This window comes from Aedes aegypti, chromosome 1 (assembly GCF_002204515.2).
Source record: "Aedes aegypti strain LVP_AGWG chromosome 1, AaegL5.0 Primary Assembly, whole genome shotgun sequence".
Taxonomy (NCBI): domain Eukaryota; kingdom Metazoa; phylum Arthropoda; class Insecta; order Diptera; family Culicidae; genus Aedes; species Aedes aegypti.
This window is the reverse complement of record NC_035107.1, coordinates 290,191,383-290,263,471: the sequence shown is the minus strand read 5'-3', so window position 1 is coordinate 290,263,471 and position 72,089 is coordinate 290,191,383. Positions and strand designations below refer to the sequence as shown.

At 37.9% G+C, this 72,089-nt stretch overlaps 1 protein-coding gene across 2 annotated transcripts; it reads right to left on the bottom strand.

The window, feature by feature from the left end:
• Positions 1–32,553: 32,553 nt before the first annotated feature.
• LOC5569692 lies at positions 32,554–66,567 on the bottom strand. 2 transcript variants are annotated; one of them, XM_021838121.1, is made up of 7 exons: positions 66,204–66,567; positions 65,763–65,954; positions 64,447–64,698; positions 56,034–56,249; positions 55,625–55,834; positions 42,999–43,274; positions 32,554–33,300 (listed from the first exon to the last, which is right to left on the bottom strand). In XM_021838121.1, exons 1-7 carry the CDS (start codon positions 66,297–66,299, stop codon positions 33,235–33,237), a joined length of 1,308 nt encoding a protein of 435 aa, XP_021693813.1. In that variant the 5' UTR covers positions 66,300–66,567; the 3' UTR covers positions 32,554–33,234. The 2 variants fall into 2 exon arrangements, with proteins under 2 accessions (XP_021693813.1, XP_011492946.2); XM_011494644.2 differs by lacking the exon at positions 56,034–56,249 and having other exon boundaries at positions 66,204–66,557.
• Positions 66,568–72,089: the final 5,522 nt, after the last annotated feature.

The window sequence follows — 72,089 nt, the reverse complement described above, 5'->3', positions numbered from 1 at the left end:
TTACGATTGTTACTGCCAGATAGCTCTGGGTCTGCTTAACAACTTCGCCGAAGACACCAACTTTCTAGCTCATCAGGATCTTTAGTTATAGAAGATTGAAGAAAATTGTTACTAGCGCAACCTAGTGGAGAAATACTCAACAAATTTCAAAACAGATAGCTCATAGTCTGATAAACAATTTTGCCGAAAACATCAGCCTTCTAGCTCATCAGGATCTTGAGATATAAAAGATTGAAGAAAAATTATAACTGGCGCCACCTAGCGGATAAATTCCCAATTAAGATTGTTACTGACGGATAGCCCTTAGTCTGCCGAAGACACCAACCTTCTAGCTCATCTGGGTTTTAAGATATCCGTTGGATGGACAATGTGGCTAATTTTGGTACCCCAAGACATTCCGGAATAACTCCGGAACCACGTGGACCATATTTTCATATTTCCTGGACCATAAACTAGAAGAGTTTTTCGGTAAGTTCTGAAAATTTCAACAAAATCCATCGAGAAACAAAAAAGTTATGCACATTTTAGTGTATTTTTTGCATGTGAAAAGTATGTTGGCTGGATGAAGGTTAATCAAGAAATATCTTGCGGAAATGTTTATGAAAATTTAGCCAAAACTTGTACATAGCGTGCTTCGGGAGTTCTGGCGGAACTGCTCAATATATCGTCAACAGATTCTTCCAGGGATGCCTTTAGAAATTAAGAGCATCATCACAAACAAAATATTTTTTTTTAAGATGCGTATGCTCAGTACACGATACTACCGGTCTTGGGTTAATTCATGAATTGTTCTCAACGAGTTTCTTGATAGTTTTCCTTGAAATCCAGTAATGACGGGATTGGTGGTCTGATGGCTACCGCTTCTGCTTCATAAGCAGAAGGTCATGGGTTCAATCCCAGGCCCATCCCTTTCCTCGTACTTTGTAGTTGTATATCTCTCACTTGCTTCTATCTTCCTTTCTAAATCTATCACACTCAAACTATTCGTTCACAGCAAACGCTGCATTCAAACGTGGCAGGCACCATTGTCGCCTAAAAATAGAAGATCACCAGCACTTATACACTGAGGATGCCTGTTAATCCCAAGCAGTCATTCGGTTGGTTCCTTGTGTAAGTGCAGCTGATCTGGCGATACTGGAGTAGCATCCACGGGCGGCCAGTCAAGCTCAAGCTCAAGCTCAAATATTCCCTGAAATTCAGTAATTTGTCAAGAAATATTTCCAAAAATGCTGATGGCAATCCAAACATATCTACATCTAGCTGTAGAAATCAGGTCACATCGTGTTGAACCATAGGCAGGACAATCATTTGACGGTCCTATCCAGGTATTTTTGTGCTTAGGACATGTCCTACCTGTCCTACCCACTTCCAGAGCCATTGTCAATTGTTGGCATATAGCCGCACTATATTGTAGATTGGAGCTTGTTCTCATAACCTCCCAACACCACGATTTGATCCCAAAACCCTGGATTCAATTAAAAAAAAAGGACATTACCACGAATTCGACCTTGTTAAAATAATAGCCTATTCTATTGAATAATATTGTTAAAGTTATTATAAGCACTAAGCTAATACAGTCCCTATCAGAACTGCTTTTTTTTATTTGAAAATAGAACTCACGATGATTCCGATTTTTTCTAATGTTTGAACATTGAATTTTTAAAGGCTTCAAGATGAAGATAAAACGAAAAAAAAAACTCAAATATTCAATAGCACAAACCTAACGAACCAGTTCATGGTTCAAGCTGAAAACTTGATCGATTGATCTCTTGATTGGTGAACAAATGATGAAGTGTTCAGTTTGATAGGTTGTCTATTTCTTCAGATTTGTACTCTTGAAGATTTGAGGAATGGCTACGAATCATCTTTACTTAAAGGGATCCATTGCTCAGTTTACAGGATTAATCAAGATGCGTTTCCCACAGAATTGTTCACTTATGTGAAGAAGTTTAACGTTTCATGAGAAAAGGTTTTTGAAGTTCTATGCTTCGTTTGAACCCCCTGATAACTACGACAAAGTGATGGACTATCCGGATCAGGGTTGGGACATTCTTGAAATTCACTCTACAGTAGCCAAGCAAGGCAAAGTCAGTGAAACTCACGCCCATCCCTGCTGTAGGCAAAAAGCCTTAAAAATAGTGAAACACCCGTTGCTAAGGGCAACCCAAAATTACTGTAGAAAAATGTTCTATTTTCCGCTGCCTTTCCTGCATTTAGAGCCTTTAATAATACTAATGATTTAGAAAATTCACCCACCCGTTTTGAACCACTGTACTGGGAAGAGCCACGTGAGTTTCTCCAAATTCAAGCCTACTACTATTAACATTCCCACCATACTGTACCGGCCTATTGTTCAAAATTGCGCTAGAAGGTGTTATGCTGAGAGCTGGTCTTAACAGCCGGGATATGATTGTCAGAAGATCCAGTCAATTTGTTTGCTTCGCGGATGATATGGACACATTGTCGGCCGAACATTTGAAAAGGTGACAGACCTGTACACCCGCCCGAAACTAGAGGAAATTTGATTTAGTGGTGAATGCGTCCAAGACATGCTAGTAGGTATAGCTGAGCGCTGCAGGGCTCGTTAAGGAAGCAGTGTTACGATAGACGGGGATACGTTCGAGGTGGTTGATCATCAATAGAAGTCGTGCCTCCACAAAAAGCTGTTGTCAACAGAGATTCACCTCCGCACCAAATGCACGATGTACAAAACGCTAATAAGGCCGGTAGCCCTCTACGGGCATGAAACGTGGAAGATGCTCGAGGACTTGCAAGCACTTAGAGTCTTCGAAGTCGGCTGCTTAGGACGATCTTTAGCAGCGTGCAGGAGAATGATGTGTGAAGGCTAAGCGAGAATCACGAGCTCTCTCAGCTATACGGCGAACCTAGTATCCTGAAAGTGGGCAAAGCTGAAAGGATACGGCAGGGCAGGGCATGTTGTAAGAATGCCGGACTACAGCTTTTCAAAGATGGTGTTCTCTTCGGATCTGGTTGGTACTAGATCATGTGTAAGCGATTTGGCGAGCGTGTGGCAGAACGGAGGTTGGAGAGAAGCGACCACGAACCGTGTATTGTGGCGTGAAATTGTTAATTCAGTGTTATCTGTTTAAAAGTTAGATAAATAATTTAAATGAGATTCCATGCTTGATGAAAATCCTGGCTACGCCCATGAATGTTTCCATCATTTCCTCACAGCCCAAAGAACCGTTTCTCCCGTCTGCTGGGACGACGGAGGTGGACAGCTCTGCCACGGTTCGACATACTTTTCTTGCGAATCTAAAAATCTGACTAACTTCCAGCCGAACGCATAGACTTGACTCCCCACACATTGAGCAACCTGATACCTACTGAGGACGTGACGACCTTCTCCAGACTGGGAAATTTAAATATTGGCTTTTAAATGATGAATTCAAGTGGATGAGCCCTCTTCAGCACCCCCTACTTCTCCCTTCCATTCCTCATCAGAGCATCGCGCTAAAACAGTCCTGCAGCGACCATAAATGGAACTGAATCCAAAAGTGGGACACGTTTAGTCATTTCCCGGCTTGACAGTTTTGTGTGCAAAAAAGATCAGGAAGCGAAACAGGATAAAGTAAAGACTGTGTGGGGGAAGCGCAAAAAAAAATTGGATCACACCATTCGTAGTCGGTTTTCAGTAACAGGGTGATGGAGAATAGGAGTATTAAGGGGGAAGATGGCGGATAAGTTCAGACCGTTGAAGTGCGGGAATAGTTTGCCGGATGTTTTCATCGCAGAATGGAAGTTGACGGCAGTGGAACTATTTAGGGGATTTTGGGGCAAAACGAACGAAATAAATGTTAAATATATTTCTGTAATTCTGATGATCAACAAGCAAGTTTTCTTCCTACCTACACTGCTCTTCACCAAAGGACTAAGCCTGCGTGTCATCTGTAGTAGATTACTAAAACTCAACTTGTAATATTCCCACATAAATCAAAATCTCTTTATTTGAAACCTTCAAGTAGACATGTTGTCACGATGAGAGGGGTTCCAATAAATTAGTCAGATAAAGTTAAGTATCTAGGGCTCATGCTAGATAAAAATTTAACTTTCAAAAATCAGACCATTTAAGCCAAATGTAACAAATATATAAAATGTTTTAATCCACTCATTTGCAAAACATCTAAACGTTGTTTTAAGAACAAGCTTTTGATCTTCAAGCAAATTTCCAGGCCGACCATGTTGTATGCTGTACTAGTATGGACCAGCTGTTGTAATATCATGAAGAAAGCTCTGCAGAGGATTGAAAACTAACCTGGATTTCCCTCCCTGGAATAGTAGAGTTAGATGTTCTATACAACTCATTAATATAGAATATCAAATGTTGAAAAAGTGCAACAAATGTCGAATAAAATTGTTAACAATTTTAAACTAAATCGTTGCAATCTTTTATTGTTGCAGTAAATGCGTCACATATTTTGCAAATTTGCATATTTGCTAACGAAATGTGATAAGTTATTAAAAAAATCCTTCATAGCAGCTTAATTTAGCTTTATGATAGTGTCACCAAGCATAGAGCACCAAGATATAAGAAATGAATGTAATGATTGAAATCATACTAATAAAAGAATTAAATAAATCGAAAAGTCATGATAACTAAATACATTGATAACAACTAATCTGATTCAATTTTTACCCCCACGTACCCTAGGAACCAACCAGTTAAAAGCAGAAGATGAAACAGACGGAAATCAAAGCATGGGCTGCTGATGAGCACCATGACACTATCCACACATGAATAATCACGCCTAGGTGCAGTATAAAGTATACGCAAGTATATCATTCCGATGAAAGCTCCGACAAAGAGAGCTTTTCTGTGGTATGTTTGTTTGTTAGGAATAGAAGCTTCGCTTTTAAGATCAGGAGCCAGATGATATACACAATCTGCAGATGTGTTTACATGCTGAAAATTGCATCATTAAAGTAGATTTGTATGCACGATGGGATGGAATCTTAGCCGCATGTTGGAAATTGTTGGATTAATCACGAAGAGTATTCAGCTGTGAAACAGTCCTGACTTCTGTGCTGATTTATCACCGCAAACCAGAGAGTTCATATGAAGAGAAATGCAGCTTCTCTGAACAACCGGATAGTTTGAAAACAAACTTGAAGTGTGTCTCAACGGAATCACCGTTTTATGTGTTGCCATGGATTGAAAGACCACAATGAGTTTTAGGAGAAACTATTTGATGTAAAACGATTTGATAGTTCAGAGAAACTATTAAAACTTCTTGCGAAACCATTGAGCTTAAAACTCCTGAAGCTTATTAAAACTCACTTTAGAATCCAAAAGAATTTACTTTCAATCTAAAGGAAACTCTGAAAAAGCAATAACTTCTGAGAATCGCTAAGACTTGAAAATTTATAAAAACCCGGACAATACTTTGTTTTGCTGGTATTGATGACGCCGATGATCTCGATATCGACAACTTCGAAGAAAGTCGAAATATCATCCGTAGCCCGAATACTTGCCTTCTAACGTTGCGTGAACCAGTTTTGTTGAAAAACCATGTCCTATCGTTATTTGCCATTAAACCTTTTCTTTTACTGAATTGTTCGCAATTAGAATCAATAAACAATTGGTAATTATGCAAGTTGTATTCCAGGGACTTAACAAGGATTTTATTTAATTTTGTTTTTTAGTTATTTAGTTTACATCTGAACAGATAACACAGAATCCACAATTTCACGCCACAATACTCGGTTAGTGGCCGCATTTCTCCATCCTCGGCTCTGCCCCACACTCGCCAAATCGATTCGCACTTGATCCGCCCACCTAGCTCGCAGCGTTACACGCCTTCTTGTACCAACCGGATCCGAAGCGAACACCATATTTGCAGGGTTGCTGTCCGGCATTCTTGTAACATGCCCTGCCCAGCGTATCCTTCCAGCTTTAGCTACCTTCAGGATACTGGGTTCACCGTAGAGTTGAGCAGGCTCGTGGTTCATCCTTCGCCGCCATACACCGTTTTCCTGCACACCGCCAAAGTTCGTCCTCAGCACTCGGCTTTCGAAAGCCCCAAGAGCCTGCAAGTCCTCCTCGAGCATCGTTCACGCCTCATGCCCGTAGAAGACAACCGGTATTATAAGCGTTTTGTACATCGTGCATTTGGTGCGGGGGTGAATCTTTCTTGACCGCAGTTTCTTCTGGAGACCATAGTAGGCACGACTTCCACTGATGATGCGCCTTCGCATTTTCAGGCAAACATTGTTGTCAGCCGCCAGCATGGATCCAAGGCAGACGAACTCGTCCACCATCTCGAATGTATCCCCGGCTATTGTGACACTGCTTCCTAGGCGGGCCCTGTCGCGCTCAGTTCCACCTACCAGCTTGTACTTTGTTTTCGACGCATTCACCATTAGCCCGACTCTTGTTGCTTCGCGTTTTAAGCGGGTGAACAAATCTACCACCGTTTCAAATTTTCTCCCAATAATATCCATGTCATCCGCGAAGCAAAAAAATTGTCCGGATCTCGTGAAAATTGGGCCTCGACTGTTAAATCCGGCTCTCCGCATGACACCTTCAAGCGCAATATTGAACAACAAGCGCGACCCGGGTAGAGGGAAATAGCAAAAGAATAACAAAATTTACCATTAAAATAGAATGTTTGAATAGCAAAATTTGTTCTTTGTTTGTTTGAAATAAGAGATAAAATAGCAAAAATAATAACTAAGTTTGTATGGCATAAAAACTAAATAATAGCATATTTTGCCATTGTAATAACAAAATAAGAGCAAAAGTATGGGCAACAGTAAATAACTTAATATGTTATTATTAAGATATTGATAACAAAATAATAGCAAAATAAGCTATTCACGAGTAGATCAAAATAATGGTAATTAATATCTTTAATATCTAAATTTAGCATGATTGAAAAATAAACTTTTTGCTTTCCTGCAAAAAAAAATTGCTTTTCAAATCTTCAATGAACATCATACGAATAGTAAAAAAAGCTATTATGGTAAAATTTGATATTGGTTTGTTCTCATGAATTTTTCAAATAAAGTTTTCAAATATCAAAATAATGACATATTTTACTGTGATGGCGATGTTTGTTATTCTTTAGATATTTAATGTTTTTTTTTTAGTATTTTTGTACAAATAACAAATTTTACCATGAGAGTATATTTTGTTATTGATTAGTTATTACATTAATTTCAAGTATAACATACCAATGACAAATTTTGCTATGATTGTATGTTTTGCTATTGATGAGATATTTAATGTCATATATCAATAACATAATAATGGCTAAACTAGATATGATTGCAAAATATGTTCTTATTTTACCATTATTTTGTTATTCACCTCTACCCGGGGAAAGTCCATTGCCCTGTCATAGTCCCCGCCGAGACTCGAACGAACTGGAGTGTTCGCCCGAGATCTTCACGCAGTTTTGCACACCTTCCATCGTTGCTCTGATCAATCTTGTGAGCTTCAATTTTTAGTTTGGGCAAATGTTTTTTTTGAAATAATTGTTAAATATTTTTTTAATAATTTAATTTTTACATGAAACAATAGCAACACCGCGATAATTTAGTACGTCCGATTATATATTGTATAAGGAATGATTTTTTCCATACCTTTGCAAATACAAAGTTTAAGAGACATAGTGAATAACCAAAATAATGGAATTGTGAGTACAGTTTCTAAATTTTCCATTAATGCGGATGAAATTTCATCTGGCTCTGATCTTTTAGTGGCATCCAAATCTCTAAGACCAAACAATATGTCATGAACATTGATAAAACTAACGCCTACATCACACGGAAAGTCAGTAAAATATGAAAAACAAGAATAATCCCGATTGTTTTCTTGAAATGTTGAATAGCTTTTATTTAGACCATGGACTCGACCGGCGGAACACAACCAAATCGAAAATAAAACCCGAACCGTTTTAATTAACAACAAATTGAACATAACTTTTTTTTGCTACTGTTTTCTTGGACGGTTGGTACAGCTATGATGACGGTTGAACATGTTTGAATTAGGTTTTTTTCTCGTACAATTTTCGCGCAATCTAACAGTTGTGCAAGGGTGATTTCCTTCCAGGGGCGGATAGAGCTGTGGGTAGAGAGGGCGATAGAGTTGGGTGATATTTGGTCGCGAACATCCTCTCCTTGCCTCAATCCGTTGGAAGAACACAAATCTTCTGGATTGGACGTGTATACACTGCTTGACCACGCCGTATTGTTACATTTTGGACGACTATATTGAATCTGGATACAGTTGGACGATATCAGCCAACTCCCATTGAGTAGGCGTTGCGTTGTCATTTTTAACCAGTACTACCAGGTCCGTCCCACTCGGGCTGAGATTGGGTACCACTTCTAGTACTGCATTTGGTCCCTCGGTAGTGCAAAAGGTACCCAAGTTTGACAGATCGCAGTACACTTTTCACGGCATTCTAGATCACCTTATGAGCCATAAAATTTTAGGCAATTGCAAGGGACATGGGGGTCTTTAATTTGTCTTTGGTACTACCAAAGACAAATTAAAGACCTCCATGTCCCTTGCAGTTGCCCAAAATTTTATGTCTCATAAGGTAATCTAGAATGCCGTGAAAAGTGTACTGCGATCTGTCAAACTTGGGTACCTTTTGCACTACCGAGGGACGAAATGCAGTACTAGAAGTGGTACCCAATCTGGGCCCGAGTGTGACGGACCTGGTACTACCGTGGTGAATCAAAATCCGGACGGTACCAATATCCGGACACTCTGGTAATACTCATTAATTTCAGCTTTATGGCGCCGTCCATAAATTACGTAACGCTCTAGGGGGAGGGGGGTGTAGGCTCAAGCGTTACAGCTCATACAAAAATTTGAAATTTTTCATACAAAAAGCATTACGGAAAGGGATTCAAAAAATTTCAATTTTAGCGTTACGAAATAAATGGACGCTCCCTATTTGAACGTTAAAATATATGAATTCAATTTTTAGTCATTACTTTAAACACTGAAGATTATTTGGTACCATTTCAATCTAGTTAACATTGCCAAATACTTGACGGATTTCACGCCAGCTCGACACGCGATTGACAGTACCACTTCAGAACTCAATGAAACTTTCTGGATGTCAAAAGTATGTGAAACTAAGATGCTTTGCATATTTTGTTTTTTTTTTCAAAATCGATCTAGACTCACATTTGGAAAGGGTCAAAGTTTTTTTTTATAAACCCGTATAACTTGAAAACGGTAAGACCTACAAAAAAGTGTTGTATGGGGGAATGTCGTGAAATTCCCTCAAGTTTTAGAAAAAAATATTGGAAAATAAAAAAAAAAACATTTTCTAGACTGAAAGAAATATGATTTAAAACTTTAAAGACGATTTAAAAAAATGGCCATTTCAGATTTTGATCGTCTTTAAGCAAAAAGTTTCGTAATTAAATTTGCTAAAAGTCGTCCATACATTGCAAATTGGGCATATTTTGAGGAAAAAAGGTTTTCCAATATCGATTTTTTTAAGTCAAAAATGATTTTCTTATTTTATTTTTATTTCGCTTTAAATAGTCTAGTATGAACATATTTTCAAGTGATAAATGAGTTTTAATCACAAAATAGATTATATTTGTTTTATTGGGAGTAGTTAACTACGTCTTACGGGAATATATTGGGTGTCAATTGAAAATCTTAAATGTTGCGACCGTCACGAAATTATATAAGATTTTGAATGGTAATAACTCAACCATTTATCGGTAGATTTTCAATATTATCCCACCAATCGGTCGGAAATTTATACAACATTTTACTCAAATGGAGAAAACTTTTGATTTTCGACGATAGACTTTCGAAAATTGGGAAAATGTCGACCCCTTTCTTACGCAACCAAACTCGTTCATATTGTCTTCCACGATTATTTTGGGTTGGCTACCCGGGTAGAGGTGAATAACAAAATAATGGTAAAATAAGAACAAATTTTGCAATCATATCTGGTTTAACAATTATTATGTTATTAATATATGATATAAATATCTTATCAATAGCAAAACATACAATCATAGCAAATTTTGTCATTGGTATGTTATCCTTGAAAGTCATGTAATAACTAATCAACAACAAAATATACTATCATGGTAAAATTTGTTATTTGTGCAAACATACTAAAAAACTATTAAATATCTAAAGAATAACAAACATCGCCATCACAGTGAAATATGTCATTATTTTGATATTTGAAAAGTTTATTTAAATATTTCATGAGAACAAACAAACATCAAATTTTGCCATAATAGCTCATTTTACTATTCGTATGATATTCATTGAAGATTAAAAAGCAAAAGTATTATAGCAGAAAAGCAAAGAGTTTATTTTTCAATCATGCCAAATTTAGATATTAAAGTCAAAGAACTAAAATTACCATTTTTTAATCTACTTGTGAATAGCTTATTTAGTTATTATTTTGTTATCAATATCTAAATAATAACATATTTTGTTATTTACGGTAGCCTATATTTTTGCTATTATTTTGTTATTACAATGGCAAAATATGTTATTATTTAGTTTTTATGCCATACAAACTGAGTTATTATTTTTGTTATTTTATCTCTTATTTCAAACAAACAAAGAACAAATTTTGCTATTCAACCATTCTATTTTAATAGTAAATTTTGTTATTCTTTTGCTATTCTCCTCTACCCGGGTAGTGCACTATAAAAGCAGACCAATCTCTGCTTCTTCGCGCATTCTTATTTTGATGTTAGCTACATCTTACGGCAATATACTGGGTGTCAATTAAAAATCTAAAATGTTGGGACCGTCACTATATTATGTTAGAGTTTGAACTAAATTGACTAAAATTCAAATGCAAATGTGTCTTGTACACAACCCCCTCTGATTTTTTAATTAAATACAACCACGGTGCTCCACTGACCGTTATGATCAGAAAAAAATCTCCATCAAATCTGTGCTCACCAGTCGTTTTCTATAGCTAAGCTGCATGTCTGGACAAAGGTTTGTTTAGCAAAGTATGATTTATGTTCGTTTGTCTTCACTAATTATAGCAACGGCTGAGTCTTTACTTCACAGGCAAAGTTAGCGATAGAAAAAATTAAAGTTTTCAGATAAATCATCAATTTGTGTAGGATTCAAACTCTGTTATGGTAGATAGATTAGCAATTATAGATTTTCCGGTAACAAAAACTGGAGGTAAAGTTTTCTTTTAATTAAAACCCCGAATATCATGAACCTGAAGAGCATAACCTCGAGTTCTAGTTTCTAGAATGGCTTTACTTCGAATTCCATTATCACGGGGCAATGTCATTCAAGGTAAATATAAATCCGGGACAATGGCATTCAGCATAATGGTGCGTTTATGGTGATGACTCTCAGGTTAATGACATTCGGGGAAATGAAACTCGGGGTTATGGAGTGGAATCTTTTCAAGAGAGGTTTGATTTGAGTATTGATTTTTATGGAAGAGATGTGAAATTAAGCTCTGCAAGTGTAATGATTTTAAAATCAATAAATCCAAACAATACCGAATATTTCTTCTTTTCTTAAACGTATTTCAAGTATTGATGCTTACTCTTCACGAGTTGGCTTGCGAATGTGATGATTCATTTATACAATTCTTTCACTATTGTGTTCCAGATTCCAGGACTCTTACGTGTTTGTGAGATCGAAAAGACCGGGTATTTCTAGATTTGTGAAAAATTTAAATGTTGTAATGTATGCTACAAATGATCACAAAAATATTGATAATGGTCTAGAGTGCCACAGTTTGGCCAATAGTGCATTACTCAGCAATTAAGGTTTAAGTTCTAGGGCAGTACAAAGATAGCCTGAATAGCCGGAAGCAGCTAGTTGGGTTATAACAATATTTTATGACTAATAATAACAATATAAAATTGGCTCCGTAATGCCTTATATCGCTTGAGCCTATAAAAAATCGTCCATTATAAAAGATTTTGACGGCATGTGAGTGCAATGTGTCATTGAATACATTTGAACATGCTTACCGGTATTAGAATGCCTAATTTATCTATTTGAAATTGGTGATTTTAATAGTTACACTTCAAAAAGGGCGTAACTCAAAATTTCGACGATCTCCTTATTCAAAACTTCGCCCAGAGGTTACAAATAACTAAAAACTCTTACTTTGCACCAAATTTTGATAGTTTATTTCTTCTGATAATCACGGCCAATAAAAATCCGTTGAAATATCTCAGATTTCCTTAGAATTAGTGGACTTACACATTCAAAAAGGCGTAACTTCAAAACGGGCCCTACGATTTTTTTTTTAAATTTTGCCCAGACATGCAGCTTGGCTATAGAAAACGACTGGTGAGCACAGATTTGATGGAGAATTTTTTTCTGATAATAACGGTCAGGGGAGCACCGACAACCGCTCATGAGAAAATCAACTCCGTCTAATAATTCGAAGGGTTGTTTATGGTTGGAAAGATATCACAATAATATTTCCCTTCTTATTTGGTCAAAGGCAATCTTAACTAATGTCTGGAAAGGGTCAATATTATGCTTATGAAAAAAAGTCGTGATTTGTTTTTATCATGCGTTATTATTTTTATTATTGCTATACCGTGCACCCCCGCTAATTTGAACGGTACCTCATGCAAACCATCGGGGTTCATTTTTAATTTGAACATCTAGTCACCCTAGAAACGTGTACCCTTTTTCACTGTTTTGTTTTGATTCTGCGTACCGTTCCACAGCGTTCCATCTCACTTCACTCCGTTCCATGAGCTAAATGACGTTTGAACCATTTTTAATCTGAACGATGTGCAAATAAGCGGGGTACAGATTAAAAAGTGTTCAGATCAAATATGGTCAAACCAACGGGGGTACCCGGTATATCCTAAAACGTAGTATCTGCACATGAATATTTACATTATTTTTGGGCTTTACTGAATAAATTGAATATTTTTGGTTCATCCTCTGAATTGGTATACCGTTTGGCTGCAATTTGTGTATCACTAATAGGCATAAAACAATGATATTTTTGTGTACCGTTTTGACTCATATTCCGAACACTTAAGGCCAACAGTGACTTCAAATGCATCTAATAGGCATAAATTAGCTTATATTTGTTATAATTTTAGCTTATTTAGTATTGTTTTTACTTTAAAGTATGGAACACCATTTTGATTCAAATGCCGACCACTGTGTTCATTCTGTCTCATATTCCGAAAACCTTGATTCAAATTTCGAACACCACGAATAAATCGTATTAAAATGAATAATTTCGCAAATGAATTTATCTGAGCCAGTTCTATTGGTCTAGAACTAGAGAATCATCACTACTCCAGAAGTATAAAATAGATTGGAAGACGTTAAAATTGAATTGCAATTGACTGCCACTTCCTTTTAATTTGATGACATATTTCAGCGAAACATTTCAGCCACATTGCCATACAAAAACCGAGTGTTCGGAATATGAGTCTGTTCGGATTTTGAGACAAAACGGTACCAGGGACAGTTTTAACCTTATCAAACAATTCCACCAATTCCTCTGACATTTCAACATATTGTTCATTGGATATATAACAGAAATTTAATTTGGTGATAAATGTATCAGTTTGTTTCACTGCCCAGTCGAATAGTTCTCGCGGAGTTGCGATTGTGTTTCCATAGTCTTTTGCAAGACTTGCTCGTTTTGCCATTCGCTTGAGAGTGCCACCAATAGCGTCACAGGGGCCTTTGCCGTGGGATGTGGCAAAAAAGTGCCACTCTGCTTTCAATCCATGCATTTTCTTAAAATTACTTGAGCTGGCATTTTTTTATTTTTATAATGAGCTGCAGCTCTATCTGACATAAAAATAACTTTTGAGAAATTTATTTTTTGTTTAACAAAACTTATCAATTTTGAAATAAATAATTAACCGTAAAAATCCGTCGAATTGTTAGACGGAGTTGATTTTCTCATAGGCAGAGGCGAAGTCCATTGATTGCCTTAAGGTGAAGATGAATCGAAGCCAAGCTTCAAATTTTCAAGAGCACAAATCTGGAGAACCGAACATCCGTTTGAACTGAAAACATAATCGATTGGTCACCACCATCTAGTAACCAATCGATTATGTTTTCAGCTTAAAAGGATGTTCGGTTCTCCAGATTTGTGCTCTTGAAAATTTGAAGTTTGGCTTCGATTCATCTTCACCTTAATTTAAAAACATAATCACTGTATAAATCCGTTTTTAACTATTCTCAATAAAAACTCATTTATCACTTGAAAACACGATCATATTTGACGGTTTAGAACAAAATCTTTGAAAAAAAAATCAGTTTTGGACTTGAAAAATTCGTTGTTAGAAAAACTTTTTTCCCTTAAATATGTCCAATTTGCAATGAATGGACGACTTTTAGTAAATTTAATTACAAATACAGAATGATCAACATCTTAAATGGCCGTTTTTTTAACCGACTTCAAAGGGTTGAATCATTGTTTTTTCAGTGTAGAAAATGTTTTTTTTTTTATTTTTTCATATTTTTTCATATTTTTTCACGACAGTCCCACACTTTTTTGTAGGTCTTACCGTTTTCGAGTTTTTTTTTACTGACACGTTAATGCTTCCAGTGGGCAGTTATGCCCTTTGAAGGAAGCACCACACTAGACAACGGACTAGCATGCAACGCCCAGTGGCACAGTCGGAAAACATTCCTCACGAAAAGTTTACCAGCCTAAGGCGGGAATCGAACCCACACTCCCTAGCACGATGTGACTAAATGCCTGGTGACACTAATCGCACGGCTACGAAGCCCGGTTATAAGGGTTTATGAAAAAAAGTAAAAAAAAACGTTGACCCTTTCCAAATGTTAGTCTAGATCGATTTTGAAAAAAACAAAGGATGTAAAGTATCTTAGTTTCACCTAGTCTTCACAACCAGAAAGTTTCATTGAAGTCTGAAGGAGTGCTGCCAATCCCTTTGTCGCGTTGGATGACGAGTGCTCTGCCGGTTCTTGATCGTGTTGTATTTCTTCCTGTAGAAGCTCGGGGCAGATTGTTGCCCACTTCCGCAGGTGGAAACCAGCGGACTCAAATATCTCCATGACTTGCTCTTCAAGTAACCCTACTTGCAGCCCATTCTGACGCAAAATCGTTAACGTAGGTGTCGAATGCAATGCTTAGGGCAGCTTCAGGATACACATGTTGGTATTCTTCAGCTGCTCGCTTCATGGCCGCAATTGTCAAATACGGGGCGCACTTTGTTTCATAAGTCACAGTGCACAGCCGATAGTGTTTGATGGGTTGATCCTCTTTGTGACGAAAAATAATCCTCTGGTAATCACGGTCGGCCGGATGTACCACCACTTGGCGGTATATTTTCTCAACATCCGCCGAAAATGCTACTTGGTAGTATCTAAACCGTTAGAACACCGAATAAAGATCCTGGTTAACGTTGGGTCCTGCCAGGAGTCTATCGTTGAGGAACACGCCGTTAGACGAAGCGCATGAGGCGTCGAAGACTACCCTCAGTTTGGTCGTCGTGCTGTCGGCCTTGACGTGATGCGGAAGGTAGAAGCACTTACTGGTATCCACCTTCCGAGGGCCAGATACTCCCCGAGGAACTCTTGGCTTGCGGAATTCCTCGTCCTGTTGGTAATGCTTTCGATTGATCGCAATCGCTTGATAGCCGATGTGAGATACTCACCCAGCGCAGGCTTCGAACCGTCGAACGGTAGTCGTACGATGAAGCGTCCCTTCTCGTCACGTGTAACAGCAGACCTGAAGGGCTCGGTAGCTGCCTGTTCAGAAAGAGTAAGCTGCTGTGGATTTGGAATCTCCTCCTGCTCCCAAAACATCCGCAGGGTACGGTTGATGTCTAACTCTGCATGTAGATTGACAATGGAAACGTTTGCTACAAAATTCAACGAGTAGATGACTTGACATGGCTTGGACGAGGAGATACAATCTCGCTGAGGAGACAGAGCCTGGACGGGAGGTGGAGTCTAGATGGGAGGTGGCTTGGACGAGGTATCCAAGAGATGGAGGCCAATATGCTGAGAACAAGGCTGAAGGTGCGGATGCTGGCTGATCGGAAAGGACGAGCTTCGAAGAGCTGGAGGAACTCGAGAGTCAGGAGAAGCTTGGAGGATGGCGCGGTTTTCCAGGAGGAGCTCGAGACTAGAAGACTAGACTAGCTAGGTGGCAGAAGTGCGGTTCGGAGGTTGTGTGATGAGGAGGAGTGTTGGAGAGCAGGTACATCACACACTCTGCAGTGGAGATGACTTTGGGAAAGAATTGTAGAGGTAACGTGTAGCGGATAATATAGTAAATAAGTGTACCCAGATATGAAATAAAAGAGAGGAACTGACTGGTAGCGATATCAGTCAGTAGCCTGCGGTATGAAGCGGAAGAGCCTTGTTGTGTAGACGTTTATTTAAACAGGTTATGGGTACCAGTTGCATTGCGCGAGTGAGAGGATTTTATCGGTGAATCAAAAATAAATGCAATTTCCGGCAGTAAGAAGATGGCGGAAGCAAAAATCCAATTTGAGCGACTCAACAATTTCAACTGGGCGAGTTGGAAGTTTCGTATGGAGTTGCTGTTGGTGAAGGAGGATTTGTATGAGATGATAACGGAGCAAAAACCGGCCGTGCTTCCCGCTGGATGGATGGCGAAAGACGGCAAGGCCGGAGCAGCAGCAGGTGGGTGCTACCACAGCGTACGGAATGTGGGAGGCATTGAAAAGCTATCATGAACGTGGTTTATTAACGAACAAGATCTATATGTTCCGGAAGCTTTGTTCATTAAAATTGGCGGAAAATATGGCCGAACATTTGATGGAAATGGCTGAGTTTGTGCATCGTTTAATAGCTTTGGGTGAAGGACTGCAAGAGCATTGGATCGTGGTAATCATTTTGTCTAGTTTGCCGGCAAGTTATGATGCACTCATCACAGCGCTGGAGAGCCGTCCAGTAGTAGAACTCAAGCAGGACTATGTGAAGGGTGAACTGTTGGACGAATGGAAGCAAAAGTGTGGAAATATGATGGAAGACAAAGCGTTGAAAGTGGCTACTCGTGAAGATTCTCGTGGTTTCCGTGTAAAGAATGACATCTCAGTAAGAAAAAGAAATGTTGTTGCTGTAAGAAGTTGAGGCATTTCTGGCGTTATTGTCCAAGATTAAGTGTGAGTGACGATGATGAGGATAACGAATAAGAAGCAAATGTGTCTGAGATGAAACCAAACGTACGGCAACCGACGCGTAAGAAGAGAAACGTCTTTTTGGCCGTTTCCGGAGAGCAAAGGCGCAGGCAAAGAGTGGAGGAACCGAAAGAAGAAGAGTGGTGGTGAGTGAATTGCAGAAAGAGGATTCAGAATGAATTTCAGAGCAACGAAGTGCGTGATATGAAAGGAAGCAACACAATTGCGGTGGGCAAGAAGAGGGATGGCTTGTATATCGTGCCTCTTCGCGAATGGACTTTTGTGTTTGCGATTTGACATCGCTGCACCGTGTTGAAAGAGGAAGGATAAAAGGCGCGCACTGGAGTGTTGTTCTTGTTGTTGCATTATGATTGCAACAGTTTTCAATGTGAATTCGGCCGTCTCATGAGACATATCTATTTAATAAGTTATCGTTAAGGAACTTCGTGCGTAGGTGTATTATTCTTTCGATTGTGAAATCCCTCGTTGAGTTTGTAAGCCAACAGATTCCCTGACACAAACCAACCAAAGATCGTGTTTGCGTCAAACGAACATCATCATTGCCACGCTTCTTGATTGTTGGCATCGTATATCGGAAACGAACTAACCAACTGCTTCGCACTTCCCTCTAGATACGAGACTAGATACTGCATCTTAAAACGGTCTGGAAGATAGTTTCAAAAATGTCGTTGAACATCCTCCAGCTTTTCCTATCACCGTTGAATGTTGGCACACTGATCGAAGGGAGCCACACATTCCGAAACGGTGCACGAATCGACATCTGGGGTTTTTTTTTTTTACCGTACGGGTTTGGGCCGAAGGGTCTCAGATTTTCATGAAACTTTTTCCACAGGCAGGGCTCATGGATATATGAATAAAAAAAATTGAGAAAAATTCAGGGTCGCCTATTTTTCCGGAAAACTCAGGTGGAAATTTTTTGTTTTCCCTTGACACTACTTACTCTGAAAAATCATAACTCAAGAACGAAGCATCGTAGAAACTGGAAAAAGTTTTCCACAAAATTTTCCACCGTTCGGAAAATTCGTAAAGAAAAGCCGGAAAAACTATGCCCGAACTCGTGGAAAATTTTCAAAAGAATATTTTCGAAAAGGTAATTTTATAAGCTTTAATCACTGAAATTTTAAGAATGCACTTTTTTTTCGTTTTTGAGTTATGGCCAATTTTGTGAAAAATGTCCAGATGTGCCATATAAGACTTTTCTTTGAAAAATCATAACTCAAGAACGAAACATTGTAGAAACAAAGTTTTTATATGAAAATTTAAGCAAATTTTCTCAGAAATCCAAAAAAAATATGAACTGGAAAAAGTTTTCCACAAAATTTTCCACCGTTGGGGAAATTCATAAAAAAAAAGCTGGAAAATCTATGCCCGAACTCGCGGAAATTTTTTAATAAAATATTTTTAAGAAAGAAACTTCAATTCTGGTAACTTTTAGGATGTACTTTTCTTTAGTTCCTGATCTATCGTCAATTTTGTAAAAAATGCAAAGATTTGCCATACATGCCTTTTCGTTTAAAAATCATGACTCAAGACTCATCATGACTTGTCGAACCGGATTCAAATTATCTAAAAAATATGAAATTTTTGAAATGGAATCAGTTTCCCAGAACATTTTTCACTGTTTATGAAAACAAATAATGAAAACCCGATTAGCTATTCCAGCTTTCAAACAAAGTATATTTGAAAAGAGCGATCAATAAGATCCAATCCTACAATATTTTTCAATACGCTCATTTTTCGTTCCTAAAACATGATCAAATATTGCTAGGATGAGCTGTTTGAACCATATATTTACAAATTTATAAGTTCATAAACAAAATTTCTTAAGAACGAAACAACATAGAAACAAAGTTTTCTTCAATCAGAATGTAGGCAATTTTTCCCTGTTAGGTAACTACAAAATTGGCAGTTAAATAAATGGGTAGACAATATGACAAATAGGTATTTACCAATTCAAGTTTAAAGCGTTGAAATGGCTTGAGAATCATAAGTTTACCAAAAACTATTAAAAAGCAGTAAGAAAGTTCAAGTGTTGTCTATCAGCTTTATATTCCTCGTTATTAATTTTTGGAAAGTGAAAAAAGTTTTCCCGAAGCTGTTGAAATAGACAAAGTTCAATATTACGAATATAATTCTTTATGCTGTAACCCCTTCGGACTGGACGGCCACAAATCAGTAAGGACAAATCTACGATCGATCAGCCAAGGCCTCATCAGTAAGCTTCATTCGAATGGAGTTCGGTGGATTACGGAAAAGATGAAAATTTACCGGTGACCAGAAAGCTCTCGTAACGGATCTTCCAGAAGCAATGGCGTTTGAGGAACAAGTTTCACCACTATCTTCGTTGGCGTCGCCAAAGGAAACTCCTTCCTCGGGTGAGTCAGTTGGTTCTATAAATAATGTACAAAAATTCTTGTAGCTTGCTAAATTCTTGGAAATTTCTTTTCAAGTAAAATCTTCACGTTTGGATGCTTCTAGTAGTAACTATCGCAATGCTTCTATGGACGAAATGTTCAATCAAATTTTGAGTAAAATAAAGACTTGGTTTCCGCCTTATATTGTCGATGTTACAGAGGATTTTAATTCCGTTTTATTAAATTTGAACTCAGCTGTTACAAAAGCCGAACCTGACAAGCAAATTGAACTTCTAAAATTACTTCCTAGGAATTGGTCATATGCCAAAGTTAAAGCTCATTTTGACGTGTCTCAACAACTGAATCAAAAAAATACAATTTAGGGGGGATTCAACCACTTTCAAAAGTAGGACGACCCTCGCATGGATCAGATGTCCAAGACATAGTTTCAAATTTTTACCTAAGGGATGATATCAGTCGGCCATTTCCTGGCTTGAAAGATACCATATCTATTAAGTTACCCAATGGAGTGCGCCAAAATATTCAAAAACGCCTTTTGCTTGACCCTTTGGATACTTTATATAAACAATATTAGGAAACCTGAATCTGTCTCATTCACATCGTTCTGGAAACTTAAACCAAAACAATATGTTTATACAAAGGATTCATCGGCCATGAATGTTTGTGTTTGCATGATACATGAGAATATGAAATTCATGGTTGATGCATTGAAAAAAACTAATTGCTTTGAAGTTCATAATACAGAAAAAAACTTAACACCTTTTTGACTAGTCAAATGATATGTCCAGATAGTACAGATGATTGTTACTTGAGGTCCTGTGAGGATTGTAAATTAAAGAAATTAGATTTTGTTGCCAATCGCTTAGATGAAAACAACGTTGAAGAAGTTAAGTATTGTTTTTGGATTATTTCTCCTCGTTATGAAATTATCAACAAAGAGGAAAATGTAAATGATTTTATAGAAAACTTGAAAAATCTCACAGAGAAGTTTCTTGTGCATCAATTCAAAGTATATAAACAAAATAAATTTATAAGAGCTAAAAAGGAATCACTAGTTGAAAACAAAGAAATAATGTGCCAGATGGATTTCGCGGAAAATTATTCGTGCGTGATACAAGATTCCATTCAAAGCCATTACTTTGTACGACCTCAAGTAACAATACATCCATTTGTAATTTATTACAAAGACAAATCTTCGATCAAAGTCTTAAATTTTGTTGTAATTGCTGACATAAAAAAGCATAACACGACATCAGTTTATGCTTTTCAAACAAAACTAATTTCAAGATTGAAAAATAAATTTCCTGAACTTGAAAAAATCATTTATCTTTCTGATGGTTGCAGAGAGCAGTACAAAAATAAATCAAATTTCAAAAATGTATGCAACCATGAAAATGATTTTAAAATTAGAGCAGAATGGCACTTTATCCCAACCTCACATGGAAAAGGTCCATGTGATGGTATCGGTGGCAATATTAAGCGAATGGATAGAGATGCTAGTATTAGAAAGTCAGCGGAAATTAATAACGCCAAACAATTTTTTGACTGGGCTGTGTCGCAGAAGGTGAAAGACCAATTTAAAAAAGATTGGGAATTCATCTATGCAACTGAAAATGACTATTCAGAGGCTGAAAAATTACTTCAGGAGAGATTTTCTAACCTTGTTCCAATTCCTGGAACAAAAAATATCATTCATTTATTCCAAAAGACGAACGAAGCATTTTTGCGAGTAAATTCTCAGATGCACATGAAAACCAAGAAAATACAGCATGCTTTGTTCTTAATACTACAAAGAAACGAAAATCTTCTGGTGGTAGCAACCAAAGGCAATCTTCCCGGTTGAAAAAATAGATAGTTTTAAGATAAAATGTAAGTTATGTACTGAATAATTGAAAAAATAAAATTAAAGAAAAATATAAAAAGAATCTTATTTGTTCCATAGAAAAGAAAGAATCCCTTGGAATGGAAAAGAAACAGTTTTTTTCAGCTTTGCTTAACGGTGTAATGTTTCATGAAAAATATAATCCAATCCGACTTATACTTCATTAAAACCAATCCCATATCGTTTCTTTCAGATCTTTTAAAAAATTTGCAATTGCTTTGATAAAAAAAAACCTTGTTTTTCTGATACTTCGATTGAAATATGGGTTTTCAAAGAAAAGGCTTATATGGTCATTTTTCACAAAATTGACCATAACTCAGGAACAAAAAAAAAGTACATCCTAAAAGTTACTAGAATTGAAGTTTATAAAGTTTCCTTCTCAAAAATATTTTAATAAAAATTTTCCGCGAGTTCGGGCATAGATTTTCCAGCTTTTCTTTATGAATTTCCCTAACGGTGGAAAATTTTGTGGAAAACTTTTTCCAGTTCATATTTTTTTTTTTGGATTTCTGAGAAAATTTGCTTAAATTTTCATATAAAAACATTGTTTCTACAATGTTTCGTTCTTGAGTTATGATTTTTCAAAGAAAAGTCTTATATGGCACATCTGGACATTTTTCACAAAATTGGCCATTACTCAAAAACGAAAAAAAGTGCATTCCAAAAATTTCAGTGATTAAAGCTTATAAAATAACCTTCTCGAAAATATTTTTTTGAAAATTTTCCACGAGTTCGGGCATAGTTTTTCCGGCTTTTATTTACGAATTTTCCCAACGGTGGAAAACTTTTTCCAGTACATATTTTTTTTTTGAGAAAATTTGCTTAAATTTTTATATAAAAACTTTGTTTCTACGATGCTTCGTTCTTGAGTTATGATTTTTCAAAGTAAGTAGTGTCAAGGGAAAACAAAAAATTTCCACCTGAGTTTTCCGGAAAAATAGGCGACCCTGAATTTTTCTCAATTTTTTTTATTCATATATCCATGAGCCCTGCCTGTGGAAAAAGTTTCATGAAAATCTGAGACCTTTCGGCCCAATTTGTACGATAATAAAAAAAAATCCCCATCTGTTCGCCCGCTTCCCCTTGACTTGACTGATGCTTGCCTTAGCCGCTGCTTGTTGGCCCTCCAGCAAGCTACGCTGTGCGATAACAAGCATTTTCATCGCCTCTCTTAAATCTGACGATGGTTTACTGTTGGATATGGAATCTTTTTCATCCGGGTTGTTATCCGCATTATAAGAATGCTCGCGAGAATGCTCTTTGCTTGAAAATACGCTCCGTTGAATTCCTCGAGGCAACACCTTCTGGATCATCTTGATTTTCCTCGGTGGTTGATTGTATTTTCCGGAAGTTTCTTCAGCTGTTCTAGCCTTTCTGTTTCCTCACTGAAGGACGCCTTCCTCTCAGTAAGTTTCCCGACTACCGCTAGCTCTCAAATCGATTGCGAATTCTCACAAGTTTCTCCATTCCCGATTAGCGAAACGATTTTGGTTCCGTTTACGAAGGTGTCTTCGAACGTCGGGTACTTGAGACTATCTTTAGCGGTAAATGGCGCTGCTCGCCCAGCTCTACGGCGAACCCAGTTTTCAGAAGGTGACCAAAGCTGGAAGGATACGATGAGCAGGTTGCAAGAATGCCGGACAGCAACCCTGCAAAGTGAAAGTGCATTATCAAAAAAGGTAAGTAGGCCTTGACCGGCTTGGATGGTCTTTTTTCTGCTTGTCATTTTTTTTCAATTTTCAGATACGAGTTTTCAAGATTTTTCAATTATTGTGACCTGGTGAATCTGTTTATCTGTGGAATTGTATCAGGAGTTGCTGATTGGCGTGCTTTTGAAGTGATATTCGGTGGATACTGAAGTAGCTGAAACGATTGAAAATTCCGGTGTTTCTTGGATTCAGTTTGTCGTCCGTTAAGTATTTTTATTTCTATTTTTTGTTAGCTTAGATTTTTTTTTTTTAGTTATTTATTCAGTCCCCACGTTCAATTTCCATCATGGAAATTGACGGGGGTGTGCAAAACTCAGGTACTAATATTGATTTAGTACCTTCAACTTCAAAACCTTTTCGTGTAAAAGTTTATCCCTCAACATTTGCTGGTCCATTTCCTGTATATTTCCGAAAGAAAGAACGACCTATAAATGTTCTTTTAATTTCATCGGAAGTTTACAAGAAGTACAAATCAGTTAAGGAAATTAAAAAAATTTCCTTAGATAAACTTCGGGTAGTTTTTGGTAATAGAGAAGATGCCAATTCCCTTTTGGAGTCTAAATTATTTAATGAATTTTATCGTGTTTATGCTCCGTGTGATTCTTGCGAAATCAGCGGAGTCATTTATGATGAATCATTAAATTGTGATGATATTCGATCACATGGTTCTGGTATTTTCAGAAATCAATCGATTTCGCCAGTTAAAATTTTAGATTGTGAACGATTATCAAAATTATTCTTTGATGACAAAGGAATTTCTAAATATATTCATTCCAATTGCATCAAAATTACTTTTTCTGGGTCAGTTTTACCAGATTTTGTTAACATAGATAATGTTTTGTTTCGTGTAAGGCTTTACTTTCCGAAACTTATGCACTGTAATCGGTGTTTATTGTTTGGGCATACATCAAATTTTTGTTCGAACAAACAAAAATGCTCTGCAGATTTTCATTCTGCAGATGATTGTAAATTAATTTCTGATAATTGTGTTTATTGTAAACAAAAACATATTTCGATTAAAAATTGTTCAGTATACATGACAAATAAAAAAAAAACTCAATGAAAAAATTAAAAATCAAAATAAATTTTCTTATTCGGAAATTTTAAAAACTTCTGAAGACTTTAGTTCACCTAATATATATGAAACATTATCAGATATTAAAAATGATACTTCATTAGATAATCATAATAAATATATTTACAAACCTCCAAGTAAAAGAAAAAGGCTTAATATTTCATCAATTCATGATGATGATATGTCTTATACTTATTCTTCGAACCAGTTTGAAAAAAATTTCCCTCCCTTAAATATTGCATCAACTTCTAAAAACATTCCTGGTTTTCAGAAAATAAATACACCTTCTAGGTCACCGAATGATTGTAGTAATGACGTAACTAAAAATAATAACAATAGCAATAATAATAATAACAACAATTCAGGTGATAATGAGAAAAATGATTTTTCTATTTTGAGCATTTTGGAAGAAATTTTAAATTTATTAGGTATGAGTGATTTTTGGAAAAATTTAATAAAACGATTTTTACCATTTCTTGCGAATCTTTTTGAAAAACTCAATTCATTTGGTCCCTTTTTGTCTTCATTATTTTCGTAATGGCTTCTACAAGTTTAGAAGATTTGAATATTTTACAATGGAATTGCCATAGTATTTTTCCAAAAATTGATAGGCTTAAAGCCATGTTGATTGATTATAATTTTGATATATTTTGTTTGAGTGAGACTTGGTTGACTGAGGATAAATTCTTTCGTGTTCCTTCATATAATATTATACGTTGTGATAGAAATGTACCTTATGGAGGAGTATCAATTGGTATCCGTGATAATATTGAATTTAAATATTTGGATATAACATTTAATACAAATATTGAATTTGTTGCTATTTCTGTAAATTGTAATGGTTTACAATTTTCAATTATTTGTATATACATTCCTCCAAATGTTTCATTTTCATTACTTGATATTAAACATATTTTAGAAAATGTTCCCTCTCCTTTTTACATTCTTGGAGATTTTAATGCTCATAATTTTGCATGGGGAAGCGATAAAATTGATGGTAGAGGATCTTTGTTGATGGATTTGATAGATGACCTAAATTTAATTATAATGAATGATGGATCATTCACTAAAATTGCAGTTCCTCCGGCTCATAATTCAGCAATTGATTTATCACTTTGCACTAGTAATTTATCATTTATTTCCTCTTGGAAAACATTAAATGATCCAAATGGCAGTGATCATTTACCCATTTTAATACAAATTCATGGTTCTAAAAGTAAATCTGAATATGTTTCAATAAATTCTCCTGATTTGTGTAAAAATGTTGATTGGAATAAATTTTCAGATCTTGTTTCTTTTTCTTTAATTCAGTTTGATTATTCCTCTACTCCACTTGAAAATTACAAATTATTTTTGAAATTATTAACAGAAGCTTTGATGAGATCACAAATTAAACATAATGCTTCCAATTCTTTTGTTAAAAAACGTCCGACATTTTGGTGGGATAATGATTGTTCTTTTGCTTTGAAGAATAAATCTGATGCATTTAAAAAATTTCGAAAATTTGGAATGAGGGAAAATTATTTTTTATATTGTAAAGCCGAAGCTCAGTTTACTAGAATTACCAAATTTAAGAAAAGAAATTATTGGAAAAATTTTGTTCAAAATCTCGACAGAGAATCTTCATTATCCACTTTATGGAAAGTTGCAAGAAATTTGAGAAACTATGAATTTTCATCTCAATCTGTTTTGGAATATTCTATGGAATGGATAGAAAAATTTGCATCAAAGATTTGTCCTAATTTTGCACCTCAAAAAATAAATTTCAAAACTCATCAAAAATTCAACTATTTCCCAGAGCTTTGTAGTTTATTTTCTCTGGAAGAAATGAATTTGGCTTTATCTGTTACTCATAATACTTCTCCAGGAATTGATAAAATTAAATTTATTGTATTACAAAATTTACCATTTGAAGGAAAAATGCATTTACTATCATTGTATAATAGCTTTCTTCTTCAAAATATTTTCCCACCAGAATGGCGTTTTGTAAAAGTTATAAGTTTATTGAAACCAGGTAAAAATCCTTCATTGGCTGACAGTCGACGGCCTATTAGTTTATTGTCATGTGTACGTAAACTCATGGAAAGAATGATTTTAAATCGCCTAGAATTATGGGCTGAGAGGAATAACATTTTATCTTCATCACAATATGGTTTTAGAAAAGGTTGTGGTACACGGGATTGTACTGCACTTCTAGCATCGCAAATTTATTTATCTTTTAATAGAAAACAAGATATGGTTTCAACTTTTCTTGATGTTTCTGGAGCATATGATTCTGTTCTTATTGATTTATTATATGAAAAAATGATAAATTTCAAAATTCCAATTGTATTATCAAATTTTATATGTAATATGTTTTCTTTCAAAATCATGTATTTTTACCACAATGGATCATCCAAAATGATTCGTCATAGTTATTTTGGTCTTCCTCAAGGATCTTGCTTGAGTCCTTTTTTATATAATTTGTTTACAAGTGATTTAGCATCTGTTATACCAAATGGTTGTTACTTTTATCAATTTGCTGATGATAAAGTTATTTCTATTAGTGGCAAAAATAGAGAAACAATTCGTCATTTTATGCAATGTGCACTTGATAATATTTATGATTGGGCACATAATAATGGTTTTACGTTTTCAGTGGCTAAAACAAAATTTATAATTTTTTCACGTAAACATTCTTATATTAATATTAATTTATTTTTCAATAATATTGAAATTGAACAAGTTGATGTATACAAATATCTTGGAATATTTTTTGATTCTAAGTTAACGTGGAAATTTCATATACAACAAATTCAAAAAACTTGCTCAAAACGGATAAATTTCTTGAAAACAATTACTGGCACTTGGTGGGGTGCTCATCCTTCTGATATGTTAACACTTTATAAAACAACAATTCGATCTGTTCTAGAATACGGTTGTTTTACTTTTGGATGTGCTGCTCATACACATTTTTCTAAAATTGAAAAAATTCAATATCGTTGTTTAAGAATTTGTTTAAAATTAATGAATTCCACTCACACAATGTCTGTGGAAGTTTTAACAGGAATTGTTCCATTAAAAATTCGATTTCATGAATTAAATTGTAAATATATTACTCAATGTATTTCGAACAATCATCCTATAATAACAATTTTGAAATCCTTAGCAGAAATTAATCATACGAGTAAAATTTTAGATTCCTTCAATTATTGCATGGAGCAAAACATTATACCTGTTTCTTCAAGCGTTTTTTTATAAACATGAAATTGAAATTCACTCACTGCAACCTTCCATTGATTTATCTTTACATGAAGAATTGAAACAAATTTCATGTCATGACTATTCTCGGTTTGCTAGATTGTTTTTTCATCGAAAATTTGTTGGAGTAAATGTTGATCAATTTTATTTTTCAGATGGATCATTAATCAATGATATTGCAGGATTTGGAGTGTATAATCATTTCTCAGCACATTTTTTCAAATTACAATCCCCGTGTACCATTTTTATTGCTGAATTAACTGCATTATATTTTGCATGTAGTTTGATAAAATCTCGTTCACCAAACATATTTTTTATTTGTTCCGATAGTTTTAGTTGTCTTAAAGCTATTCGTTCAGTAAACTTTCATTCTAAAACTCATCATCTTATTCTAATGATAAAGCAATTATTACTTGAATTAAATTTATTAGGATTTATTATTAAATTTGTATGGGTTCCAGCTCATTCACAAATTTACGGTAATGAACAAGCTGATTCTTTAGCTAAATTAGGTGTTCGTTGTGGAAGTACATATAATCGCATTATTTCGGGATCTGAATATTTTCCAAAACTAAAAAAATCTTCTTTGTATAATTGGCAAGTGTCTTGGGACACTAGTGATAAAGGGCGTTGGTGTCATTCTAGTCATCCAAAAGTTAATCTAAATCCATGGTTTAAAAATTTATCAGTTAGTAGAAATTTTATTTGCTGTATTTCAAGATTGATTTCAAACCATTATAATTGTAATAGTCATTTATATCGCATTAACATAAAAGATTCCAATTTATGTGACTGTGGTGAATCCTATGAAGACATAGATCATATAATTTTTCATTGTACTCGATACATCTTACCAAGAAATACATTTTTAAAACAAATTCAAAATACAGGTTATCCCATTCCAATATCTGTTCGAGATATTTTAGGAAATATGTTTCTGCCAATTTTGAAACTTCTATTTCAGTTTTTAAATGAAATCTCATATTATGTGTGATATTTTCTTTTTCTTCGTATGTTTCTTTCCAGATGTGAAGAATTTTTTACTGTGTGTGGTGTCTCAATAATCCTGGACGTTTCCCATTTTCAAGAAACTGGCTCTGCTATGGATCATTACCGTTTGAGCCTTTTATTATTAAGATTGTTGATTTTATAATGTATTCAGAAAAGATAAAGAGGTTTTGTGCCTTTTTGAGAAAGATTTTAATTAAAAATCACTCAAAGGGGCTTTTCCCTCTTTCAAAATTTGAAGTTAAAAAATAAAATAAATAAATAACCCTGCAAAGATGGTGTTCGCTTCGGATCCGGTTATACAAGACGACGTGGAGCGCAGCTAGGCTTACCAGATGGTATCCTTTGGGAGGACATGTCCTCCTTTTTGATAATATGTCCTCCTGTCCTCCTTTGGACTGAAAATGTCCTCCTTTTCCAAATTAATCTACACTTTTTTATATTAAACTTTGGGAGGGATTATTAGAGTATGTTTAAAACTACAAATGAACTTTAACACTTCACTTTTTGCAAAAAAAAAAAAAAAAAATAAAATAAAATACTAAAATCACTAAGGTGAGCAAATACCTTTAAACTCTAATATGTGTTGCTTATCTTGACAGATAGGCCTATTTCGTCTGCGACTTACAGACTTCTTCAGAGTCGAGCACTCGACACTGAAGAAGTCTGTAAGTCGCAGACGAAATAGGCCTATCTGTCAAGATAAGCAACACATATTAGAGTTTAAAGGTATTTGCTCACCTTAGTGATTTTAGCATTTTATTTTTTTTTTTTTTTTTGCAAAAAGTGAAGTGTTAAAGTTTATTTGTAGTTTCAAATTAATCTAATAGTCAATTTTACATCTATAAAATTTCTGATTACAAATTCGTTAGAATCTCTCTGGCTATTCATTAGTCTTGTATAAGGATGAAGGGATGTTTTGCTTGAAACCCAATGTTAAGTTTGGTAAATTTCCACCGTTTGTGAACTTTCAATTTGAAAATTTTGTTAAATGTTTGATATGTTATAATTTGATTAGATTTTTTTTTGTTTCTTTTCTAAATAATGTTTGATTAGCCCTAAAAAGGATACCTTCATGATATATTTTCGACTCCTCGTTGTGTATGTTCAATCAATAGTGAAAACTTGCATGCTGTCGCGGGACTTTTAAGTGGGCGGAAATGCTTTTGGGTAATCCAATAAACATTTTTTGCACATTACTTACGAATATATTATAATAATCTTATTATGGGAATACATTAAGCAATGTTGTCAGCCAAACTAACAGAATTTAGCAAAAATTTGGAAGAGGAAAACATTGTTTTGAGTGATTTGCTATATATATCTTTTTCAAGAAGGGACACACAATCTTTAAATCTCTTATAATACTTTATATTGTAATAATTGAATCTAAGAGCTTCAATTGAAAACAAGTTATGTAACTAAAAAAAAGATCCTTAAACAATAATTATTTTGAAAAAATCAAAGAATTATCATATTAAGTAATTCACCCATATGTTCAAAAACCAAAAAAAAAACTAATTTCGTTTCGAAGAGCCAAACGGAAAAGTTTTCTTATCAACTTAAGTTTTGTATCAAAGTAAGTAGAACTACAGGGGATAGGCAAAATGATTGAGATAGGCAAAATTTTGCCCAAATTCAAATGCTTATAACTTTATGAAAAATGAATGAAATTGGATGCATCTGGAAGCAGTCGACTGCAAATTTGGTCCAGTTTTAGGAACTTCCTTGGCCATGCATATTGGCCACTGGACACCGGAGATGTTCCGGATTTTCTGAGGTCATGTCCAAATGTCATTTTTTCTGTCGCTTGTATTTTTGTGCGGTGTAAAGTTAGATAGATGTTTGCAATTTTCCTAGAAACTAGAGCTAATAGGAAGTTGAATGTCACCGGACGCATTAAGATTGGTTGGAAATCTTCAGAAATATGACCATTTCCGTAAAACTGGTTCCGGAAAGCATATTTCTGAAGATTTCCAACCAATCTTAATGCGTCCGGTGGCATTCAACTTCCTATTAGCTCTAGTTTCTAGGAAAATTGCAAACATCTATCTAACTTTACACCACACAAAAATACAAGCGACAGAAAAAATGACATTTGGACATGACCTCAGAAAATCCGGAACATCTCCGGTGTCCAGTGGCCAATATGCATGGCCAAGGAAGTTCCTAAAACTGTACCAAATTTGCCGTCGACTGCTTCCAGATGCATCCAATTTCATCCATTTTTCATAAAGTTATAAGCATTTGAATTTGGGCAAAATTTTGCCTATCTCAATCATTTTGCCTATCCCCTGTATAAGGCTTGATGTTTATAGTTGTTTCTATTGAAGTGACTTTTCGTCATAAACTTAAACTTTTGGTGCAGAAACAAGGTTTTTTGGAACATTTAATATAAATTTTTGTTGTTTCTTGAACAAGTGATTCAATAATCAGTGTTTTCCAACGACATTCTCTCCTTTTTTTTTTTTTTGCTAAAAGTCAATTCTGGTTCTGGCATGGCAAAGTTTTGAAATGTCCTCCTTTTTCAAAAGCGGTAAGACAAAATGTCCTCCTTTCTGAAATATTCTTCTGGTAAGCCTAAGCGCAGCGAGCTATATGGATAGGTTTCTCGTCCTTCCATGATACCGTGATAATCGATATTGATTTCCACACGATATATAGAGTCAAGACTGGTCATTTGACAAACGAAGCTCTTGATGAACAACTGTGCTGCCCATAACTGCATAACAGTCACATTCGACATTTGTGACAAATTGGAGTTAATACCGGGGCGATCAACTTACTAAAATCTGTGAGTTTGTTCTAGAAAATTCGAAAAATATACCAAGTTGTTTTGTCACATTGGCAATTGTAACCGCATAACAGTCACATTGAGATCATACATGAGCCTCATAATGTAGTAGCAACGAAATTTCTATCAGAATTATTTTCTGACTATTCACCCAATATGTGATATGAGTTGTGCAAAATTTCAACCTCAAAGAAGCTCTTTTGAATTCTTAATGATTTTTTTGAAATTTTAGTTTCCTCCCATACTGCAGTAAAATGCAAATTTGGTATCCCATTTACTCAATGCCTAAATGCCGAATGTTACAGATATGCAGTTATGGGCACAGTGGTGCTCATAAGAATACTAAACTGGAAATCCTGCTCTGTTCAAGTAGGGACGTAGAGTCGGAAAGAAGAAGAAGTCATTATGTAGATGATATAAAATTTCATTTTCCTCAATAGATGTTATCGACTTACAAAGAGTAGGTACCATACAAAGTAAATCAACCGCAATCCGCGCTAGGAAATATTAGTTATCCATTGAACGTTGATTGCCTGTTAATAAATACAGCTTATTCCATGGAAATATATTCATACGCGGATGAGCGCTTTCATCCGTCATGAAAAAAAAATGTCCAACCAAACGCCAGACATAACTAGCTCCGCACATGACAGCAATATCCCGACGTGAATAAATATTGAGCTGAACATCCATCGCATATCGATACTAATTGAACAGACTATGAAAGACCGGATATGATGCAACCTCGGGTCGGATCCGGAGCACGGCATTCACATATTAATGTTCTAGTATCAAACAGACTACGGCACAATCCCATCTGCATCAGTACGTCTGCACAGTGGCGGAACGCCGGACAAATCAAAATTCAACTTCATGTTTTATCACCGTGTTATGGAAAGAAAAGTTTAATTGTTCATTGCAAATTGTAATGCAAAACTGGCAGCTTTACACCAAGCTGAGAAGCAGGCTCTTTCTCAGTGAGGTCGTAATGGCAAGAAGAAGAAACCTTGACGGGAGAGTATTTGATCGGAATTTACCCTCAAGTTTGTAGCTAATACAACACATACACAAGTGCTCGTTTAAATGATATATTTTGTAGAATATTCAATGAGGAATTTTTATCCGCGTTGGACAATTTTTGAGATTATGTCCGTATGTTGTATGGACGCCAGCCACTGTGCACTTTTGAGCCACTAATCAGGAGTCTCTCTATCTTTGATCCCGCCTGAGCATCCGTCGTCCATCTCCCCATCGGCATTCGTCATCCGGAGTTGCTTCTTCAAAACCGTTGAATCCCTCTAATCAACCGCCCATAACAAACGCAGAGCTCTGTTTCATTTATGATTTATTTCCACTAAATCACATTCTCGCCGTCTCGCTCGCTCTTGCTCACTCACTCATACTCTCCAAACACATCCACTCTTCTGCTCTAGGATCGTGTTTCATCACAGCAAAATATATGTTTAATAAAAAATGTTGATTGAAGGGAATAAAATATAAAATAAAAGCAAACTGGAGGAAGGAAGGTGGCAGATGGCGGCTGTTCCATGAAAAATTATTAACAATCCGAATGATGCCGATTGCATCGATTGGCTCAAAATATCCCGGTCCGGAGCACCCAACCGGAGGCTGTCAGATTTGGATGCAATTCGGATTTGGGCCGGGGCACTTACAATTTGCGCTAAAGGTGAAGAAGATAAGAAGCCATAATCTAGAATTCTCTTGATTTGTGCTCTTCAAAGTCCGGATTCTGGCTTCGTTCTACCTTTACCTTAAACGCAATTGTACGCACCCCGGGTGCCGAACTGCATTAACTTTTTTCTTTGGGTGCTTCTGTGTCTAATCCGCCGTTTTTACCACATTCCTCCATCGATAAAATAAAACATTACAATGTCTTTTCGTGGGAGTTTTTTTTCTGCTCCCAGCATCCACTGATCAGCTCCTCATCCGCACGAGCACCTCTCTCTCTCTATTGTGTGAGGCTTGTTGGTGCGTTCGAACTCCTCTCTCTACGTGACACACTTGCGCCTGTACGAATGACATCTCATGGAGCAGCAATCTTCCTGTCGGGAGCACTGTTCAGGGAGGAAAGAAAACGGATAACGTTAGCGATGCATAGGCATGGAAAGATGAAAGAAGGAGGGGGATACATGAGAATGAGGGGAGGGATGTCGGTCGGTACTTGAACCGCTGCGATTTTCTACAATCAAGGAAGCGGGGTGGGAGTCTGGTTGGAATGAAGAATGAGGATGGCTGCGGTGTCGTCTTTCTGTATAGTCGAAGTCGTTGGTTGAGTAGATGGCTGATAGGCACTGGGCTGGAGAAGCAGGAGGATTAAGATTCGCGATGATGTACGGCGACAGGTCGATAAATGTTTGCCTCGGTTGGAACGTGCTATGGCAGCAAACGTGGAGAGTTAATCAAATATTCATTTATATTGCTGGATGTCATTTTTGATTGTAAATTACATTGAGATATGAGTAGGAATGCCCTCGTTTGAACCTTGTGGGACCTTGTCAACTCACTCCGAGGAAGTTCTATGATTTGAATTCTTGTGGCAGTTGATTGGGGAGAGATGATATTACGTTTCTATATAAAGATACGTTTTTATGAAGTTTTTCGCAATCTGGTACGTTGAAATTAAGGTTAACGATTAATTAAAGATCTTAATTGAAGTAACACTCAGACTAATTTTTAAACAAAAAAAGCTTTCCCAGCTTCTGTGAAAAGCATTTTCAATTTAACCAGCATCTAGAAAAAGCTTTTTCATCTTCTACGAGATGTCTTCACTACTGCTATGAGCAGCTTTAACAACTTCCTTATGGAAGCATTTCCAGCTTTCCGTACAAAGCTTTTCCAGCTTCCTGGAGAAAACTTTTCCAATTAACCAGAGGAAGCTTTTCCAGCTTATTGAAGAAACCTTTTCAGCTGTCTGGAGAAAACTTTTCCAGCTTCCCAGACGAAGCATTTCCAGCTTCCCGGAGGAAGTTTTTCCAGCTTTTCGGAGGAAGCTCTTCCAGCTTCCTGGAGGTAGCTTTCCCAGCTTCCCGAAGGAAGCTTTTCCAGCTTCCTGTAAAAAGTTTTTTCAGCTTCCTTGAGAAAGCTTTTCCAGCTTATTGGAAAAAGATTTTTCAGCTGCCTGGAGGAAGCGTTTCCAGCTTCCTGAAGGAAGCTTTTGCAGCTTACCGGAGAGAGCTTCGAGAAGGAAGCTTTTCCAGCTTTTCGGAGGAAGCTTTTCCAGCTTCCTGGAGGTAGCTTTCCCAGCTTCCCGAAGGAAGCTTTTCCAGTTTACCGGAGAGAGCTTCGAGAAAGAAGCTTTTCCAGCTTCCAGTGGGAATCATTTTCAGATTCCTGCAGGAAACATTTCCAGCCTCCAGGAGAAAGCTTTTCCAGCTTCCAGGAGGAAGCTTTTCCAGCTTTCAGGAGAAAGCTTTTCCAACTTCAAGGAAGAAGCTTTTCCAACATTCGGGAGGAAGCTTTTCCAGTTTCCAGGAGGAAGCATTTCCAGCTTCCAGGAGAAAGCTTCTCCAGAAGGAATTATTTTCAGATTCCTGCAGGAATTTTTTCCAGCCTCCAGGAGGAAGCTTTTCCAGCTTCCAGGAGAAAGCTTTTCCAGCTTCCAGGAGAAAGCTTTTCCAGCTTCTAGGAGGAAGCTTTTCCAGGGGAATCATTTCCAGATTCTTGCAGGAAGCTTTTCCAACTTCAAGGAAGAAGCTTTTCCAACATTCGAAAGGAAGCTTTTCCAGCTTCCAGTGAGAATCATTTTCAGATTCCTGCAGGAAACATTTCCAGCCTCCAGGAGGAAGCCTTTCCAACTTCCAGGAAGAAGCTTTTCCAACATTCGGAAGGACGCATTTCCTGCTTCCAGGAGGAAGCTTTTCCAGCTTTTCCAGCTTCCAGGGGGAATCATTTTCAGATTCCTACAGAAAGCTTTTCCAACATTAGGGAGGAAGCTTTTCCAACATTCGGGAGGAAGCTTTTCCAGGAGGAAGCTTTTCCAGCCTCCAGGAGGAAGCTTTTCCAGCATCCAGTAGGAAGCTTTTTCAGCTTCCAGGAGAATCATTTTAAGATTCCTGCAGGAAGCTTTTCCATTTTCCAGAAAGAAGCTTTTCCAACATTCGGGAGGAAGCTTTTCCAGCTTTCAGGGGGAATCATTTTCAGATTCCTGCAGAAAGTTTTTCCAACATTCGGGAGGAAGCTTTTCCAGTTTCCCGGAGGAAGCTTCCAGGAAGAAGCTTTCCAGCTTCCAGGAGGAAGCTTTTCCAGCCTCCAGGAGGAAGCTTTTCCAGCTTCCAGGGGGAATCATTTTCAGATTCCTACAGGAAGCTTTTCTAACATTCTTTTCCAGCTTCCTGGAGGAAGCTTCTCCAGCTTCCTAGAGGAAGCTTTTCCAGCTTCCTGGAGGAAGCTTTTGCAGCTTTAAGGAGGAAGATTTTGCAGCTTCTAGGAGGTAGCTTTTGCAACTTTCATGAGGAAGCTTTTGCAACATCCGGGAAGAAGCTTTTGCAGCAGCCATGAAGAAGTTTTTCCAGTTTTCTAGAGGAAGCTTTTCCTGCTTCCTGGAGTAACTTTTCTAGCTTCCAGGAAGAAGCTTTTCCAGTTCTCTGGAAGAAGCTTAACCAGCTTCCTGAAGGAAGCTTTTCCAACTTGCTGGAGAAAGCTTTTTCAGCTTTCTGGAGTAAGCTTTTTCAGTTTCCTGGAGGAAGCTTATCCAGCTTCCTGGAGGAAGCTTTTACAGCTTTCTGAAGGAAGCTTTTCCAGCTTCCAGGAGGAAGCTTTGCAGCTTTCAGCAGGAAGCTTTTCCAGCTTCCAGGAGGAAGCTTTTCCAGCCTCCAAGAGGAAGCTTTTCCAGCTTTTTTGGAGGAAGCTTTTCCAGGTTCCCGAAGAAAGCTTTCCAGCTTCTCGGAGAAAGCTTTTCCAGCATCCTGGAGGAAGCTTTTCCAGCTTCCTGGAAGAAGCTTATCCAGCTTCCTGAAGGAAGCTTTTCCAGCTTCCAGAAGGAAGCTTTTCCAGCTTCCAGGAGGAAGCTTTTCCAGCTTCCAGGAGGAAGCTTTTCCAGGTTCCAGGAGGAAGCTTTTCCGGCTTCTTGGAAGAAGCTTCTTCGGCTTCTTGGAAGAAGCTTCTTCAGCTAACTGGAAGAAGCTTCACCAGCTTTTTTTTGGAGGAAGCTTTTTCCGCTTCCTGAAGGAAGCTTTTTCAGCTTTCTGAAGGAAGCTTTTCCAGCTTCCAGGAGGACCCAGAAAACCATAAATCGCATGAAAGTTCACGTTACAACTCGTTTATTCATACTAATTACATCGAACCCGCCAAACACCGTGGATAAACTCGTCGGATTGATGAGTTTCCTCGCATAAAACACACAAGTCGAATCAATCCGTAGCAGCTGTCAAATCATCATTTGTTATCATAAGTTAAGTCGCATAAGCTCACAGGTTAGTTCGGTAGAATGTTTATACACTCGCATTGCGTGTTAATATTCATCACATAATATATGCACGCATATCGCCTCCACTTTTGTACGTAGAAGGCCTTTTCGCGACATCTTATAAGTGAAATACAAAACATACAAAACCTCCAGGTGATTTCGTTATACGTACAATTTGGTTGTCTGGGGAAGCTTTGCAGCTTTCAGCAGGAAGCTTTTCCAGCTTCCAGAAATAAGCTTTTCCAGCTTCCAAGAGGAAGCTTTTCCAGCTTTCTGGAGGGAGCTTTTCCAGCTTCCAGGAGGAAGCTTTCCAAGCTAACTGGAAAAAGTTATACTAGCTTTTTTGGAGGAAGCTTTTCCAGGTTCTCGAAGAAAGCTCTTCCAGCTTCCAGGAGGAAGCTTTTCCAGCTTGCAGAAGGAAGATTTTCCTGCTTCAGGGAGGAAGCTTTTCCAGCTTCCTGGAGGAAGCTTTTCCAACTTCCTGGAGGAAGCTTTTCCAGCTTTCAGGAGGAAGCTTTTCCAGCTTCCAGGAGGAAGATTTTCCTGCTTCAGGGAGGAAGCTATTCCAGCTTCCTGAAGAAAGCTTTTCCAGCTTCCTGTAGTTAGCTTTTCCAGCTTCCTGGAGGAAGCGTTTCCAGCTACCAGAAGTAAGATTTCCAGCTCTCCGGAGGAAGCTTTTCCAGCTTCCAGGAGGAAGCTTTTCCAGCTTTCAGGAGGAAGCTTTTCCAGCTTTCAGGAGGAAGATTTTCCTGCTTCAGGGAGGAAGCTTTTCCAGCTTCCTGAAGAAAGATTTTTCAGCTTCCTGTAGTTAGCTTTTCCAGCTTCCTGGAGGAAGCGTTTCCAGCTACCAGAAGTAAGATTTCCAGCTCTCCGGAGGAAGCTTTTCCAGCTTTCAGGAGTAAGCTTTTCCAGCTTCCAGGATGAAGCTTTTCCAGCTTTCTGGAGGAAGCTTTTCCAGCTTCCTGGAGGAAACTTTTCCAGCTTCCTGGAGCAAGCTTTTCTAGCTTCCTGGAGCAAGCTTTTCCAGATACTTGGAGGAAGCATTTCCAGCTTCATGGTGGAAGCTTTTCCAGCTTCAATGAGGAAGCTTTTCCAGCTTCCTGGAGGAAGCTTTTCCAGCTTCTTGGAGAAAGCTTTTCCAGCTTCCTGGAGGAAGCGTTTCCAGCTACCAGAAGTAAGATTTCCAGCTCTCCGGAGGAAGCTTTTCCAGCTTCCAGGAGGAAGCTTTTCCAGCTTTCAGGAGGAAGCTTTTCCAGCTTTCAGGAGGAAGATTTTCCTGCTTCAGGGAGGAAGCTTTTCCAGCTTCCTGAAGAAAGATTTTTCAGCTTCCTGGAGGAAGCGTTTCCAGCTACCAGAAGTAAGATTTCCAGCTCTCCGGAGGAAGCTTTTCCAGCTTTCAGGAGTAAGCTTTTCCAGCTTCCAGGATGAAGCTTTTCCAGCTTTCTGGAGGAAGCTTTTCCAGCTTCCTGGAGGAAACTTTTCCAGCTTCCTGAAGCAAGCTTTTCTAGCTTCCTGGAGCAAGCTTTTCCAGATACTTGGAGGAAGCATTTCCAGCTTCATGGTGGAAGCTTTTCCAGCTTCAATGAGGAAGCTTTTCCAGCTTGCAGAAGGAAGATTTTCCTGCTTCAGGGAGGAAGCTTTTCCAGCTTCCTGGAGGAAGCTTTTCCAACTTCCTGGAGGAAGCTTTTCCAGCTTTCAGGAGGAAGCTTTTCCAGCTTCCAGGAGGAAGATTTTCCTGCTTCAGGGAGGAAGCTATTCCAGCTTCCTGAAGAAAGCTTTTCCAGCTTCCTGTAGTTAGCTTTTCCAGCTTCATGGAGGAAGCTTTTCCAGTTTCCTGGAGGAAGCTTTTCCAGCTTCCTGGAGGAAGCTTTTCCAGCTTCCAGGAGGAAGCTTTTCCAGCTTTCAGGAGGAAGCTTTTCCAGCTTTCAGGAGGAAGATTTTCCTGCTTCAGGGAGGAAGCTTTTCCAGCTTCCTGAAGAAAGATTTTTCAGCTTCCTGTAGTTAGCTTTTCCAGCTTCCTGGAGGAAGCGTTTCCAGCTACCAGAAGTAAGATTTCCAGCTCTCCGGAGGAAGCTTTTCCAGCTTCCAGGAGGAAGCTTTTCCAGCTTTCAGGAGGAAGCTTTTCCAGCTTTCAGGAGGAAGATTTTCCTGCTTCAGGGAGGAAGCTTTTCCAGCTTCCTGAAGAAAGATTTTTCAGCTTCCTGTAGTTAGCTTTTCCAGCTTCCTGGAGGAAGCGTTTCCAGCTACCAGAAGTAAGATTTCCAGCTCTCCGGAGGAAGCTTTTCCAGCTTCCAGGAGGAAGCTTTTCCAGCTTTCAGGAGGAAGCTTTTCCAGCTTTCAGGAGGAAGATTTTCCTGCTTCAGGGAGGAAGCTTTTCCAGCTTCCTGAAGAAAGATTTTTCAGCTTCCTGTAGTTAGCTTTTCCAGCTTCCTGGAGGAAGCGTTTCCAGCTACCAGAAGTAAGATTTCCAGCTCTCCGGAGGAAGCTTTTCCAGCTTTCAGGAGTAAGCTTTTCCAGCTTCCAGGATGAAGCTTTTCCAGCTTTCTGGAGGAAGCTTTTCCAGCTTCCTGGAGGAAACTTTTCCAGCTTCCTGGAGCAAGCTTTTCTAGCTTCCTGGAGCAAGCTTTTCCAGATACTTGGAGGAAGCATTTCCAGCTTCATGGTGGAAGCTTTTCCAGCTTCAATGAGGAAGCTTTTCCAGCTTCCTGGAGGAAGCTTTTCCAGCTTCTTGGAGAAAGCTTTTCCAGCTTCCTGGAGGAAGCGTTTCCAGCTACCAGAAGTAAGATTTCCAGCTCTCCGGAGGAAGCTTTTCCAGCTTCCAGGAGGAAGCTTTTCCAGCTTTCAGGAGGAAGCTTTTCCAGCTTTCAGGAGGAAGATTCCTGAAGAAAGATTTTTCAGCTTCCTGTAGTTAGCTTTTCCAGCTTCCTGGAGGAAGCGTTTCCAGCTACCAGAAGTAAGATTTCCAGCTCTCCGGAGGAAGCTTTTCCAGCTTTCAGGAGTAAGCTTTTCCAGCTTCCAGGATGAAGCTTTTCCAGCTTTCTGGAGGAAGCTTTTCCAGCTTCCTGGAGGAAACTTTTCCAGCTTCCTGAAGCAAGCTTTTCTAGCTTCCTGGAGCAAGCTTTTCCAGATACTTGGAGGAAGCATTTCCAGCTTCATGGTGGAAGCTTTTCCAGCTTCAATGAGGAAGCTTTTCCAGCTTGCAGAAGGAAGATTTTCCTGCTTCAGGGAGGAAGCTTTTCCAGCTTCCTGGAGGAAGCTTTTCCAACTTCCTGGAGGAAGCTTTTCCAGCTTTCAGGAGGAAGCTTTTCCAGCTTCCAGGAGGAAGATTTTCCTGCTTCAGGGAGGAAGCTATTCCAGCTTCCTGAAGAAAGCTTTTCCAGCTTCCTGTAGTTAGCTTTTCCAGCTTCATGGAGGAAGCTTTTCCAGTTTCCTGGAGGAAGCTTTTCCAGCTTCCTGGAGGAAGCTTTTCCAGCTTCCAGGAGGAAGCTTTTCCAGCTTTCAGGAGGAAGCTTTTCCAGCTTTCAGGAGGAAGATTTTCCTGCTTCAGGGAGGAAGCTTTTCCAGCTTCCTGAAGAAAGATTTTTCAGCTTCCTGTAGTTAGCTTTTCCAGCTTCCTGGAGGAAGCGTTTCCAGCTACCAGAAGTAAGATTTCCAGCTCTCCGGAGGAAGCTTTTCCAGCTTTCAGGAGTAAGCTTTTCCAGCTTCCAGGATGAAGCTTTTCCAGCTTTCAGGAGGAAGCTTTTCCAGCTTCCAGGAGGAAGATTTTCCTGCTTCAGGGAGGAAGCTATTCCAGCTTCCTGAAGAAAGCTTTTCCAGCTTCCTGTAGTTAGCTTTTCCAGCTTCATGGAGGAAGCTTTTCCAGTTTCCTGGAGGAAACTTTTCCAGCTTCCTGGAGCAAGCTTTTCTAGCTTCCTGGAGCAAGCTTTTCCAGATACTTGGAGGAAGCATTTCCAGCTTCATGGTGGAAGCTTTTCCAGCTTCAATGAGGAAGCTTTTCCAGCTTCCTGGAGGAAGCTTTTCCAGCTTCTTGGAGAAAGCTTTTCCAGCTTCCTGGAGGAAGCGTTTCCAGCTACCAGAAGTAAGATTTCCAGCTCTCCGGAGGAAGCTTTTCCAGCTTCCAGGAGGAAGCTTTTCCAGCTTTCAGGAGGAAGCTTTTCCAGCTTTCAGGAGGAAGATTTTCCTGCTTCAGGGAGGAAGCTTTTCCAGCTTCCTGAAGAAAGCTTTTCCAGCTTCCTGTAGTTAGCTTTTCCAGCTTCCTGGAGGAAGCGTTTCCAGCTACCAGAAGTAAAATTTCCAGCTCCCCGGAGGAAGCTTTTCCAGCTTCCAGAAGTAAGCTTTTCCAGCTTCCAGGATGAAGCTTTTCCAGCTTTCTGGAGGAAGCTTTTCCAGCTTCCTGGAGGAAACTTTTCCAGCTTCCTGGAGCAAGCTTTTCTAGCTTCCTGGAGCAAGCTTTTCCAGATACTTGGAGGAAGCATTTCCAGCTTCATGGTGGAAGCTTTTCCAGCTTCAATGAGGAAGCTTTTCCAGCTTCCCTGAGGAAGCTTTTCCAGCTTCTTGGAGAAAGCTTTTCCAGCTTCATGGAGGAAGCTTTTCCAGTTTCCTGGAGGAAGCTTTTCCAGCTTCCTGGAGGAAGCTTTTCCAGCTTCCTGGAGGAAGCTTTTCCAGCTTCCTGGAGGAAGCTTTTCCTGCTTCCTGCAGGAACGTTTTGCAACTTCCAAGAGAAATATTTTTCAGTTTCCATGAGGAAGCTTGTTTAGTTTTCAAGAGAAAGATTTTCCGAATTTCAGGAGAAAGCTTTTCCAATTCCCAATAGGAAATTCTCCTGCTTCCAGGAGAAAACTGTTCTTGCCTCCAGTATAAGCTTTTCCATCTTCCAGGAAGTAGTTTATTCAGTTTCAAGGAGGAAGTTATCCAGCTTCCACGAGAAAAGTTTTTCATTTTTTTTTTGGGAAAGCTCCAACTTTCTGAAGGAAGCTTTTTAGCTGCCTGAGGGAAGCTTCTTCAGGAGGAATTTCTTCCATTTTTTCTAGTTCAATCATTCCAAAAACATTGAGAAAAGAAAGGATAATACAATAAGGTACGTTTTCTACAAGAAAATGATGATTTGACGTGAGAAGATTGGATTATGTGTCCTGATTACTTGGTTATTTACTTCAAATATGCTGAAAAAATTTGTTCTATTTTACATCAGGTCAGCATCAGCACAAACAATGGGTTTTCACGTATTGGCCTTAACCTTGTGCGAAATTATTGTGAAACACCAGAAAAAAGAAGTTCTGTAATCTTCTGGCGTTCCCTATATACTTAACATGCAATAAACATTCGTAACACTTCTTGTTGAACAAAGTCATAAAATAAAGCCCAACGCAATTTATCACTCCATACCAGACCACACACTCCCAACCCTCGTAATCAAATCAGAGCACGCAAACGATCGTTTTCCGCTTTTGGCACCCTTATACTTATGTGGTCTCAGTGTTATGCCAACCAACAGGAATAGGGGAAGAAGGGGTAGTACGCACCCTGTAAGGAAATACCGAATTCGACCTGAGAATTTAGCCGAAAACTTTTTTCTGATTGGGTTTACAGGGAACTCGAATGAATAAGGTTGTAATAACAAAAAAAATCGATTCAGGCAACCATATCTCAGAAGTTAAGTTTAAATTATATGAAACCAAAATAAACGATTTTGAAATTCTAAAGAATGCGGTAGAAACAATGAGTTTGAGTTTATGCGGCATACTTTGAATCGCATCTATGGTATGTGGTGTTTATTTGGTGAACTTTTCCTCATGTAATTTCTCCATAAATTGCCAAAAACGTTCGTGATTTTTTTTAGTGGTAATTGATTTTTTTTTGCATGACAGTTGGACGCCTGAAGATTTATATGAATGATCGAATTTCACTTAAATATCATATGTCTTGCGGTGGTCTTCTTTAGTCGAATGATTAAAGTCCGTGGCTACAAAGCAAAGCCATGCTGAAGGTGTCTGGGTTCGATTCCCGGTCGGTTGAGGACCTTTTCGTGATGGAAATTTCCTCAACTTCCCTGGGCATAAAGTATCATCGTACCTGCCACACGATATACGATTGTGAAAATGGCAACATTGGCAAAGAAAGCTCTCAGTTAATAACTGTGGAAGTACTCATAAGAACACTAATCTGAGAAGCAGGCTCTGTCCTATTGAGGACGTAATGCCTAGAATAACAAGATGATATTGCGTTTGCGTTTTTTGTATCCCGACGGAGCATTGTACACCTAGTTCCCCTTCAAATCCCCATGCCAGTCTCAGGAATAAGGAAAGGGATTCTGCTGTTTCCCTTCCCCATATTCTTCTAGATACTCACCCCTTCGCCAACGACGGCACACTGCTTCTCAACGCCGCTCCTCGCCCCGATATTGGCCCGCTTCAACGAAGCACTGGCGCTGGAATCCCGGGCATGGTTGGCATCACTGCCTCCACCGAAGCGAGTTATCAACTCGTCCAAGCTGTTGACCTGCACGAACGGGCCATTCACGGCGGACGGTCGAGTCAGTGCCGATTCGGGGATTCCCAGGTGGATTTGGGTGGCGCAGAACGATCTGAAGCAGGCCCCCGAGCAGCACTCCTGGCCGTAGAAACACTATCGGTGGGGATGGGACGGGAAGAAAACAGATGTGGTTAGTTTTTATTGGGAAATTCCACGGTGTGGGGAACCTGTTTTGGCGGAACATGGCTAGTTGGGAATGAATTCCATGTAGAATCGGTTAATTTACCGGAAAATTCGAATGCATAATGATTTATTATCCCATGATCGTAACTTCGTCGATTGGACATGGAATGACTTGAGCGATGATTCAATTGGGCGTGTAACACTTCTCAGAAGCAACACACATAATCGATAAACATGAGTGTGGTTTTTTTTTATTACGATTCCTCGAATCATGCTCTCAAACCCTACTAACTTAGTCAATACCATGGGCGTAGCAAGAATTTCCAAGGTCGAACGCATTGCTTATCATTTTCTCACAAAATGATCATTTTTGACATCTTCCGTTTTCTTTTTATTTGGTTATTCTAAATTTGTGCATGAAATGTAATTGAATGAAGGACGTAAGTTTTTATCATTCTATTATACTGCCGTGAATCGCAAGTCAGTCCCATCTGTAAAAAGTAGGCATTGAGAAAATGAGCTGTGAAGTTTTCAAACTCGTTTTCCATACGAATATTCAAAAAATTCCAGAGGATTGGAACATATTCAAATCTTAATGAAACTGTCATAATTTGCTTTTCACTACGATATTCTTCCGAGAAAAATATAAAGATGATCAAAACAAGTTTCATGTTTGTGTTACACTGTGTGGAAATCTGTAGTGAGACTGATATGCGGTTACTTTTCATTATGGGACAATTTGACTTGCTGTTTTTTTTCCGAACAAATCATTTTAACTCATTAGTGCAGCCGAAAAAGCCTTAGAAGATATGTTGAAAACTGAACTCAACTCAATTTCGACGAAAATGCAGATGGGACTGACTTGCGATTCACGGCAGTGTAGTGGCAAAGTGTAATTCAACATACGACTGGCCCTAGTCACTGGTGATTTTGCCCAAGCTAGTTAGATGTCCGCAATCAAATCTTAAGAAAAAAAAAACCCTCCAGTGATTTTCCCTTTAGAAAGTCTGCGAAAAGATCGTCGAAGAATTCTTCGAGAGCATTTATAGGGATTTCAACGGATTATTTTCGGGTTTCTTGTGCACATTTCTTTGATTCATATATTCCTCCAGATGCTTGAGAATCTTCTGAAAGAAAAATACCCCTAGAAAATTTACCATATGTACTCTTTTTTGAAGTACAATTCATGATTCTTGCAGGCATTTTAAAGAAAGTTCTTACAAAAACTACTCCAAAGATTTCTCCTGGTATTTTCCATGGATTGAACAAAGTATTCATTTATTTAGTTAACGTCTAAAAGATAACCCTGGACCAACAATTTCACGCCACAACACTCGGTTCGTGGCCGCATATTCCCATCCTTGATTCTGCCCCACGCTCGCCAAATCGATGCGCACTTGATCCACCCATCTATCTAGCTGCGCTCCATGCCTTCTTGTGCCAACCGGATTCGAAGCGAATACCATCTTTCTAGGGTTGCTGATCGGCATTCTTGCAACATACCCTGCCCATCGTATCCTTCCAGCTTTGGCCACCTGCTGGATACTGGGTTCGCCGTAGAGTTGCACATCGCCAAAGATCGTCCTAAGCACCCGACGTTCGAAGACTCCAAGTGCTTGCAAGTCTTCCTCGAGCGTAGTCCACGTTTCATGCCCGTAGAGGACTACCGGCCTTATGAGCGTTTTGTACATCGTACATTTGATGCGGATGTGAATCTTTTTTGACCGTAGAATTTTGTGGAGGTATTTCACGGCTAACGTTGTTGTCAGCTTCGTTGTTGCTTCACGTCGTACTTGACTGTGTTGATTCAGTGGATTTGCAAATTTCTGAAGCAGGACACTGTATGTTACCTTCAAATCAGCATTCTTGCCTGGATATCTCCGCTACCACTCACTGCGTCTCATCGTAGAATTCTGAGCAAATTGTGAGGGAAACGCAAGCCATTGCTGCGGATCCAGTGGCTCTTCTAGCACACTAACAGCCATCGGATTTTCACTAGCTTTCTCTGCACTGTCGGCATCTACTTTCGAGTCGACATCCACGTGTTGATTGCCGCTTCTGCCCTAAATCTCTTGTCCATACCACTCACCATGTCAGGTAGTCGTTTCACACTGTCCACGTTTAAAAGTCCCAATCGCCCGACGCCAAATTTTCAAATTAGAGGCTGGAAGTGTCACGCACGAGCTCGATTGACCAACCTGGTTCAGCCGGTAAAGGCCGTCCTTTTCACGGCCCATGGCGATGACTTCTCCCGTTGACTCTTGCTTGACCACGCATGATTCCTTCGTAAACTTACGCAGTAAGCTTTCTTGCAAATGCGACTAACAGAAAGGAGATTTACTGCAAGGACTGAAACTCATAAGACGTTAGAGACATCTAGGCTACAGCACTCACCAACGACATCAGCGTCAATCTCAACGTTTCCAGTGGCCACAACCGGTATCTTGGATGCATCTGCCACAAAGATGGTTTCGGACACGGGCTTCGTGCTAACGGTCTTCAGCTCCATTATCCAATACCCACTTTTCCAGTGATCCATTTTGCTTCTTACACGCCAGTAGTGCCTTCTTCCGAGAACTCTTCTCGTACTTGTTCGTCGATCTCTGTGGACATTCCGAAGCGTAGTGTCCAAGTTTCTCGCCCTTGACAAGCCCTTGCTCGCTTGTCTCGGACGTGTTGCTAGCGCACCGCTTGATCCGCCAGCCCTGGTGCTGGACTCGATGGTCACGTCCTGGAGAATTTTTGATTTCACCCAATCTGCCGTCCACTTGATACCTGAGGCGTCAATTCCCATGACAATAGGCTCGTATCTCTTTGGCAGCCCTAATATGAGGTTCAACGACATTCACTCGTCGTTAAGCGGGAATCCAATCTCCTGCGGCTTCTGGCTTGTGGTCAAAATTTCGTCTAGGTGCTCTTCAACGGATGAACAGTCTTCTAGTTCCAGTGTCACCAAGTTTCCTCCTTGATCATCACCATCCGCATTCCGAACGGCCATGCTGCGTAGTCCTCTCGACCTTTCAGCTTCTCTAGGGACTGATGGGAAGCGCTACTGAACGGAATCCGCAAATTACACGCATTTGCTTCTTGGTTTCCCCCGGGGGCTACTTCAGTACACGTTTCGGAATTGCTTAAGAACTTCTGACGAAAAAAATAGTAGTTTATGGAACAAGTTGCATAATGATGATTTTTACAGCACGAGTCGTAAATTTAATAATTACGACGAGTACTGTAAAAATCGAGTTCTGCAAAGAGTTACGTACAACAATTTTACAGCAATTTCGTAGAAGACCACTTGAGGGTTTCAGTAAGTATATCGGAATGCATTCACCATTATTTTACAATTTCTGAAAAATTGTTATGTTATGATTCATTACGCAACTCAAAACAGTAGCGTAATGAAAAAGCGTTGCGTAATGAATCAATACAGCACTGGTTTCAGTTGCGTAATGACTATTCCCGCACTGCATACTCCAGTGCAGGAAAGTAGGCCGTTTCGTGACAGAACAGCCTACTATGATGAGAAATTGCAAAAAAATCACTTTTCGGCTGATTGTTTGGCCGGTCGCAAGGTTATAACAGTTGTTAACAGCTTGGGCCGATAACCTGATAGAGAGTAAAGGCGTCTGAATACGTTCAAAGTCTAGCAACGAATGATTGCTTGAGCTTTGAGCTTGAGCTTGATTGGCCGCCCGTGGATGCACTCCAGTATCGCCAGATCAGCTGCACTTACACAAGGAACCAACCGAATGACTGCTTGGGACTAACAGGCATCCTCAGTGTATAAGTGCTGGTGATCTTCTATTTTTAGGCAACAATGGCACCTGCCACGTCAGAATGCAGACCAATGAGGGGAAGGGGGAGGAATTGATGATGCATTGAACTGACTCCCACGTAGACCGTATATTCCACTGCATCCACGTCAGTTCATGCGGGAGTGTATGGATTGGGGGAAAGGCATGGCAGAGAGGTTTGCTTTTGTGGTTAGCAGACTGCCTATGTATCAGGCGTAAGAAAGGCGTGCGCGTGGAAGTAGGAAGCGTTAGGGAAACGGTTTCTTGTCCGTCTCTGGTTCTAGCGTTTGCTATGAACGAATAGTTTGAGTGTGATATATTTAGAATGGAAGATAGAAGCAAGTGAGGGATATACAACTACAAAGTACGAGGAAAGGGACGGGCCTGGGATTGAACCCATGACCTTCTGCATATGAAGCAGAAGCGGTAGCCATCAGACCACCAACCCCGTCTCTAGCAACGAATGATTTATTAACTCTAAAATAAATGCAACGCTTACTACGTTAACATGCTCATTGAACACTAAGCTAGGAACCAGGGTCTGTCCCAGTGATGAAGTTATACCGAGAAGAAGAAGAATAGGGTGTTTTATGTATTTTGGACAGAGTGTTACGCGTATATAATTTGGCCACCTGCATTTGATTTTGCCGTAAATGGCCAAATTATATACGCGTAACGGTCTGTCCAAATTACTTTGATTACCCTATTTAAAGTTATTTCAAATATTCTTTTAAACATTAATATTTAAAATAATATTTGAAATTACTCTAGAGATTATTTCAGGGACATTTCCATTTTTTTCAGCTGTGAATTATTTGTTCAGATATTGCTAAAGATAATTCTTCTACCCCATTCAAAAATGACTTATTCCATGAATTTCACTATGACTAATTCTCGAAGGAATTTTCCTGAAGATTTCTAGTAGGGTGCAACCGAAAATTAATCCTCAATTTCGCTCCTTGATACGCGTGGGAACTCCTTGAGGAATTCCTTTGTTTCATTCATTTCGGGGGTGACCCATTTCGCAAAAAGACGTTTCGCATAAGGACGTTTCGCATACGGACGTTTGGCATAAAGCAGTTTCATATAAGGACAGGTAGCATTTAAAGAAGGCATATAATTATCTTTATGCCAAACGTCCATTATGCGAAACGTCCACCCATAAAATTATGCGAAACGACTTTATGCGAAACGTCCCTCCTTCATTCATTTCCATTATTTGAGAAGTAACACTTGCAACTACTACTTAAAAGTCAATACAGTAGCGTAATCTCAGATCACTTATATGCATCTTAATATGCAATTAGAGATGAAGGAATTGGATAATTTCCTGAGGGGTTCCTTTTACTTTCCAGAAACTTCTTCAGAAATTAGTTGAGAGTTACACTTATTACTTTAACAAAGTTTTAGTTTTCTCAGGAATTTTGGCTTCGGATTAGGTTATACAGCCATTCCATTAAAAACCGATCTAGTGGGTCACCGAATTCCGTAAAAAATGCTATTTAGTTCCTTATCCGAGATAGGGATACACGTGTTTTTGAATTTTTTGATTAGGGTGACCGTTTCCAAAATAGGCTGACCACAAAAATAGCAACTTTGCAAAATTTTTATTTTTTAAGAAATTATGACTTTTGAACCGATGGACCGATTTCTTATTTTCTTAAACGAAATGAAAGCTAAAGATTTTGACTTATAAAGAAATATATAAAATTTCACAAAAACTGTTTTTTAAATGGAAAAAAAAAAACAGTTTTTTTCGTGTTTTGAAGGCCTCAGGACAAAGGGAGCTATTATTGTTCTCATTGTTTCTTGAAAGTTTGGAAAATTCAACGATTACTATCAAATTTTCAGCGATTTATGTTTTTTAGTTTTTGAGATATATAGGGAGCCGGATCCTATTCTTGGCACTTTTAATTCACTTCGGCAGTGGGGTTTTTTGAAAGCTACTTAGCTCATATTTGGTCACAACATGCGTCACATTGAAGTGCTTCTTATTGCAAAGTTTCATACAATTCGGCCGAGAAAAACCCCCCATGCCAAAGTGAATCATGGAAGTGCCCAAGGAGCTCTGCACCCTATATTTGAAAATAAAAATCAGTCATTATTTATCGGCATACACTGTTGGGCTCAGCGAATTAGAATTTTTATTTTTAAAATCATCATATCATTTGTCCAGCTCAACCGATTTCCAATCTTTTTTTAAGCTCTCATTATGATTTCAACATTTCAGAAAAAAAATATAAAACCCTGATTTTTTTACATCAAAATATATAAAATATATAGTTTTCAAGGATTTTTTTATATTTTTTTATTTAAAGTGTTTTATTTTTTTTTTTTTCTAAAAAATTGAAATCTTAAGCTTTTATTCCATAAAAAAAGATTGGAAATCGGTTGAGCTGTTCATAAGTTATGATTTTTTTTTGAATAAAGAATCTTATGCGCTGAGACCTACAGTGAGTGCCGATAAAAAATGACTGGTTATTTTTTTTTTTTTTTAAATATATCTCAAAAACTAAAAATAACAAACATCGCTGAAAATTTGATAGACAACGTAAAATTTTCTGAACTTTCAAGAAAAAATGAGAACATCAATAGCTCCTTTTGTCCCGCGGCCTTCAAAACACGAATGAACGCAAATTTTTATTTTTTTACATTTTTAATTTTTATGAAATTTTATATTTTTTCTTGAAAAGTCAAAATCTTTAGCTTTCATTTCGTTCAAGAAAACTGAAAATCGGTCAAGCGGTTCAAAAGTTATAATTTCTTCAAAATAAAAAAAATTTGCAAAGTCGCGATTTTTCTGGTCATTTTATTTCGGAAATGGTCACCCTTATCAAAAAAAACCAAAAACACCTTATTTCGGATAAGGAACAAAATAGCAAATTTTCACGGAATTCGGTGTCCCACTAGATCGGTTTTCAATGGAATGGCTGTATAGTAATTTTTGAAGCCACTTTTCATGTAATCCGAGGAGAAACATTTCGATGAAATTTCGTCTGGGTCTATAGCGTATTAATCTCTAAAAGTAATTGAATTCTAAGAGGGTTTCTAAAAAGTATATAACAATTCCTTAAAAATAATTGCAAGATGTATTTTTCTCCCTTCGTTGAAATGTATTTCTTTCGCTTTTAATTCTGGAGGCAATCAAGAGACTGTGGTTTGAAAAATATTGAAAAAGGAGTCAAAAATACAGACGAATTTCCTGACATCTATTTAAGATTATGTTTGACGAAATCCTTATACAACTCTTTGGAAAACCTGAGAAAAAACCATCCTTTAGAAAAAAAATGATGGAAATGTTGGAAATATCCTGCAGAAACCGCTGTAGCAATGCTTCGAGTCATTCTTGGAAGATTTTGAAAAGATACGCTCGGAAACTTCCATTTAGGAATTTCTTTGAACTTCCTGAATGGAATGCCGACAAGAGTTGTAGGAGAAAATTTCTAGAGCAATACCTTAAACTATTCTTGATAAATTACTGGAAGTGTCCTTTTGAAATCTTATGAGGAATTCATTGCAAAATATTAGAAAACAATAAATATTCCTGCCTACAGAAGAGCTGGTAGATACACTTAATGTGTTCCGGATTGAATCCTTGAAAAAATGTTTATAGTTTTTTTTGTAAAATAATTTGGAAAATTCCAAATTTGTCTGAGATTTGAGATAGATTGGTAACTCTATTAAATGTTGTGATATTTTTGCACTACCTCTTAAGGGTTTCTTCAATTCCTGTAAAATATCGGTAGAATTCCCCAGAAAACTTAGAACTAAAGACAGAAGAAAATATAAGTTGAATTTCTTGAGAAATTTCTGGAAGACTACTTGGATGACATCTCAAAGGATTCTCTGGATAAATTGCTACGTTACGGGTTGCATTTACTTTATTTTTTGCGTAAATTTTCCGGATCTTTAGAGGAATCCTAGAAATAATTCAAGAATTATTCATGGCAGAATGCTCGAAAAAATGTCATGATCAATTAAAAAAAATCTTAAGGGTTTATTTCCCTAGTAACATTGGTAGCTGAATAAGTTGCTACTCCGTATTGATCGGAACTGGTGAGAATTGCACTTCGATTCAAATAAATAAGGGATGAAACTATACGCTTACTCTTGAAGTGCACATTTTAGCAGCTCTAATTTTATTGATCAATATCTGCGCCGGCCATATCCTCACAGTCAGTTGAGATGGGGGAGGGTTGTTAGTGTGTTATGATAGTTACTTCTAGAGACCGAGAATACCTCTGCATCTCCTAAATCACCACGGGAGGGGTTATGATCAGTGAGGGTGGAAAGAGATCTGGGAGTCACCTTTGGTCGGTGATGCGATCCATGAATAAAGAGGACAAATACGACTCTTAAAGTCCAAACGCAAAGCGGAACGGCTACGGAAGTGGAATCGGTACGGCCAAAATGGATCACACCTTCTCGACTAAGCTGTCAACGAATGAAAGTGAATTAACACTAAGTCGACAAGCATGTTATAGTTCATGCTGGTGAACCGGTTCCGCTTTCCGTCGCCGTTCCGCTATCATTGCGGTTGGGCCTTTATTTAAAACTAGTTTTGTCTCGCATTGATAAGCTTCTGATAGAAAATTAGAAAAAAAGGATCTTATACAGTATTCAATCTTCTTCATTTGATGTAGTTAAATTCTAATTAGTGAAATAGTCATGACAATTTTATGAAAAAAAAGAATCGTATTGAGCATCTTCTAGAAAACGAAAATCTGTAGGACACTGATATTCATGATGTTGAACTATACAAAGGTTAATTAAAGTAATGACGAGTAAAGAAAGGAATGTTTATATTTAAATAATACAAAACAGGAAAAAGGTATATGCCGATACTTGTAGTGACGAGCTATTCATAATAAAAATACTAAAAATAACATCACCTCGATAAAAATGTGTTATTACAAGCATGAAACGAGCTCACCAGTCACAACGCGAACCGGACACGATATATCTTGATTCTAAGGCTCGCTGCAAAGGAGCATGAAACAGAATCGAAGAACTACACACAACTCCACCGCCCATCATCATATTTTTGAAAACTGCAAGAGATTCAGATATCGCAAATTAAGTAAACAGCGGTATTTCTGAAGGAAAATCTTGAAAAAAAATTAATGGTTTTATGCAGAGATATCCAGAGGACTGACACGGCAGTCATTCTTGCATACATTTTGGCTCTCCCTCACATCGTTTTGGTACGCAATTTCTGGTCGGTTCACCTTAACTTGCTCCTGATTGCTCATGTTAGTGATAGTTTCTGGCAATTGAACATATCGCATTGAATCGTCGTATTTGATGACGCATACACTATTTTAATAATTTTGTTGAATATTTTACTCTTCAACAAGATATTATTGATGCATCTGACCCATGAAAACCAAATGTTGGTTTGTTAATGATTGGCTCATTTCACCCACCTAGAGACATTGTCTTTCATAAAAATGCTACAAAGGAGGCATCAATCAGGGAATGTTTGATGAAATCCATGGAATATTTATGACAGAGTTAAAAAAAATACTTACTAGGGTTTGTTTGAAAACATATTATTAGGATAACATAAAACGTCAATAAAATTAGAACAAAAAAAAAAAAACAAATAAAAAAAATCTTGAAGTTGTTCCTGAAGCATTGATAATATCGCTGTTTGATACGACCCTCTTGGGTAACATGTACTCTATGGGAAATAAAGATCAACTCTGGGACTTTTCTTAATTTTCATACATCCATTTTAAAATGCAAGGTTGATGATACGTGATAATTTTCACTACAGCTGCAAGATTAGGTTCATTGTCAAATGATGTGAATGTTCATGCTGAGAATGAAAGCTTTTTTGTTTATGTATGAGACAGATGAATGAACTCCTTCTGAATCAGTGAGATACTAGTTCACTGTTTTGGATGAATCATAAGTTTCCTCACTCGCAATAATGTTCATTGGGTATAGGAATTCATCAACCGATTCTATCGTAATGATTTTCAGCATTCATTCTGATTATCACTCATAATGAAAATATCACCAGTACTACAAGGTGAAGTTGTTTCGAGCATATTGTAGGCTTATTTCTTGCCAATCACTAATTAAACATCAAAAGTAGATTCGGAATTTGAAATTGATTTGTGAACAGACAAATTAACTAGGAAAATGTTTTCTGCTCGTAGCCGCTCAATGGCTTTCAGTGATTCTATCTATGTTATCCAGCGATTCTATGATTATATGAACCGTTTATCCGAATGCGACACTTACCCGAATTGATTACTGCAATGTTTTTTTTTTTCATATAAATAATACGTGGAATTGCACTCAGAAATAATTGATTCCAGAATAAAAATATCATCGTTATGTCAGTAATGCGAGCCTGTAGTGCCTTTTCCTTCGATGTTTCAAATCAGAGGTAAACTTCGTCGGTGGGTAAACTATGAAGTGGCCTTCACAGCGGAACGATGCCCATCGGCATGTTGGAAGCTTTATTCATGCTGCAAGCAATACAGTTCAGTTGAAAAATTATTAATTGCTATTCAATTACCTCTGCTGTAGAATCTGCACTTCACCGCACCACACATCTGAAGGAAGTGTCATGTTTTGACTTTTAAATCTGCCAAGTTACCGAACTCGGTGACTTGATAGGACGATTACCGAAAACTCGGTTCTATATTTACCGCGTTCGGCGATACCGATGATTTACAGACTTTTCGGTAATTTTTTTGACAGTTCCATGCTAGTTTACCGAACTTCAGCTATTTTGTTCAAGCGGCAATGTCAAAATCAACCAATTACCGAAACATCAGTAATTTCATAAGTTACCGCTCGCTTTCGGTGATTTTCATTACCGAGCTCTTATGATCCTATGTTTAAGTGTGTACCATATACAATTCAGGAAAATGTCACTTTCGGGTAAATGATATTCGGGTATTTCTTATAGAGTCAATCTAAATAACCACACATCCGATCACACTGAATATTCGATGCATTGATCACAACCAGCCAGTAATCAATGGATCACTTTGAAGTATTCAGAAAATCAACTCAAAGTCCATAAAATCAAACTCCAGGTAAGATTTCTGATTATATTGAAACCTAAATGATTTTATCTAGAATAACTGGGGACTCATTTCGGATGAATATCGCATTCGGGTATTTGTCGTTCGGGTATTGGTTACAGTGTCTATCCAGCTGACCAGTCAATATTTCAGAAACGCTGCCAATGGACCAGTGCACGAGTTCACTATTTGACGTTTGAGCGGTGCCGTGTTATTTATGTGGCCATGGTAACGAGTGAATGCGGCACCGCTCAAACGTCAAATTAATGAACTCATGCATCGGTCCATACCTATCTCTAAAAAACTGTCCGTTTTCACTCATGGCAACTAATTATCACCTGTTTATGTGAAAAAAAGAAACCGCGATAATCAGTTCCCGGTTTTCACTGAGAATGAACGGTGGTTATTGCCGATTGAGAGACCGATAGATTTGACAATTGAATGAACCAGAATGAATGTCCGAGAGCTTTTTTGTTACGGGCAATGCTGAAACCGACGAAAGCTCACAGCTGCAAAAATATGACAGCTGTGTTCGTGGCCGGAGCGATCAAACAAGGCGCGTTGAGAACCTTGTTAAAATGTGCTTCCATTCGTTGATCCACTATTGGAACACGACGGCATCTACTGATGCAAGAGAGCAAATGTTTTGCATGAACTTAATTATTTAGGGAGACTTACGGCTTCGGCACCATGCGACTATTATCGGCAACCAAATTTCAAACGCCAAATACACAGCATTTTGCTTTCAAAACACACAAATGAAAACATTCAGATTATTCTTCGTTCTGTCAGCTACTCGCTGACGAGATTTCCGAGACGGAACAAACAATTTCGCCAGGGATGTTATCAATTCAAATGAACACGCCTCAAAATGCGACTGATTTAGAGCTGCCGAAGTGATTCGTCTGCAGCTCTTACAGGAAAGCTGCCGACAATAGTCACACTGACAAGAGATGTTCGCAGCGTTGTAAAAACGTTTCCGAAAAGCTTTTAACAAGTCTATCGGTGTGAATCGATAAAGGATTGGGCTGCGAATAAATGTAAACAAACAAACACGACATTTGTCGGCTGATTTCCGAGAAAATCACAAAAGAAGCGCGGCGTCGGCTTAGATTTCCGAGAATACGTAAGTTCCCCTATATGACTTTTTGATAAAATAAAAAGCTGAAATTTGGCAAATTGACTAAACTAGAGGTGGCCTATCCACCAAAAATAGCACATGTCGTTTTTATCGAAAAATGTACGCTGTATTCCATAGTCCAATCTACTGATATTACAACCATTATTGGTACCGGCACCCTAGATGTTCTTCAAAATTTCACGTTTCTTCCACAAAGGGTGCAGAGGTTGATTATGGATGATAGTTTTTGTGTGAAATTCGTGAATGAGCTTTGAAGGTCGCTCGCCCCAACCCTTACAGAAATCTTGACAACGCCCATGCTCATCACCCCCACCTACCTTCCCAGAACAAGTTACTTACCGCGTGTCCATTAGCGAGACATTGTCTTTCTGAGCCACCACCTCCGAAGCGATTAGCCGTGTCGATGGTGTTGATGGAGGACCCGCCGGCAGGCAGCTGCACTGGAATTCCCGATGACGTCAACTGTTGGGTGCCCAGGTCGTAGTTCTGGACGCACTTGTACGAAAAGCTCAGGCAACTCCGGGAACAGCAATCGGCTGCGGTCAGGCACTGCACGAGGCGGTCGTGTGTGGATGAAGCGTGGTGAGCACATGAAAGCAAATGGAAACGAGACGCAGAGAAGAGGTAGAACAAAATGTTAATGAGCTATTAGCGCTTCTTAAGGTCAGTCGTCGTGAGTCGGGGTTTTAATTGTGATTTCGGGGTGAGGTGCGGAAAAAATCGGTTCTAATGCTTTGGGGGTAATTACATATTCGCCAACGGCGGCACATTTTGCAGGCCGGGATGTGACCGAGGAAGTGTCACTGGAGCCATCGAAACGGTTGGCAAATCCATCTGTCAGGATGACGACTGGAGTTGGCCGGGGAGGCAATAAGCCCCCGGAAGTTTGCAGCTGACGGTTGGTCACGCACTTGTACGAGTAGCTGAGACACGATCCGGAACAGCATTCCGACGAGGTGAGACACTGTTTGGGCGAGGGAGGTTTGGTCGTTGTGATTTTACACTCGTTAGGAGTTCTTGAAGTTTGTACAGTGCTGTTTTTTCTACACTAGGTTAAGCATTGAAGAAGCGAGGAAGGGACGCTGTTTGTTCGGGATAAGGTTTAGAAATCGGACTGCAAAAATAGTTCCAGTGTCAATACATGCCGATGTGTACCATACTGGCACGTGTAATGAACATAAATATTTACACGTTTAACTGTGTGAAACGTGTGAATCATTAGGATCAAAATAATGTACAGGAAGCAGTTATGTGTGAAGTTTAACTTATAAATAAGGAGAGGAAAAAGCGTTTTTACAAAAGATAGATGTTATACACAGGAAACGCTAAGAAGCTTATGCTTATAGATGTAAAAGTAACACGTTCAAAGTAATACAACAATTGAGGAGCCAAAAGCAAAGAGATGTAGTTATATGTAGTTATCAGTTATGAATACCGAAAATTCTTATATTTTCAATCTTTTCAACAGAATTTTTTAGTGATTTTTACTTACAGCTGAAAATATCACAATAATAAGGCCGCTTATTTTAAAAGTAAGTTTTTGTCAACTACACTCTTTTAGACCTACATCCTCTTCCCTCGTGAAATTTGTAAGGACCGTGGTCTTTGGCCAGACGCCCCCCCCCCATTTATCACCACGTAGCTTGTGGATGGCCTCATATAGCTATATCCTACAAGGTACAATTGTATGAATGTTTGTACACCTGGTTTCCAAATGACGATCCAAAAAGATGGCTATATTTTTTTCAATTTGAATAGTACTTAGAAAACATATCTTCGCACGTTATTGGAGAAGAACAATAGAATCGAATAAAATGCTGTCAGATGAATTGAGCTAGGCTTTGTTCCGAACAAGCCGATGAGTTAATTTGTCTATTTGAGCCTTAAGCTATCCATAAGAGCGGTATGGGATGATCTCAATGGTTTTTAACTTTTTTCATATCCTCAGTCATGCTTCAAAAGCCATATTCCATTTATGTTGCTGCAATAACAACAATATACTACACCCTAGAAAACATTTGTTTTTTCCACACGAGCACTTAATCATTTTTACCAATCGTTCTCTGGAGGCTTTTTGGTCAATGAATCACTTAGCGTACTTCGTGAATGGAATACGCCAAGCATTGAGTGTCATTTCAAATCGCTCATACTGTATCACCCCGGCTCGGTTCCCTTCTTATTTCTCCATCCCGAACAATGAGAAAGCGGACTCTGGCCAAGGTAGATGCTACAGGAGGTAGTCCGGTCAATGGATTACTACAAAAGTGTAACGGATTTTGTTTCTAATGCGTTTTTTTTTTCTTAACAAAAAATGTTATAATTTTGGCTTTCTTATATACTAAACAAAATAAAAACAAAAGTTCTTATAATTCGAACAAAAATGTCACACATTATTAAAAATAACTAAAAAGAAGTGAAATGTGACTCATTTCGTTGTTTTCCATTGAGAAATTCTCGCCCACTATTTACACTTGGTCTTTCAAAATGTTAAAATTTACGCTCATTTGGAAGCTCTTGTTGAGTAAGTAAAGAAAATGCTTTCAGTTGGTCAAATTTATAAACCCCTTCGTAGTTATGATTAAAACAGTTTTTGAAGAGCCTTCGACTTTTGACAATTTTTGGTTCACTCAAACTGCTATAACTCAGAAATTTCTTAAACATCCCCTTCGCAATAATATGGTTGTGGAAAAAGAATAGGAGCTTCATTTGCAATGATAAAAATATTTGGCGGCCATACTTTCACAGGTATTAACTGGGAGAATTATTTGCCAAAGTTGCCATTTTCGCATTCGTATATCGTGTGGCAAAAAGGATGATACCCTATGCCCATGAAAGTCAAGAAAATTTTCAATACGAAAAGATCCTGGACCGACCGGGGATCGAAGCCAGACACCTGCAGCATCCCGACCAGACGGAAGAAACAAGGTTATAACAGAATTATTTCCCCTGATATGATTTTTTTTATATCATCAGTTGTTATAAAACATGTACCGTTAGTAGTTAAAATAACAAAAATTCTAACACAATTTGCACCAAAGTAATCTAAAATATAACAAACCCTGTTACAATTATATCAAAATTATTACAGAATGTGTTGCAAGGATGTTACAAAATAACAACATTATTGCAAACTATGTTACTGTTTATGACACCGGATGTTCGTTGCAACAAACTTATAAATGCGATGTCAAAATATATAACAAATCTTGTTATAAATGTGTTTTTAAAAATATAACAAGTTGAGAACAAAGCCATCTTGATAACAATATTTTATCAACTTCTGTTATTTTTAACTGCGGCTGATAGAAATGTGTTATAATCTTGTTATGTGGTTCTGGTCGGGATGGCTTTGTTTTGTAGCTGCGGATTCTAACCACTCGGCTAAAGAAGGCCTCCAGAGAACAACAAAGTTTGTGTGTTATTCTGGAGGGAGGGAGCACCTATACTAACACCCTTCCTTACTTTGCACCCCTCTCCTTATAATATCTGATGTGAAAAAAAAATCGTAGAACATCGTGGAGATAATTTCTTACATTTCAAATACATCACAGCAATGGAAAATCTTCAGTGGGCTTCGTGGCCGTGCAATTAGTGTTACCAAGCATTTAGCCGTATCGTGTCGTGTGTGGATTCGATTCCCGCTTCAGTCCTGAAAACTTTTCGTCAGGATTATTTTCCGATTGTGCCACTGGCCTTTGCATGCTAGTCCGTTGTCTAGTGTGGTGCTTCATTCAAAGGATAAATCGTGCACTGGAAGCATTAACGTGTAGGTGTCTTTAAAAAAATCGCTATGGCATCATTATTGTTTCAATATAGGAACTGTTTTACAAAATTGCACATAACTAATAATTAAAAAAACATACTCCCCTGTTTTTTCATATTTTGGGTAAAACTAGTTCAGCTTCCCAACGATGCAAAAAATTAAAAACGGTGATTTCGAACACCATGAAAATTCAGTAATTCCGATAAAATCCAATATGGCGGCCAAATTAAATATGGCCAATATTTTTTTTATTATTGTAAATGAAGCTCTTATGTTTTCATTTTCCAAAACCATAGTATTAAGAAGGGGTTGTTAAAGAAATGTCTGAGTTATATCAGTTTGAGTGAGCCAATAATTGTCAAAAATCCAAGGGTCCTCAAAAACTGTTTTAATCATAACTACCAAGGGGTCCATCAATTTGATCAACCGACTGCAGTTTCTTTACTTACTCAACAGGAGCTTTCGAATTATCAGAAATTTGAACATTTTGAAGGCGAAGTGTAAATAGTGGGCCAGTCTCAGCTAGAATTACTCCATCATTAAACTATAACGAAATTTGTTATATTTTACAGAAATTAACCCGTATAGGCCTGAGTGAAAGCAAATAACGAATCCAAGCCAAACCTCAAATTTTCAAGAGCACAAATCTGGAGAACCGAACATGAATTCAATAGATAAAAATCATTGATTGAAATAAACAAACATTTTTTCAACCATATGCATTGTTGTTCATTAAATGAAGTTAATAGATTGCACGTTGGGACATTAGTAAGTCTTGTGGTGATATCTGTTGTTCTAATGTAAAACATTGCCAAAAGTGCATTCATTTACCGAGGAAATCTCATGTTTTTGAGATAAAAAAGTTCTTGATTTTCTGTGCCATGGTAGTCATCTTGAAATTCAACTTCAACAGGATAAAGCGGTTGAATGTTTTTTTAACCATCTTAGCGCTCATCATGTTGAATTATGAGGCATTGAGGCATGTTCAATTGATTGCTCATTTTAATCAAAGGTTTTGAACTAAACAAATAAATGAATGAATGCCGAAGAATCATTCTGATACCTAATATACATTATTGAAGAAAATTCCTATTCAATTGTTTTTTATAACGAATGAAGCTGTAAAGCAGTCTCTGTTCCAGTAAAGACGTAACGCCAGGAAAATAGTAACAAGAATGGTAAGCGATACGGTAGCCTTAAAATTCAACAAGTAAAAAACTCATTCTACTACTTAAAATCATGATGGCGTCAAAATCCAAGATGGCCGCGTTGCGGCGTTGCGACGCCCTGTTTGCGCGCGATTTGCTGGGCAGTGGGGTAGTGTGTGGTCCGATGGTTTCGAGGTCAATGGAGGATGGATTATCAACTGGTGAGTTCGTTTCATGCATATGATTACTCATTTGTATCGAGGCAACTTTACGGTTTTTTATTATTTCAAACAAACTATGAATAGTTCGTCAGTGCAAGTGTCGGCATAAACCCTTATTCTGTTTTAAATAACTTTAATATACATAAACCTTTCTTTTTTCGTCAATACTAAGAATAACCTTTGAAAAGTTCGACATTATGAATGTCGGCGTACTATGGGATTACGTTTTCTTAGAGATATTCCAGTTTACATCGAACTGCATTAAATTAAGAAGACTGATTAGTGTTATGAACTTATTTTAACGAACTTCTATCATTGTCGTTTTGTATTTCAAACAAACTATGGATGGTTCGTCAAGTGTCGGTATAAACCCTTATTCTTATTGGATATAATTTTGTTACACATAGTCTTCTTTACTTGTCATTACTAAAAATAACCTTTGAATGGTTCGACATTTTGAATGTCGACGTATTTTCTTAATCTTCTTTATTAGTATATCTTTTGAACGCGGGACAAGATTCCAGAATAGTTTTAAGTGAAAGTCGTGTTTTCCCTCCTTATCCATGGATCGCATTACCGACCAAAGGTGACTCCCAGATCTTTTTCTTCTTCACTAATAAACACCCTTCCCGTGGTGATTGTGGAGATGCAGAGGTATTCTCGGTCTCTAGAAGCAATAATCATTACACCCTAACATTCCTTCCCCATCCCAACTGACTATAAGGACTTGGCCAGCGTCGTTATTGATCAATTATATGAGATCTGCTTAAATTGCACTTCGAGAGTAAGCGGAAACTCCCATCCCTTATTCATTTGGATCTAAGTGCAATTCTTACCAATTCCGATCAATCACGGAGTAGCAACCATTGACATGTACAGTCAGTCTATGCTATGCTTATTCTTCACTCGACTCGAAGAAAACACAAACGATTGAAAACTTGTTTCTTTGTTGTGCAAAATATGGTTTTTTCATTGATTGCACTCGCCATATACATAAAATCGTAGAACATGATATAGAAAATCGTTTATTTCATAGGGTATATATCATTGCTCACCTAGTTTTTGTAGCCTATCTTACTCAGTGACATCCTCATAAGTGCTAGGCAGTTGGGAGTTGGGTGGGTATAAGGTCAGGATTCGCCTGAAAAGCGGGCGATAGACACAAGGCATTTGTTGTTTAGGTGTTTTAATTTAATCTTTGAATTTCGGCTATTCGAAGAGAAGACTGTCGCAGAAGTTTTTACTAGTGCGGAAATGCTAATAAAAGTGCGCGATTGCAGCAAATCAGCATGATTCGATGCAATCCCGCACTTTCGCATTTATGAGGCCGCACTTCGCAGTCCAGTAGTGAAAGAAATACACAATATTTACAATACAATGTTATTACAATTACAATACATTACAAATAATTATATTTCGCGTGTTACTAGTAGAATAACCGTCATTTTCTGCTCGTTAAAAAGCAGAACCGATCCCTGCAGGTAATCGGAAAAAAATAATAAAGAAGAACATAAAAAACAACGAAACAAAAAAAAACCACGCGCCGCGTCTAATCTAAGAGAAAAAAAAAGAAATAAATCCAACGAAAAAAGGGCACCGCGTTTAAACAATAGAAATATTAGTAGTAGAACGCTAATGGCGCTGTTCTCACAAAACTGAATTAGTTTATTATCACCTTTAACTGTATCTTTCCATTGTTTGTTCGATGCCATGTTGTAGTGGATGATTCACACATTTATTTGACACTTTGAGGATCGGTACTCAAGCTGTCAGCGCGTGGCAAACACGAACAGTAGCGACATTAACATTCTTAGGTTAATGCTTCTACTGTTTAAACTCAAAGCGAGCGAAAAATAAATTCAACAAAAAAGAAAATCGCACGTGCCGTAACCTAAAACCCGTATTGTATCGAATAGTTGGAAAGAGAGAATCGAAGAAAATGCAAAAATTAAACATATACTATACAGGACCAACGAAACACAGATTTACAAATGATTGAAAACAAATTTGTCCCTTTCTATAGTTTTCTTAGTGTTCTATTGCAAACTGAATACATCTAATAATAATATTAAAACATGGAACAAACTCACCGAATCACCAAACAGGATATCAGCTGATGAAGATTCCAATTCCAATTCCAATATTACCGAAAAAAGCAAACAACTAGGCGCGGTTAGCTGATGCATAAAGTGATACGCCACACTAGAGTTAACCCATAATCTCAATTTGCCAAACCAATTCAATGAAAAGAGCTTCAGAGCATTTTGAAAAGCACAGCACACCATTCTTCAGCTATTGCCACACCGCACTTTTTCTCCAACCTCTGTACAAACTATCAACACCGAAGCATTATGCTGTCATTGTTAATCACTAAATCCATTGCTGCAAAATTTTGAGTTCACGTTCTCAATCACAATAATCACACTTTTCAAATTAAAAAAAACTAACCAGGTGGCGTAGTGCCAGCCGAATTAGCATCGGTATCGTGTTAGCAGAACGCGAAAAAACATGACAACCAGTATCAAACGCGACCGTTTGCGGCAAAGCCTACTGCGCTTTCTCACAGAAACTTTCTAGGTGTTTTGGATTATGAACTAGTCCATACTAAAATACACTGCATTTGGATGTGGACTAGCATAACTTGCTCAAGACATGAACTTTCTAGGTGATCAAGATAATGAGCTAGAGCCTGCTAGAATATATCCAAATCAACATGCACAGTAGCGCTACGTAGCGAAGAAATTATGTATCAAAAATTTCACCTAATGAACGTCTTAGGGCTTCTGGACAACTTTACTGAAGACCGCCATTTTGCAGAAAGTGAGGATTCCGAGAAAATTCAACTGTGGTATTGTAATACTAGTTGATGCGATATCATACTTATGGTGGGTAGTGTGTCTTTTTAAAATATATAATGCAAAATATGAATTAGAGCATGCCGACACTTGGAGTGACGAACCATCATAATTTATTTTTACATAAATTCATAGCATTCACACCGTTTTCCCGGTAAAGATATGTATTGAAATATTTTACTTATTTGAAATAGATGCATGAAACGAGCTCACCAATTGATAATCTATCGTCGATGGGGTAGCTACCAAAATGAACGCAAATCAGATTTTTGCTGATTTTAATTTATAATAGCCTATTCTCACTGAAACACATAAAAAACGATTTTCCCAAATACCTTATCTCTTTTTTCGCCAACTGGGATCTTAATCGCAAATGTAGCCTTTTTTCTAAAAAGGTCACATTTCTATAACCGAGTTGAGGTCTTTTGAACAAACATCAAAATTGCAATGTTGATTATTAAAAACGTATCAAATTTACTAGGTAGATGTTACAGAGCGACTACTCTTTGTACTATTTTACACAGCGATTGTCTCAATGGTGAAAATTATCAAATTTTCCGTCGGATTCCTGGAGACTGTTGCAATATGTACCATACTATCGAATAATACCTGTGTCAGACTGTTTGTGCTTCACAATTTATCATCAAGCAGACGATTTTGTTTCAATTGCATGAAAAATAACGTTCAATGGTAATATTAATTCAATTTAAAACATCTAGTTTATTGCTTCTGGCTAAAACATACCATTTAAATTGTACATCACTATACCAAATATTTTTGATTTATTCTCATCTCCAGCGATGGTATGTGTATTATAATGATTATAATGATCGATTCTGAATAGAACCTTAATTTCAACATTTCAAAACAGATCATCAGACCCAAATCGAATTAAACTATTTTACGACCGGACGAAACTGATCTGTAGCCGAATGCAACTGGGTTCCCTCAATTAGGCGGCCTAATTTAGTAAGCGCACATGCACTGATAGCGTTTGACTTAAAGTAAGCATATTACACGTTAATTTAGAACAAGCAATATACAGACACTAACATTAGAGGTAAGAACTATGCCGGGATTTTAGTCGGGAACACAAACACTTCTTTCCTAATAAGCTTGACAGTGAACAGCGACATGCATTATTAGTCCGATAGGGAAGCCTCCATCAACTTACGTATTCTCCTACGGCGGCACATTTCTGCGGTCTGGCAGTGGTCGCTGCCGTTGTCGTCGACGAACTTTGGCCCTCTTCGCCAATTCGGTTGCCCAGATCTACGGTGGTTGTTCTAATGGTGGTGGGGAACGCTTGCGGTCTCACCGGTTGCTGAGGCTGCTGCTGGACGCTGGACGTTCCCGGTTGAGTCGGAACACATTTGTAGGAAAAGCTCAAACAGCTTCCGGAGCAACACTCGGCATGGGTCAGACACTAGACGATGGCGATTGAAACGGAGAGTGGAATCAGAGAGGCGCATCATCTTCATCATCATCGTCGTCGTTGTGTCAAAACACCATCAGTCATTTTTTCGTTCAGTTTCAGAGAATTGGGCTGCCGGTGATAAGCAATCTCGAGGGGGAATCCAAGCAAACAACGCGCGCGCAAGGTTATCGTCTAGAAGCCGACAAAGAGGATCCACATTCACACACTGAATGTCTCTCGGTCAGTGGGTACACATCTGCTCAATTTCCATCGAAAAGTGCAATCACCGACCGGGTGATTGATTTCCAACTTCCAATTCGGGATGGTAAACATACATTCAAGGTGATAATTATCCCGATGATGATAGGTTGTTGATTCGGAAATCAGCATGAATTGAACCACTACCCATGCGCAAGGTGCGGAATTAGAGAGCTAGTCAGCAGTTTTGTTGGTAGAATGATTTTCACCTTGTCGGTGAAAGAATTCCGCAGAACGCAGAATGATGGGCAGCGATTGCGTCGAAGTTAGACAGAACAAAACTCAGTGAACCGCGTAAACAACGAACCGCGCCAATGACCTTGGAGCGATCGGCAGCAGTTTCACGGAAAAACTATTTCGTATATATTCTACATTCTACCGGTATACCCACTGGCCGAATGGCTTTTTGTCAGAACACAAAGTGGATCAGCATGAGCTGAAAGGGGTATCCACAGACAAAGAGACGTAATATTCGAAATATTTTCATCGTGCGGCGAAATAGTTCTCAATTCTAGTTGGTTTGTTAGTTAACTAACGGCTCATTCGTGAAGATCGAATCACTTGTCGAGCACGTTTGATGTTTGCGTACTACCGCCACTTAGTTACCGGTAGGCCAATTACAGTGTTTTCAGCATTGTTTATAAATGTTCTAGCTGTTTCGTCTATTTGTCTGTGGGGTATCCTATTTTACGATTCGACACAGCCGGCAGACGATCGGTTACGTTCAAATGGAATGATTCAACCAAATATCTAATTCACCAGCATATATAGATCACTCGGCAAAAACGGTTGGATAACTACATAGAGAAACTTACATATTCGCCATTTTTGGCACAGGTTTTTTGCGTGATGCTGGTTCCGCTGTCCTCTCCGCCACCGAACCGATTATCTGTCTCAATGGGGGCTGGAACGAATACGGTTCCAACGCTGGCACTCGGTGGCACAGGGACGCATTTGTAGGAAAAACTCAAACAGCTGCCCGAGCAGCATTCGGAATGGGTCAAACACTGCAAATGTTGGAAAAAATTCACTTCTCAATGCTAAACCAAGCGGAACCCAAACTAAAAGGTGCTAGTTGTGTGTATGACTAAGACAAATTAGCCTAAGTAATCAAATCACTAGTCCTCTGATTCGCCTTTTTGGGCTTCAACGGCTAGCATAGGGCATGCCAGCTGTACAATACCACAGCAAATAGGTCGAATTAAAGTACTATTTGACTACTTAGGGTACCATCAAAAGAAACATCATTCAATTACATATTCTCCGTTCGCCGCGCACTTTCGATTGCCCTGAGCCTGGCTGTAATCGACCAGCGCCGCTGCCACTACGAGCAGCAAGATCAACTGCTTCATTTCCGAAAACTGCAAAACAACTTTCGACCTTTCCTTCAACACTGCACTTAGTTCGACTTGTTTTTTTTTCTGCTAATCTTGTGCAACAGGTTTCTCCAAAACAAACACACTATCCACTGATGAAATTCGATCGATTTCCTTCGAGCACTGTTTTGATCACTGGATCGCTTAAAGTTCCGAGTTGCGCTTCCGACGACCGACGATTCAAGACTGCAGCTCGTAGCGATCGAGCACCTAGAGCTTATGCTTCGACTTCCCGCTTGCGCTTCGGATTCGTGCGTGCGAAGATGCGAGCTTTCCGAAAACAGTGGCTAAGCTCAAGCGCACGATCGCACATAAAGAGAAAAGCATGATGATCGTCATCGGCGACGTCATCGTTTTGGTGACGCATCGATCGGAGCCCCCGGCGGAGTTGTTCGGGTTTTACGCGTTTTGTTTTTGTTTTTATCTTTTGTGCTCTTTCGGGGGGCGTTCGGAGCTTAAGTACGGAGTCATGACTCCGGCGGAGGCGGAATCCGATACGTTAAGTAGCATTTTAAGTACCTTCCAGCCGGTGGAGATATGACGGCGGGAGGCGTTTGATGAGCTTCGGGTGGAAAGGTCGATAACATGCGGGTGAAGTTGGTTTCTGCAAGTTGCTTTTGACGTTCAAAAGCCGCGAATAACTTAAACGGAATTTTCCTGGAACGATCACTAATCTGATAAGCTTACCCCATTAGAAACGGAATGCAGAAAGCTGTTAAATGAAGCATTGTGCTAGTTTTGCAGTAAACGTCATCCAAGAGAATTTATATTCTTTTTTTGAGGTCAATGTCTATGGAAAAAGAAAACGTTCTTGAAAGTGCTCACCTACTGTTATCTATTCAAGTATAAATCACATTAGCTGCGCTAGACAATGGAGCGCGTGATGCTGCTGTTTGCTGACCAGTTTTGTTAGAATGATATTTTCTTCGAAATTTTTATTAATTGTAAGGCGAAATACTCCATTAAAAATTCAAACTCAATAGGGCGACAGATCCTATTTTTGACTATTGGATTTGACTCCACCCTTTTCTATTTTTCAATATTTTTGCACCATTTTTTCACAAGTTCTCAACTCTTCTAGTTTAGGAATCCGTTTCAATATTAATCATTGGTAATCTGGTTTTAAGGATAGGTACTCCGATTACACTGCGGAACACGTTTTTGTCTCAAGCATCAAAATACCTTTACTAACTTGATTAAGGGTTGCTGAATCCATTGCCGTTTTCAAAAATATCATAGCACGTCCAGTTTTTGAGATATTGACTATTGAAAATGCAAAATTTGACTATATCAGCCAACTTGCATGCAAGTTTGCCAGCTTGTATGACAATTTATTCGCAAAATTTGCCACATAATTCGAACTTCATGTGTATAACTATAGTCTTCAACAAAGTTCATTATACATTCGATAATCAAAAATTATTTTTCGATGATTTAGAAAAGTATTGTATTTTGCCATATAAGAGAAACGAAGAGTTTTGTATGGAGACTGCAAGCATGTTGAAAAAATCGATTTAAGGTACAGTGGGGGAAGTGTATCAGTGGGGTAAGTGGATCATTTGTCAATATAAAGCATAAATGCTTGAATATGTTGAATGTTTTCGCACCATTGCTTCGTTTTAGGTTATATTCTTATGCCCACACTGATAATATTGCAGAACTGGTACTACACGTACACTAACACAAGCAAACTTGTTAGCTGCAAAAAGTAATTAATTTCAAAATTGTTTTCCATCAATCAAAAATCTATTGTATCTCTGTCTTAAATCGAATTCTATTATTTTTTTCGACACATGGTGAGCACTTCAGTTCTAATTGAATGAATCACAATGAAAAATATGTGATTTTTATAAATAATTACAAATCTATTGGACATGGTACACTTGCCCCTACTTTTTAATGGGGTGGGGAAAGTGGATCAAGTATTATTGGCAGACTGCTTACGAGAATTTTATTAAGCTTTAATATCCGCAAATGTTGTTTTCCTTTATTTTCTTCCATTCCCAGCTTGAATTTGTCAAATTGACCATTGAAAATTTGAATTAACCACCTAAAAGTTTTTTCAACCTTTCTGGCATAAAAAAAATAAAAGAATAATAATTTCAAAATGTACACGAAACTTTTCGTGTTTTATCTAAGTTGAGTTGTAAAAGAGCAAAATATACTAATTTTCCAAATGAACGCTTAGTATCGTACCTTATTTGACCATAAAAAAATGTTCTAGACAGATGATACACATATGTTCATAAATAAAATAGAAGTATTTCAGTTTGTTATTCCAAAGTAAAAGTAACTAATATTTTTAAACTAAGAGTGTTTTTCGAAAATATCGTTAGGAATAATCCAACAATACTTCTGTGTAACTTATGCGTATAAATGGATGAATTTTCTCCAAATTTTTCTAAAGTCACTGTTTTTTTTTTTTTTTGTTAGATTTAGTACGAAGTAATATATACATACTTTTTATTATATTTTGATTAAATAAAGGAACTTTTTTCAATTTTAAAGTATTATAATGTAACATTACTAGCACTAATAACAAGAACGAGAATAATATCATTTATATTATACATAATCACACCACATTTGTTTCGAGAACAGATTTTTTTAATTGGTGATCCACTTACCCCACCATGGTGGAACAAGTGGATCATTTGGCGCAATTTTTTAAGTCTCTCATACTCAATACATAACAATCAGAAAAATAAAAATAAATGACGATTTGAAGTATAATAGTCCCTCATTTGTTATCCACAGAAAAAAGTTTGAATTACATTGTTCACGTTAGCTGTACATAACAATGAAGTTAATTATTGATTTTTCTGTATCCACTTACCCCACGGTACCTTAATCTAAATTTTATCGTAAAATTTGCACCAAATTACATCAAAAATGAAAGTTTAAGTATTATTTTGCGTGTTGGCTGGATTAGATCACAAAAAAGTTTGATGAATCATACTTTAAATTTCATGTAAGCATCAATTAAACCAGTGTTTTATACAACTTTGGTGACCTGTACCTAAAAATGGTGACGTGCTGGAGCATTTCTGAGAACGGCATCAGATTCAGCGACCTCAAATCTACTAGAGACACATAATTTTATCCTTGAGACACGCAAACATGTCATTTTTGTTGCGCTGTGTTATTAAAGATAATCCGATGTTCCTTGGGGGACCGACATTTTCCATTTTGTTTTCGATTAATTTATCAAAAAATAAAATGTGGGCTATATAATACCAGATAATAAGGAGTTACTCTGAAAAAAATCATACAAGTCAATTAAGAATTCTTTGAGATATCTGAAAATTACGATATGATGTTTTTGAAGTTTTTAAGATCTTTAATTGGCCAGCGTGGTTTCAGAAACCTAAATGCTCATTACTTAAAGGCGGCTACACCAATTCGCTTCATTTTTCCACAACATACTCTTATTAATGTATTGTTCCGAAGAGTGAATATCCGAATACGTTTAAAATTCTGTAGCCTGAGAAATCTACGGGGGTTCTGGTTACGGGAATTTTTGAATATCTTCAAAACCAGATGACCAATGATCAATACCGACTCATCCTTAAACTAGAAGAGTTTTTTGAGAACTTGTAAAAAAATGGTAAATAAATATTGAAAAACAAAAAAGTTATAACAACTTGAATTTGAATTTTGCGGTAAAAAATGAATCTGCCGGGTTGAGTTGCATTTTTTCTTTCTTGGTCCTATCAATACTCGCTCAGTCAATCAATGTAACATCCAGTCATAAAAACTGGAAACTGAACAAGCAAAAATCGCGCAGCCATGCAATTTTTCACCGTAATAGGCTGTTTTTTATCACGCCAATCTGTCATAAAACGGCCTACTTTCCTCCACTGAAGTATGCAGTGCGGCAATAGTCATAACGCAACTCAAACCAGTGATGTAATGATTCATTACGCAACGTTTTCTCATTACGCAACTGTTTTGAATGAATCATTACACAACCATTTTTCAGAAATTGTGAAATAATGGTGAATGCATTGCGATATAATTTCCGATACCTTCATGTGGTCTTCTACAAAATTTCAAAAAATGTTCACACTTAAATCAGAATGCCGAGATCAGCTGTGCAAATCTCGGTTAAAGTTCGTTTGCTGATATCTCAGCAAAAGTGACGTTTGATGTCAGCGGCACCCAAACGTGCTGCTATAAACAAACTTGATTTTTTGCTGACATATCAGTTAAAATTAGGTTGCTGATCGCTCGGCTGTGCGGATCTCGGTAAAAGAATGAAAATTAGCCGAGCTCAACTGAGTGTGTTGTACGTAACTCGTTGCAGAACTCGATTTTCACAGCACTCGTCGTAATTATCCTACTCGGTTGTAAAAATCATCATTTTGCAATTTTCATTCTCGATTCAGAGAGCGATTAATGGCGCTTAAACCAAAACTTATTAGCTAGAACACTAGGTGTAAATACCTGTGCACCATCCCTGAATGACAAACGCGCATGGAGTACCATTAACTTTCTTAGTTTCTCCACTCCCAACGATGATAGTAACATTACATTCACACTTACACCAAATTGTAAAAAATACACTAAATTTCAATCCGGTCGCATCATTCGCTAACAGTGAATTCTAGACCATTACCGATAAAAAAGAGGTAGAGCACCAATTTTCGACCCTGCCTTAGTTTTTAAGCCATCAAGGCGATTTTGGCCTACTTTGTATTAAAATCCGAAAAGTACAATTCTTGTAGGTCGAAAAAAAAAAAGCTTTTTCCCTACTACAACATTAAACTATAATAAATACAAGACAATAAAAGTGTTCATATTACGATGGTCCAACAAAATAAAGCAACAAAATAAACTACATCAATTTGTATTGAGAATATAACATATTTAACACTAGAAAAAATCACTTTTATGAAAATACAATCAGAAAAAAGCCTTCTTTTAAACGAAGGTAGAATAATCTATGAAAACAACAAAATACTTAATTTTTCCAAGAGCTTAGGCCAAAGTAAATAATAAAACAAAGTATAACGTATGTAAGAATAGCGTTTTCTGCCTTAGATTACGGCTAGTACATCAAAGTACATTAGGGACTGTCGATGTGTTTTATTTTTTCAAGGAATCCCACTCTTTTCCCTAGTGTCTTTTATACATGCAAACATCTTGAAATTTGTATGGTCCATAGTCTTTGGCTAGATATCTCTTCATAGATGACCAAGTGGTTTAAGGACGGCCCCTTAGATGATTTGTCTCGTTCCATGAATGCCATATAAGGCCTCTACAATAAATTCTACTTGTTCTCCAAAGACAGATATAACATACAAATGCTATTCTATATAAGATATTTGCAGGCTGAATGTTGTCTCAAACCTTGCACAGTTATCAAGTATATATTCCATGGTACAAGTTGTCAAGAAAATTATTCCAAGGTTGACTTGATTGCAGACATTTATCAGTATGAAACTTATTTTAAGGTAATTGTATTATAGTAAGTATACCACCAGTGTGTCATAAGTGAAAAACGAGTGAATAAGGAATTACTGAACAAACTAAAAACTGAAACGAACTCTCTAACGCAAAGCTGACAAAGGATTACAAGACAGCATTAAAGGAATCGCATAAATCTAGACTAAAAATGTGATAAAGGACGCAAACACTCAAGTTTCAAACCGTATTTTTGGACTCAACTTCAATTTATTTTTGCTTGGGATCCATAGTGATGAATTGACGAACTAATATTGGGTTGTATGAATTAGGGCCGAGATTCGAAGGGCCTGGTAAATA

Excerpts from the sequence above, each read along its gene's own strand:
- LOC5569692 (XM_021838121.1), bottom strand. The coding sequence starts at position 66,299 with ATGAAGCAGTTGATCTTGCTGCTCGTAGTGGCAGCGGCGCTGGTCGAT. Across the intron at positions 65,955-66,203 it reads GCGCGGCGAACGGAGAATAT|TGTTTGACCCATTCCGAATG; the intron begins GTAATTGAATGA and ends CAACATTTGCAG. Across the intron at positions 55,835-56,033 it reads GTGCCGCCGTTGGCGAATAT|TGCCTGACCGCAGCCGATTG; the intron begins GTAATTACCCCC and ends CGCCTCGTGCAG.